General features: G+C 35.2%; 1 protein-coding gene across 1 annotated transcript; it reads left to right on the top strand.

Moving 5' to 3' along the window:
- Positions 1-11,323: 11,323 nt before the first annotated feature.
- LOC149416180 (uncharacterized) lies at positions 11,324-37,227 on the top strand. The gene is made up of 10 exons (XM_089641902.1): positions 11,324-11,485; positions 14,872-14,946; positions 21,154-21,252; positions 23,209-23,304; positions 25,665-25,895; positions 27,113-27,333; positions 29,744-29,869; positions 30,249-30,346; positions 36,030-36,183; positions 36,564-37,227. The coding sequence occupies exons 1-10, from the start codon at positions 11,324-11,326 to the stop codon at positions 37,225-37,227; spliced, it is 1,926 nt and encodes a 641-aa protein (XP_089498028.1).
- Positions 37,228-72,089: the final 34,862 nt, after the last annotated feature.

Raw genomic sequence — 72,089 nt, forward strand, 5'->3', positions numbered from 1 at the left:
TTTGAGGATGTTGTTTCGGCGCTCTTTATTGGCAGCAGACACATGTCAGCGCTATATTGGCGGCAGACGCATGCCTGAACGGATGACGAGCCTCGTGCTGGCACAGTTGGTGGACGGGGTAGTCTCTCTCCCTGCAGCAGCTGGTACAGTTCCTTCGCTACCTAGGACTCTTGCAGCAGAGTCTCCATCTTCTGTCTTTGTCGAGCGTCACAGCGGTGCTGCCAAGGTTTGTTGTCTATTTGAGGATGTTGTTTCGGCGCTCTTTATTGGCAGCAGACACATGTCAGCGCTATATTGGCGGCAGACGCATGCCTGAACGGATGACGAGCCTCGTGCTGGCACAGTTGGTGGACGGGGTAGTCTCTCTCCCTGCAGCAGCTGGTACAGTTCCTTCGCTACCTAGGACTCTTGCAGCAGAGTCTCCATCTTCTGTCTTTGTCGAGCGTCACAGCGGTGCTGCCAAGGTTTGTTGTCTATTTGAGGATGTTGTTTCGGCGCTCTTTATTGGCAGCAGACACATGTCAGCGCTATATTGGCGGCAGACGCATGCCTGAACGGATGACGAGCCTCGTGCTGGCACAGTTGGTGGACGGGGTAGTCTCTCTCCCTGCAGCAGCTGGTACAGTTCCTTCGCTACCTAGGACTCTTGCAGCAGAGTCTCCATCTTCTGTCTTTGTCGAGCGTCACAGCGGTGCTGCCAAGGTTTGTTGTCTATTTGAGGATGTTGTTTCGGCGCTCTTTATTGGCAGCAGACACATGTCAGCGCTATATTGGCGGCAGACGCATGCCTGAACGGATGACGAGCCTCGTGCTGGCACAGTTGGTGGACGGGGTAGTCTCTCTCCCTGCAGCAGCTGGTACAGTTCCTTCGCTACCTAGGACTCTTGCAGCAGAGTCTCCATCTTCTGTCTTTGTCGAGCGTCACAGCGGTGCTGCCAAGGTTTGTTGTCTATTTGAGGATGTTGTTTCGGCGCTCTTTATTGGCAGCAGACACATGTCAGCGCTATATTGGCGGCAGACGCATGCCTGAACGGATGACGAGCCTCGTGCTGGCACAGTTGGTGGACGGGGTAGTCTCTCTCCCTGCAGCAGCTGGTACAGTTCCTTCGCTACCTAGGACTCTTGCAGCAGAGTCTCCATCTTCTGTCTTTGTCGAGCGTCACAGCGGTGCTGCCAAGGTTTGTTGTCTATTTGAGGATGTTGTTTCGGCGCTCTTTATTGGCAGCAGACACATGTCAGCGCTATATTGGCGGCAGACGCATGCCTGAACGGATGACGAGCCTCGTGCTGGCACAGTTGGTGGACGGGGTAGTCTCTCTCCCTGCAGCAGCTGGTACAGTTCCTTCGCTATATACTATTTACCGTTGCCCTTATGTGGCACTTTTTGGATTGATTGTTTTTCATTTTTCCTCTTATTTTCTCTTCTTTTTACATGTATTTTTTCCGGTTCTCTTTTCTTTTTTTTTTAGTAACAGCAACGAGTTTACAGGCGAGAACTGAACTCCGTTGTCTGTTTTGTTTTGTTTATTTTCCCCATTAGGGGTTGGATAACGGGCCTCGTCCCCGCATGCACGACTGGAGCTTCTTATTATTCTTTCTTACCGGGGGACTCCGCCAATCACCTGCGCCACCCCTGATGAGCGTTGGTGGTCAGAGGGGTGACTGTGCGGGCTGGGGTAACCTCCACCCTGCCTCCGACCTCCTGACGCTTCTTTCCCCTAGGTTCTTTAGGGTTTTATCCCTCTTTTTCCAATACTTATCTTCAGGGCACCACCGGGTGGTCGGCTAAGGGGTGTGGAAGTCCTGACCTGCACCAGTCGCCCCAACCACCACCAATTTCTCAACAGGACTGCCAGTCGTGGTTCGGCGAAACTCCCCCTTCACTCTTCAGCAGAGTCTCCATCTTCTGTCTTTGTCGAGCGTCACAGCGGTGCTGCCAAGGTTTGTTGTCTATTTGAGGATGTTGTTTCGGCGCTCTTTATTGGCAGCAGACACATGTCAGCGCTATATTGGCGGCAGACGCATGCCTGAACGGATGACGAACCTCGTGCTGGCATAGTTGGTCTAAATAACAAATGTAGATCCTAGGAAATAAATTGTACAGCGCCCTTGAGGTGATTTTTCACAAAAACGTCGCTCTACAAATTATCCAATTATTATTATTATTATTATTATTATACATAAAAAATTTCATAAAAATCGGTCAAGCCGTTTCGGAGGAGTGTGACCACAAACACCGTGATACGAAATTTTTATATATATACGGATAATATATGACTATAACATCTGCTTATTACTGATTGCAAACGTATATTATTGTTCTGTATTGGGAATTCCGAGTTTATTATTATTTACTAGTTGTACTACATATTTATCTATGCAGATAGAGAAATGATTTGTTTGCGGCAACGACAGATGCAAACGATAAATCTTTACATAATGAAATATGGTTATGTTCAAGAATTTCCCATTTTTTTACAATTTAGTAATGTCACAAAATAGTATTTCTTCTTTACTAGCAAAGTTTTTTTTCATATGGGTTTTTCTAAAAGGATCGTATAAAACTCCCTTTGTATTCATTTTTAACGTGACTACGAAATTTTCTATCGAGGTCATCGTTGCTTGAAATGGCTTTAGCTATATACATAGAAACAGTTCAGATCTCATCTTTAAAAGTAGTTGAAACACATTTAAATTGCTGCTACACAATATTAGGAGGATCCTAAAAGCCAAAAAATGTGTATATTCTTGGTATACCTTATATCGTAGGTAATAGGTATTAAAATCGCTTGACAAACGGAGTCTAAAAACATTCGATTTCAAGCACAAAACTGGTTTCTATTTATTTTGTAAATAATTTTAGAAGAAAGTAAAAAAGTTAATCAAGTGAAACTGTCAGAGATAATCTTAGCTATAAAACTGTATTTTTAAAAAGTTGTTTCCTTTACGCGTTCATACATTTCTATTAAAAAAATGTTTTTTTTAGGAATGTATGTATATTTTATATTTTTTATTGAGTTATTTATATTTTTATTTGTATTCTACTCAAACGAAACGATAGGAAAACCTTCAATATATCTAAAGAATATTTTTTGGTATTCATAATGTACACCAATTCGTTGTAAAGATTAATCAAAATAGTGATTTGGCATTAAGCTTCGCCTTAAGTTTAGCCAATGGAGGAAATCTTGACAAATTAGAATTAAAAACAGGGCTGTGATATGTTTAATAAGGAAATTCAAATAAGCAAAAATTAATCGAGGTTAATTTGGATACCAGAGACATAGTATGTTAATTTTATAACCATATATTAAAATCGTTCAATAATTATATTGTTTTACATAATATAATGAAATCAGAAATATAAATAGAATTAGATTGTCGCATACATGAGAAAAACAGAATCACAGAACAACTTCTATAAATATCATAAGTTATCGCTATCCGCGACTCTCTGTTTGTGCGCTTAGTTCTTCTAAACTACGCAACGGATTCTAATAAGGTTTAGACTATCATTTAGAGAATTTCTTTCTAAAGGTTTATATATATAAGACATCTATATTTTATTTATAGAAAGTAGAGAAAAGTTGATGTTTTATAATACAGTCGAAAAATATATTTTCTGTCGCTACATTGCAAACGCTGGCTAAACCTTATTAGATACATCAAAATAATGTACTACGAAATTGTATATCTTAAAAAGGCCTACAAAAAAGTCTGTGATGCTAAATGTTTATCTCCTAAGGATCTAGTAACGCCAGGTACATTTCAGATAGTAGTTGATGAAAGAAAGTGGCTATCCGCGTCTGTCTTTTTGTGCGCTTAGTTCTTCTAAACTACGCAACGGATTTTGATAGGATTTTCATTATCATTAAGAGAATTTCTTCCGAAAGGCATATGTATACAGGGTGTCCGGAGGTAAAGTGCGCCAACTTAGGAAGTGATTTTTCGAAATTCCAATGTTTATTATCCCATACAAACAATTAATTAAATAAACAGGTTCCTATTTTTATAATTTTGTGATAACCTACTGTTACCAGCTCTGTACCGTTTATGTTAAGTATGTTATGTTATGTTTATGTTATGTTTGGTTTATTTATGTTATGTTTATGATGATATTGTTAATAAGAAAAATGTTAATTGTATATGGTCAAGATAATGGGTGAATGCAAAAATAAAGAATAATAAAAAAAGTTATTTGTCTTTTTTACTTCAGAAATCATGTGTATTCATTTACCGAAATTAGCACTAATTAACACCCTGTATAATTCATGCATATTACTTTTACAGAATGTAGAGAAAAGTCTCAAAAAAACTGTAGAAAAAAGATACTCAAACACTTGTTTTATTATTATTAAAATGTAAACAAATAAATATATCAAAAAAAAAATTGTCATTCAGAATAGCACAAGAGTCCCAACTGCTCCAAACGGTATGGAGACAGTGAGATAATGGCATCTCCGATTAGGGTATGTTGTGAGGGTGAAAGTAGTAGGACGGGAAGGAGATGAGAAAGAGGAAGATGGGAAAGTAACTGGTAACTGAAAAGTAATTCTGAATGGTGGTCTTACACCAGGGCGATACTGAGAGTACCTTCAACTCTGGAACGTGCCGCAAATATTTCGTTTCTTGTGTGGCACGTAGCGCCGTCTTGTTGAAAGTAAACGTTGTCCAGGTCAATATCATCCAATTCCGGCCATAAAAAAAGTATTAATCATCTCGATAGCGCAATCCATTCACCGTAACTGTTGCTCCAGCCTCATTTTCGAAAAAGTAAGGTCCAATGACTCCGCCGGACCATAAACCGCACCAAACAGTCACACGTTGAAGATAGAGAGGCTTTTCAACAATAACTCTTGGGTTTTCCGAGCCCCAGATGCGACAATTTTGCTTGTTGACGAAGCCACCGAGGTGGAAATGTGCCTCATCACTCAAGATGATTTGCATTTGATTCACTCAAGTGAATTTTAATAATTTCAATGCGTTGTTGAAGCGTGTATCGTTCAATTTTTATTAATAACGTAGTTTTAACTTGTCAAATGTTAAAAAATGACAGCTTCAAAAGTAACATCTACCGAAATAACAGGCTATTCAAAATAACACCTCTTATTGGAAAACCCTGGACATATTATTTTTGATAAATGAATTGGGGAATAACAAATGATATACATCAAATGGAAATAGTACATATTCATCAAATAAAATTAACTTGCGCACACCGGGATTTAAACCTGTAACCCGCGAGATTCTTACCCCTCGACCACGGAGGCTGTCAATTTTAGTGAAAATAGCAGCAAATTTACCGCACAGAGTAACTTTTCTCTACTTTCTAAAAATATAATATGCATGTTTTACATATACAAACGTTCCGGAAAAAAAATTCTAAATGATGGTGAAAATTTTATCAAAATCCGTTACGTAGTTTAGAAGAACTGAGCGCACAAACAAACAGACGCGGCAATACATGCCAAAAATCACTCGAGTGGATCTTCTATGTCTTTCATATCTTCTGTAAGGTCACGCCTCACTGTCACGCACCAGTGTTGTTACCACTACTCCATTGTGGACTGGTAGCTTTATTAATGACTCAACATCTAATAACACCTGAGGCCTGTTGACCCAGTTAAGACCTGATGACTTAACGGAGGCTGCAATACCACCTACGAGATAAAATCTCACTTTCACTGGTGACCCAGTTTTATCCGTCAGTATTGTGTAGTTGGCCTCATAGAGTTGACCTGCAGTAAGTCACAGTTTTACGCGTTCAAAACAAACAATTTTAAAGGTGTGTTTTAAATGCATTTTTAAAATTATTTTTGCATTACAAAAGAAAAGTCAGTGATGAAAAAAAAATACTAAATGTAATTTAATATACTAAACTAACCTAAAGAAATCTATATCGCAGTGTTGTGTGTGTTTTTTTAATGTGAATACGGTCAACCGTCTAGAACCCGTGAGACTATAACATCCTCAAATGGGGTACGTGATGAGGCTGATGATAGTAGGGAGGGGAAGGAGATTGGGATGAAGAGGAGGAAGGTGGGAAAAGTATCTGGCTAATCAGATCTGATCATCAAACACAGCTGAAGCAATTTCAAGTGAAATTTCAATTGATTTGTGGTCTTGCATCAGGGAACCGCAAATATGTTATTTTAAATACATAAATTATGAAATAACACAAATAAAATTTAGTTGCTCACGCCGGGATTTGAATCTGTGACCTCCGGATTGCTAGACGAAAGCCTTACCCCTCGTACACGAAAAGGGTATTTTTGAGGATAGGAATAAGTGAACAAGTGTTTTGAAGAGACCCGTGTTATAGGAGGCAGGAAACACAGAAGTCGACAGATCGCCGTATAACTTAATCTAACCTATTCCACAGTGTGACGTGTTAAAAATTAAATACGTCATAATCAAAAATAGATTTATTTTTTTTTGATTCTCAAATTTAAAAATGCTTCATTCCAAAAATGAATCCCAATACACTAACAACTATTGAAAGAACGTCGGAAAAAAATCAATTTAATATTAAAGGTACCTAGTGAAAATATAAAAATTTAGAGCTAAACTTAAACCTCACCTTTTCAGACAGTAATATCCATTCAATTCTTCGGGTTCTGTGAAGCTCCTATTCATGTTCTGTTATTATATATACGACAATAATAAGTGACACGTTCAATTTTGCGCTCAATACTAACAGTCTACAATTGTAAGGCGAAGCTTAATGCTAAATCACTATTTTGATTAATCTTTATAACGAATTGGTGTACATTATGAATACCAAAAATATGCTTTAGTTAAATTGAAGGTTTTCCTATCGTTTCGTTTGAGTAAAATCCAAGTAAAAAAATAAATGACTCAATAAAAAATATAAATGCAAACTACTATAAAAATATTATTTCAATAGAAATGTATAAACGCTTAAAGAAAACAACTTTTTTAAAATACAGTTTTATAGCTAAGATTATCTTTGACAGTTTCACTTGATTAAATTTTTGGCTTCCTTATAAAATTATTTACAAATTAAGTAAAAAACAGTTTTTTGCTTGCAATCGAACGTTTCTAGACTCCGTTTGTCAAGCGATTTGAATGCCTATTACCTACAATATAAGGTATACCAAGAATATACACATTTTTGGCTTGTTGCTTCCTCTTAAACAGTGTAACTAACTAATAACTAATATCAATATAGGCTAGTTGCTTGACAGAACTGGAATAATAATGTTAACAGAACTTGATAAAATCTTTCACAGAATTTGATAATTAACTTTGCTTTTTGAAGAATTGGTCAAATTCTTCGAAACACCTGTCATTTTTTTTAAGTGTAATAACAAAGAATTTGTAAACTTTTTAAGGTAATTTCATAAAAAATCCAGGATTTTAAAATAAATATTATCAAATCTACCTTTGCCACTAATCTTAATATGGAAGAATTCAGCCGACGTATACACAGTTCACAGTTTGTTCTTATTAGTGCAAGAAGTGTTTCGAGGGTCGTTTGAATGATGGAAAATGTCGGGGACGTCTGAGGAATACTTAACGCAATATCTTTGCACCGGAAAGAGATGTCCAATTAGGGCGATGCAATACGTAATAATGCAAAATCATGTGTTTTTGGTTTGAAAATTTGGTCGCATAGAAATGTTTCAGATGCTTTAATTAAATACTGCGAGTAGAATACATCTTGGCCTTTGAAATAATCCAGTATTTTTCATATAAGTCTTTTTATAAGCCCAAAAAAAAATTATGTAAAGGCCTATGAAAACTGCTTTAAAGTTCAAAATCTCCTACTTACGAACCTATTTTCAGTTATTTTTTTTTTGTATAATGTGGCAAATTAAGTTATTTATAAAATGATCGAAAAAAAATTAAATATTTATGCCTGAACATCCACAAAATAAAATAAAAGGCACTTTTTGGCCACGTTTTTTTCTTGCATAAATCAAAACAGGCGGATGGTGTTAAGCGGGAATTTAAACCTTATCGCCATCTATTCTACGTAAGGGTTGTTATTGATAGCGGCTCAATTTCAAATACTACACGACGTAGTGCATCGCTTTAAATTTTATAACTAAATAAAAAATACTTTAAAATTATATCTCCCCGGTACGGCCTGAGTCAATAACAGCCACGCCTGTTAAAAGCATCTATCGCAACAGTTATTTTGTAATAAAAACATAATTAATGGGTGTATTTATAAAAATAATTGTATTAAAGTTCTTGAACTAGATTCTATATAAAGATAATTCCATATAATTATATGAATAGGTGCGTTCGTTGTTCCTATTATATTGTCAATAATAATTTTTGAATTAAAATCAACTTGACTTGGCACAAATCCATGACAAAACAATGAATTTAGGTAGGAACTTTGTCCTTGTTCTACTGGTATTTCAATTCAAGATGATTTGAGGAACTAGCGTCACTGATTCTGGTGTCGAATCATGTCAAACGCGTGTCCAACATGTCACGTGAGAACGGTTCGTTCTCACAGTTCAAAAGCTCGGCTGCAGAATGATTTGCCGACTTCTGTGTTTCCTCCCTCGTACAACACATGGGTCTCTTCACTCTTTCCTCCAAAAAGACACTGCACACAGCATTCTGAAAGATTAACCCATTAAAAACAAAGTAAAAAATTGTTTTTACTATATGTTTCAAAATCTCTTTGAAGACATTTAAAAAAGTTTTAATTGTACCTTCCTTCAAAGGGACTGGACTCAATGGCGCTAACAACCTAGCCAAGTGCCGATCGGGTATTGCCAACATTTATTTCGTATATTATTACCTAAGTGCTGCAATATCTTCTTAAATGTCTGCGTATTGTGGTGATTGCTATCAAAATATAATGCATTTTCATCGACAACGAGTCTTTTTGCAGAATTTCAGCTCGATCAGATATCGGGAAGTGGGTTAATTTCCGCTTCCAAGATTTTTTTAACAAACCTTACCTAACTTAGGTAACCTAACTTAACTTAACCTATTCTTTTATAATTCTCTGGTGACATTCGAATAGTATTTAATTAACTTCATCGTGTCATGTTTTCCTCAGGCGTCCCTGACTTGAATCATTCTCTTTCGCGCATCGACCTACATTGCCTAAACCATTTAAGCATCCTTTTCTTAATCTTATCCATCACGCTTCCACATCGTTCTTTAGTCTACTTTCATCTTTCCTCTGCCAGTTCCATGCCTCACTTCCATACATCAGGATAGTTACCAGCACTCCATTGTGGACTGTTAACTTCGCTTCTTTGGACAATTTTTTGTTAGCGCCAACTGAGGTCAGTCCTCCATTAATGGAGTTATCTGCATTAATCTTTCTTTCAATATATCTATCAGCCTTCCCATCTCTCAAGAACATACTTCCTAAATACACAAACTCATCCACTTGCTCCAAGTATTCCTCATTCACAACTATATTGCACACTGTTTTCGTACTCTCTCTTTCAAACACCATTACTTTAGACTTACTTACATTCATCATTAACTAATTCTTCATACATACTTCGTTCATCCTAGACACGAGAGACTGTAGATCTTCCATACTGTTCGTCAATCTTCAAAAAAACCAAATCAAGGCAATAAACATTTTCTACAAAATTTTAGCGCGTGTACATAAAGTGCATTCTTGCAAATATTTTAGTAAACCTGTTTTTCAATCATTATTATTGATGATTTCTATAAAAAAATATTAATTTCGGTTCTACCTCCGTCTGTCTGCCGTTAACTTCGGTTCAATGAGCTCTAGAACTAGGATTTGCTTTAAGTGTGTCATTTCAAAATTGGAACTGATTAGAAATTTAAAAATCCGAGGTTTTACTCAGTTATTCCAATAATAAAATTAAAATATTTAATTTAAGGGCCAGTTGTTTCAAAGAATTTAATTCAATTCTTACTATATTTATTTGAATATTTTAATGTACTAACGGCAAAAGCTTTTTCATTGTTATAATGTTTATAATAATCATAATTTATTTAATAATATATACCCACACCATTGATGTATTACCTACATACATGAAAATGAACCCAATATGCGACTGAACTATTAATAATGTTAATATTTTGTTTATATTTTTACTGCGTTTAAAATTGTGGTAGAAAAATATTAAATTGAATTTAATATTAATTAAATAGCTTTGGTCAAAGGTTAATCTTCCAAGAGGTTCAGGTTAATCTGTAAATAATGTATCTGTTATTATACATGCTCTGTCATATGACATAATATACATATAAGAACTTTACGATCTCTAATATTTAGCGGGCTAGATACTTACAATGTTACATTTATGTATTTTTAGTAATACGATTATTATAATACCAAAAGCTGTGCAAATGTATACTTTTACAAAACAATTACCACTTTTTCTCACAAAATAAAATTCATTCAGCATTTGCCAACAAAAACTCTTTTCATACACGAAGAGGAATTGGCTTCATCGAGTAAGTATTTTGAATTTTTAGAGACCTGACTTTTCTTCAACGACTAAAATCATCAAACGTGGCCAGGACATTTGATCGTCCTTGTGACATAACTATATACAAGGATAAATTAAAACTGATATAAAATATTGCTAATTTGTGAAGAATCTCGTAATTATTCGTAATACGGTTAAAAACGGGATTGCAGGCATTTAAAGAATTAATTGATATATTTCCTCATAAAAATAAGTGAAATACGAATGTGATATCGCGATGTCGGACACGTGTTCATAAAAATCCAAATATTTTCGCATTTCTTCATTGTATATTATCAAAAGTTATAAAATGTAAGTTATAAAGTTAATTTTCTAGTTCTGCTATTATTTCAGATGTCAAACAACCAACCGACATAAAAACAGAACTTGAATTGAATCATTACAGAACTTGAAAATTGACTTTAAAATTGTATGAATTGTTCAAATCTTGTTGAATCAGTATTTTGAAATTTTTATTTCTTTTGTTTAAATCATAACTTGGTAAATGGTTTCTCCTATATTTTACCGCTTAACCTATATTTTTGTGATAACTAAAAAAAATTACTTAAAAATCGTAAATACGCGAATTCTGCTAGTCGAAATGGCATATTGTGGCGTGCGAATAATCATGTCGTTTTGCAAACTTGGCATAATTTGCCGAAAATCACTCGAGCGGTTAATAGCTATAAAGCATCAGTATTATTTATGGGTACAAAAGTTTCATTAATTACATTTTTTGTTTTCCAGGTAACGGTTACACTCTTGACTAATATCCCGCCATCCCAATACCATAATAAGCTTTTCCTATGTATGTGCTACATCCAGTGTTGCTAGAAAAAAGGCAATCTGTATTGAATTCGTTGACAATGGACAGTGACAATAGTGCCTCGGTGTTGCCAGAAAGTGGAAGAATAATAATTGACCCAGTGTTGCCAGTGTTTGAAGACGTGGTAGATGCAGTGTTGCCAGATGTGTTAATTAATGGGAAAGATTTTATCAACAAAGATGGCTGCATCAGGGAACTTGTGGTAATTTTTTTTCTTTTGTACACAAACTAACTAACCATCACGCCGTTTCCCCGCAGGGGTATGCAGAGAGTGAACGCGACAAAATTCTCTCTCGGCACACTTCTTGCTTCATTTACATTCATAAATCGTCTGACAAGCATACACTTTTGTTATTCTACACAAGACTCTAATAACGGACTCTAATATATTGCTCGAAGCTCACTTTTTTATTATTAATTATTACGAATTCGTGAACTTTAATCTATTTTTTTCAGACCAATATCTGAGTTTGCAAAGTTATTTATATTTAACATCAATAACAGCATCTTACACCAAAAATATTCTACGTAAAACGGGTTTCAAAAATTATTAAACGTTTTTTTAACTATTACAAGCGATAATCACCAGATTTTATTTTTTTATACGATGAATTAGTAATTTTCCGAGGAATCCCTCTAGAAACATTTGAGAATTTAGTAATACTATCATCAGAAATAATTAAAACAAACTCCGTGGAAATTTGACCGTAGGTCCCGTCCAATATGCCGGGCCGCGCGTCGCATAATTTTGTGGACGCCTTCATTACTTACGTCATATCATTATTTTAGAGTATTTGCCAGGGCAAAATCGACTGTAGGTCCGTTCAATACACCGCGGATAGGCGTTGAATATTTTTGTAGACGCCTTCTTCACTAACTTTGTTAAGATTCTATGGTATTGTGTCGCCTTAAATATTTTATTCACTACTTGTTTAAAAAAATAAGATGTCCCCGCCGTTGACCGGGCCTTACACAAATTTTAAACAGTTTTTTTTTCCTTTAATTTTGAACGTCAAGTGTGCAAAATTTCATCAAAAAGTATCAAAGTTTTGCGCTTAAGGGATGAAAAAACGGGGTGGGGATGTTGTTTTTAAATGAAGACAGTGACCTTTCTACTATTTTGAAGGTAAATTGTGGAAGTCCTTAAACTGACGTCAAAATTTGATATTTTTTACCTGGACTTGAATTGAATTGAATATTTTCAAAATTTTCCTTTTGCATTTGTAACAGACAATAACTTTTTAAAATAGTTTTCCATTTTGACATTAATTTTTTTATAATACAGGGTTTTCCAATAAGAGGTGTTATTTTGAATAGCCCGCTATTTCGGTAGATGTTACTTTTGAAGCTTGACAAGTAGAAACTACGCCATTGATAAACATGGAACGATACACGCTTCAACAACGCTTTAAAATTATTAAAATTCACTTGAGTGAATCAAATCCAAATCATCTTGAGTGATGAGGCCCATTTCCACCTCGGTGGCTTCGTTAACAAGCAAAATTGTCGCATCTGGGGCTCGGAAAACCCAAGAATTATTGTTGAAAAGCCTCTCTATCCTCAACGTGTGACTGTTTGGTGCGGTTTATGGTCCGGCGGAGTCATTGGACCTTACTTTTTTGAAAATGAGGCTGGAACAACAGTTACGGTGAATGGATTGCGCTATTGAGAGCTGATTAATGTTTTTTATGCTCGAAATTAGATGGTATTGATTTGGACAACGTTTACTTTCAACGAGACGGCGCTATGTGCCACACAAGCAACGAAACTATTGATCTTTTACGATTGTATATCAAAATAACACTTCTTATTGGAAAACCCGTATAATATTCACAAAATATTTCACACGTTTTTGAAAATATTTTTATCCTATTCAACCATTGATGAGTTATAATAAGTCAATGATTTCAAAATTTGAAATTGGTTATTATTGAAATTTCAAATTTTGACAGCAATCTTTTTCATGTCATAATAATTTAGCAATTGAAAATTCCATCAAAAGTGACGCATTTCGACTCCTAGGTCCTAGGCAGGAAAATTAAATTGTTTTTCTTCCCAATACAGCCTCCGTGGTCCAGTAAATTTTGATGAATTTATGATTATACACAATTTATTAATTTAAATTAATATATATACATAGTCCACAATGGAATGCTGGTACCTACCCTGTACGGAAGTGAAGCATGGAACAGGCAGAGAAAGGATGCAAGTAGACTGAATGCTCTAGAAATCAGATCCCTGAGACGTATGTGTACTAAAACCTTGTATCATCGTGTGAGAAATGTGGATGACCGAGAAAGAGACGCTTAGATGATTTGGACATGTAGAGCGAATGAGCGAAGAAAGGAGTGTAATGAGAATATATGATGCAAATGTGCATGGTGGCAGAAGTCGGGGACGCCCGAGGAAGACATGGCACGATCAAGTGAATCAGATACTCGAGTCAGGCCATGTCAAGAGTCAGAATAATAGAAGAGTATGTATGAGACGATATATGAATGTGAATGAGGCAAGGTGTGTGTGCCAAGACCGAGTTGTTTGGCGGTCCGTCCTCTCTGCCTACCACTGCGGGGAAACGGCGTGATGGTTAGTTAGTTAGTCTTATTATACAGGGTGTATCGGCACGTACACGACAAACTTTAACCAGCTTTTCCTTAGCACATTTGGAGTAAAAAATGTTATGAGCACTTTGCTGTCCGGTAACATTGTTTTTAATTTAAAAACAAAAAAATATAAAAAAATTCACACTCCGTCACCGTCATTGGCATTGTTTCTCGTGTTCAACAGCTGTTATTAGCAAGTGTGTCAAAAAACGTCTTCGTTTTTTCATACACACTAAATAATAATAGTTAAAAATGAGACGAATGGTGCCATGCCGTTTCGTTGTGATTGTAAAAGCGCGCCAATGTAGGTACGTACGTATATTATTCAACGAAACTCGAATAAAATATTGCCAGATGGGTTTTCAAACTGTGACAAAGGATAAACCAGTGGTGACATCTGGTGAAAATATGAATGGTAAATTTTTTATTAAAAAAAATGTTACCGGACAGCAAAGTGCCCATAAGATTTTTTACTCCAAATGTGCTAAGGAATAGCTGGTTAAAGTTTGTCGGGTACGTGCCGATACACTCTTTATATATAGAACCTATACTTTCGGCACGTTTCCGAGTGGAAAATAATTTCAGTATCGCCCTGTTGTAAGACCAACATTCAGAATGATAACTTTGCTTAAAATAGCTTTATCCGTGTTTGGTGACCAGATCTGAATATCCAGGTACTTCCCCACCTTCCTCCTCCCTATCTTCTTCTCCTCCTCATTATATGCCATAGTTTGTCTCACTGGCTTCAAACAGTTGGGAACAGTTAGAACTGTTGTGTGATTTTTGATAAAAAAAATCCTTAATCAGAAACTTGGTCTATCGATCTTTTTGTGTATATTTCAAAGCTCAATTATTCAAGAAAACTTTCGCCACTCTAACAACAGATTTTTTTTTTCGTTAACATTGATATTTCAAATAGAAAGTTCTGCGGTAATTTCACGACGCCAGAGCTCACAGGATGATAATGTTTCTTGATATGTTTCAGGTGGAGAAGACGAACGAGTCAGTTGAACACATCGGATTTAACCTGACGCGAAGCCAATGGGATCCATACCCGTGGGTAAGTCAAATCTTATAAACATAACAAATAAATAAATAAATAAATTTTTTCATGTATCACATTTAGCCATTCACATGTAATTTTGTAATTGTTAACATACCTACTAGTTTATTTCTCTTTTATTACAATGAATTAACTCTACCTTAACTTATCTATTCACCTACTTACCTTTCATATTATGTTTACTTTTATTTTTATTTTTACAGTCTATCTTTTTCCATTTAAAAATGTTTCTGTATGTTATGTTATGTAAAAGCTTGTTATGTAAAAAACTTGTTCTGTAAAAGCCCACCAGAGCGTTGAAATTAATTAATAATAAATAACGTTTTGGTCTGGTAAAAAATAAAAGGTACACAACATTTCCAAAACTTATTAATATCAATCAATCCAAACAAAACGCAATGCCATTTACATTGCATATATACCGTATATTAAGTGGGCCTCACCGTTAAATTTGGCGGCCACCTCTAGTCTGGAGCCCCAAAATATTTTTTAAAAACCTTTGACATTTGAATATTTTTTTTATAGTTTCTCGTAATCTTTAGAGCTCGCAGTCGGCAGGTGGGAATGCTAACCTTGTTCCACCGATATTTCGATGGAAGATGCTCTGAGGAACTAGCGTCATTGATTCCTTCGGCACCAGTTCATAGTTAGGAAACAACGGTTGTGAGAACGGGTCGTTTTTACGACACGTTTTTGAGTTCAGCAGCTCGGCTGTGGAACCTTTATCTTTTCAAAAGGACCCCTAATACAGCATCCTCAAAGATGATATAAGCCTTTAGGGAAATTATTTACCTCAGAGCTTCCTATAGAATAATTATAATTAAAAAAATCACGTGATATTATAATTGTAAGAATGATGATTGCTTGTTGGCTAAAAAGATTCCTGACAAGATTCACCAAAAAAAAATAAACAAAAGAAATAAATGACGCTTATTTAAAAGAAATTCGAGTTCATTGTATTAGAGTAACATACACAGAGAGACAGACTCACAACTAAAATAAGTAGTTATTTTTGATGATCATTAAATTGGTAATTTTGATGAAAAACTAATTTTACTGATGTGTAAAATTAGTTTTTTGATATTTATAAAAATTGATAACTTTTGAACTCTAAGATGGAACTTGGATAAAACGTTCGCTAATAATCCGTGACGTCACGAGATACGATATAGAACAATTATTATTGTCTAATTATTATGATTTTTTTAAATAAATTTCTTGAAATTTTGTTTATTAAGGCGATGCCATACTTAGTAATGCAAAATCATGTGTTTTTGGTTTGAAAATTTGGTCGCCTAGAAATGTTTCAGATTCTTTAATTAAATACTGCGAGTAGAATACATCTTGGCCTTTGAAATAATCCAGTATTTTTTATATAAGTCTTTTTATAAGCCCAGAAAAAAATAATGTATAGGCCCATGAAAACTGCTTTAAAGTTTAAAATCTCCTACTTACGAACCCATTATCGGTTATGATTTTATTGTATAATGTGGCAAATTAAGTTATTTATAAAATGAACGAAAAAAAATTAAATATAAATGCCTGAACATCCACAAAATAAAATAAAAGGCACTTTTTGGCCATGTTTTTTTCATGCATAAATCAACACAGGCGGATGGTGTTAAGCGGCAATTTCAACCTTATCGCCATCTACGTAAGGGTTGTTATTGATAGCGGCTCAATTTCAAATACTACACGACGTAGTGCATCGCCTTAATTGAGCGCAGTGAATCCCTGTGTAACTCAACAATTGGCATTTCATTTGGCCGTGAATTTGTTTGTTACGTTCCGGTACCGATTCCAATATGGTGGCCGTTTTAAATTGTAGTGCATCGCAGCAGCGGATAGGCACGATCAAAAAAAATTTCTCTAAACATATTTTCATAAAAATATAATTCAAACACATTGTACTGGACACTTACGCCAGTGACATCGACTGTAAATGCCGGTTTCCTCTCGGGGGTACCTTATGTAAGGATTTTCAAAGAAACACAACTTGCGAATGTCGTCGGACAACTGACTGATTGTGGCAGTTGTTTGCATATTTATTGAGTTCGAATTGAACACGTGTTAATGTACATCAAATATTCTTATCTCTAAACAGGATGCATGAGAGCATTAAGGAACCAAGAAAAATAACCAAATTTTAATTACTACGGTTAAATCCCATTTGAAACATGATACGTGTCCGGTGATAAGCTTCAAAAGGGATTCGGCATCGTTAATTGCATGATAACAGTAAATATTCATTTCCTTAATTATTTTAATAATTATGTCCATCCACCTGCTGTCCGGTACACCCCCAACGTGAAAAAGTATTTTTCACCAAATAGTTTCATCGGACAGCAAGGTATCTTCTTAAGGTGAGAAGAACTAAGGTTTTCATAGGTGTGTTGGTGTTTTCCAACTGTAGATATTCGTTGAAGTTTCTGTCGTTGAGAGGTACGTGTTGATGACGTATATGTTGTCTTCAGTGTCAATTAAAAATCCATATCTTTTCACAGCATAAAGCGATCGTTAAAGTAATCAGCTTTCATATTTCAGAAAAATGAATGAACGAATGTAACGGGCGGTCTTCAGGCCCTCTAACCCATTAACAAGTTATGTGACCCACATGTCAAGTGTTTACACGTGTGGTATTTGTTTATAATAAACAAATCTTTCGTTTGTAGTTCAAGTTCGTGAATCAGTGTTATTGTTTATCTGAACCTTATCTGGTACCTTATTATTTATTCCAATCTTTATTTCAATTACGCTCTGTGTAGTTTTATTCCTCGGCTCAGAGGATAAAGTTAGCAGCTTGTACAGCAACAACCTTTTTCTTAAACGATTTCCACTCTCGTGCCATTTGGGTTACTTCAGCGGTAGATTTGGAGTGGAAGTACAGGAAAACACAAGGACTATAAGTATTTTCAGTAGCGTCGGAAAATTCACTTTTTCCATCTGGCGTGCCAATGAACTTTGATTTCGTCATATTATATGTGCACGGTTCTTCCAGGTGATTCTCCCCCGGCAGAAATAACCTTTTCTGGTATTCTGTTTTCATTTCCACCTGGAGAAATATTTCTTTCATGTTTGCAGCAACGGCAATTCTTTGTCCCGTATCTAGGAACCGAGTTGATTCTCTCCATTGGAGCGCCGTGATGGGCGCAACATAAACATTATCTTCATTGTTTTCTCGTGTAACAAAGCTGTCACCATTATCTCGTTCGATTAATATTTTTAGTGGATACACTTCTTGTGCCGCTAGTGTTTCGATTTCACATGGATTAATTTGCTGATAAGTATCATTCGGCAGATTTATTAATTTCACAATTTTCAAAGATGTCACAATTTTCACAGATTTCACTATTTTTACAAATCTTGAATCGTCCTCGTAAATGGTGTTTCCGGGGCACCATACGCTTCCAGATGATAGTGCAGCATAATTAATTTCACTTTCCATCAGCGCCATATTATGTGCCTGGTTGTCGACCCCTTTCCTTGCGAGTCGTTTCTTTTCGCTAACATTATTTAGCGACAATGTTTCATAATATTCTTCATTTTTATGAAGCTGCCGCACAGGGTTTAACGGTAGCTGTGGCCTTTCTATCACAGCCGTGGAATCTTCTGGCGGATCCTGAGGCGGGAACGGTGTCTCCGGTATATCCTCAGGCAGTAGTGTGAGGGTGGACTTCCAGCCACCCTGACGAGTTGCACCGTGTGCATTTTCATTTTCTTCATTTTTATGAAGTAGCCGCACAGGGGTTAACGGTAGCTGTGGCTTTTCTATCACAGCCGTGGAATCCTCTGGCGGATCCTGAGGCGAGAACGGTGTCTCCGGTATATCCTCAGGCAGCAGTGTGAGGGAGGACTTCCATCCACCCTGACGAGTTGCACCGTGTGCATTTTCATTTTCTTCATTTTTATGAAGCATCTGCTCAGAAGATGACGGTAACTGTGGAATGTCCATCACAGCCGTGGATCCATCTGGCGTAATCTGCTGAGGTGAGAACAAAGTCTGCAGGTTATCCTCAGCCAATATTGTGAGGATGGACTTCCAGCCACCCTGGAAATCTGCAAACAGTGCATCCAAATACCGTGCAGTCTCCTCTTCTTGTAGACGCTGTGGGCGCCCATCTTCTTCAAGTTGACGTTGTAAACGCCAACCCTCTTCTATTTGGCGTTGTAAGCGCCAATTCTCCTCCTGTAGTACTCTAACTGTTTCCCAAGAAGAGCGTGAGTTGCCGCTGTCTTCGGGTGCCGGCACTAATCCTCTCCTGGAAGCAGATGCTTCTGCGCCTTTCCAGGAGCGCAGTGACGGTGTCATGTTTCTTAATTTCTGAGGAATATCCGGCTCGAAGGACCATAAATGTACTGGACACTTACGCCAGTGACATCGACTGTAAACGCCGGTTTTCCTCTGGGGGGTACCTTAGGTAAGGATTTTCAAAGAAACACAACTTGCGAATGTCGTCGGACAACTGACTGATTGTGGCAGTTGTTTGCATATTTATTGAGTTCGAATTGAACACGTGTTAATGTACATCAAATATTCTTATCTCTAAACAGGATGCATGAGAGCATTAAGGAACCAAGAAAAATAACCAAATTTTAATTACTACGGTTAAATCCCATTTGAAACATGATACGTGTCCGGTGATAAGCTTCAAAAGGGATTCGGCATCGTTAATTGCATGATTCCAATATGGTGGCCGTTTTAAATTGTAGTGCATCGCAGCAGCGGATAGGCACGATCAAAAAAAATTTCTCTAAACATATTTTCATAAAAATATAATTCAAACACATTGTACTGGACACTTACGCCAGTGACATCGACTGTAAATGCCGGTTTCCTCTCGGGGGTACCTTATGTAAGGATTTTCAAAGAAACACAACTTGCGAATGTCGTCGGACAACTGACTGATTGTGGCAGTTGTTTGCATATTTATTGAGTTCGAATTGAACACGTGTTAATGTACATCAAATATTCTTATCTCTAAACAGGATGCATGAGAGCATTAAGGAACCAAGAAAAATAACCAAATTTTAATTACTACGGTTAAATCCCATTTGAAACATGATACGTGTCCGGTGATAAGCTTCAAAAGGGATTCGGCATCGTTAATTGCATGATAATAGTAAATATTCATTTCCTTAATTATTTTAATAATTATGTCCATCCACCTGCTGTCCGGTACACACATTATCAATTTACAAAAACACAACAAGTTAGTGGTTTTTTTTAACATTAATTCCACATAGGCCTGTATCATCTTTGAGGATACTCTATAGAGGGTGTGTTTAGAGAAATGGAGGAGAGGAATAATAGGAATCCAAAGATCACTGTATCCAGGAGTGATGGACGAATTATCTTTGGCGCAAGGTGATGGGTCAAGGAAGACGAGCTGTAAAGCTCAAAGGGTCTCCCCAGAACCAATCTCTCCCGATCTGGCATACCACGCATCTGGTAGGCAGGTCTATCCTTAACACACCTCACCCGATGATCCCCGGCACCCCTGATAATTCACCAAACGGTGACCTATGGCAGGGGTTTTGAACATTTATTTCATTTATCCACTAAATAGTTTCCGGGGCGGCGGTTTACAAACCCAAATGTGAAATGATTTAATAAATAATAGGAAGGTATTTATGTACCTACTTATAAATCTTACGATTTCATAGGAAATGTTGGTTTTGATTTAAAACTAGCTATTCCCCCCATGCGTTGCTCTGGATCAGTCTGTTTGTGCATATAGAGAAACATTAGAGCGTGTTGCTTTTAAGTCCAACAGATATACAAAAATGTCACAGGTGACTTTTATAAAATATAGGTATATAAAAACACACGCGTATTCGAATGCAACGTTTTGTCAATATAATATAGGTATATAAAAACACACGCGTATTTGAATGCAACGTTATGTCAAAATTTGAAAGCAATTGGTGAAGAACTTTTGGAGATTTAAGATTTTGAACAAACGAACATTTACATTTTTATTTATATAGGTAGATAAGAATAAAATCATTAAAATGTATCAGAGAAAACGAAAGCACACAATTCATGCCGCTAGGAGGCGCTAGTGTAGCATGTTGCCATCAGAATGAATACAAAATGTCATAAGTTGTAGGTGTTATTAATATTGTAGGGTATTTGCTACTAGAAACAGTTCAGTTAGGTTAAGTTGTACAATATTTAGCGTGTGTTGATTGTTTGTGTTGCAGGTACGCAGCGTGGACGGAGATTCTCCTTCGGGCAAGGCTGGACTACTAGAGGGAGACTGTCTTCTGCGAGTTGGCACTCAAGATCTACTTGGCCTAAAGGTTGGTATTTAAAAAATATAGTGGTGAATACCTCTCACAAGGTGCATTATAAATGTCCCACACTAAAACTGTTGACATTTTTATGAGTTTCAAAAGCAAAAAATTTCAATACTATTTCTAATAAGTACCTTTTAATTTTACTGGTTTGTACCACTCAAAAATAATGGCTGCAACTAGTTTATAAGCCGCGTTTACACCAAAGTTGACAAAACATTTCAACTAAAAGTTGCTCTTCTCAAATGTAGAACAACAAATGGAAAACTTGTTGCCAAAGAATTGGCGTGAAATGCAGTAGTGTCAAGAATTAGGCTTTATCTCCGAGATGATGACTTCGATCCGTTGAGTGGTGAGCTGAGGTGCAACGGGAGTGTCAAAAACTTTCTGAGAATGACCAGAAGTGACTTTCAATGATCGGACATAAAATCAAGAAACGTTACACAAACTACAGGAAAGCAGTTCCTGTCCAAGAAAAGCTAGCAGTTACATCAAGTTTTTTGGCTACTGGTGATTCGTACACAAGTCTCAGTTATTTGTTTAAAATCTCAAAATCAACCATTTCACTGTTTGTTATTGAAGTTTGTAAGTTTGCGAGTAGGGGAAACAGTTCTCCACTAGTTTTCTACAAGTTGCTAACGCAAAGCGCGCAGCAACAAATCTTCCACTTTTAGTTGTCAACTTTCTTTGATCTTTGCCGACACTCGCAGGAAACCAAAATTTAGTGTAAGATTTGTTTCTCCACAAGTGGAAGACAGAAAAAGTTTTTGTATTTTGTTGAAAAAGCAATAAATTGCCTCAACTTGTGGAAAACTTAGTGGAAGACTTTGGTGTAAACGCAACTTTATGCATCAGTGGCGGTCGGTGAGTTTTTATAAAAGGGATGCTGGACATCAAATGTTTATACTCGTACTTACTACGCACTTGATATCAAATATGCACATCTAGACGCTAGCCCACGAACAAGATACAATTAGGTACCGTCTAAAATTATCTCCATAAATCCATTAAGCTCCATAACTCAATATATCCAGTATGCAGAATAAGTTTTTTTTTGCAAATGGCCGCGACGCAAAACTTTGTCGCATTAATGATTCAATTATACAACAACACTGGAGAAGCAGTAGACTTAAAATTAGTTTGAAATTAAATTTTAAAATTAAAAATAGTGGACAGAATAGATGACAAAATTTGTCGAATGATGGTTGAGGAAGAGCAGTTCATTATTTCTGAGTCTTTCCGAGGGGATATTGAAGGGAATGAGTTGCAGTAGAGTAGGTGAATCAAAAATACCATTTATAATTTTGAGGAAGCAAATGAGGTCATTTCTTTCCCGACGGACTTCGAAAGGAGAGAGGTTTAGAGTTAGTTCAATTTAATCATATGAGTATTTGCCTTTTTCTAATCCTAGCCTCCTAGCAATCCCTCTTAAGAACTGATGTTGAACAGATTCAATGCGTCGAATGTGGACAGCATAAAAAGGAGACCAAATAACACAAGCATATTCAAGATGGGGGCGAACCAAGGAGCAGTAAAGAGTTCTAAGGGTATTTACGTTTTTGAAGTCCGAAGTGATTCTAGTGATGAAACCAAGTAGTTTGAGGGATTTATTAACGATTGCAGTGATCCCGAAAAGAAAGCTTGCTATCAAGAGAGACACCAAGGTCTTTAATAGATGTAACAGTTGCTAAGGAATTATTGTTAAGTTTGTATTCGAAGACAATCGGTTTTTTTGATCTATAGAAGGACATAATTTTTCATTTATCGACATTTAGTTTTAAACAATTAATTTTACACCAATCATAGAAAGAGTCGATATCCGATTGGAAAAGAAGGCAGTCATCGTGATTTTTTATTATTTTTAGAAACTTATAGTCGTCGATATGCAATATTGACGCCGAAATAGGTGTGTAATTGTGTAATTGTGAAATGTTGACTCTGAACGAGGTATTAACTGTTTAGGTGAGCGAGGTGGCGCAGTTGGTACGAACATCAGGACGACTGGTGACACTGGCTGTATGGAGCTGTGAACTACTAGGCAAGGACTGGGACCCTGAGGTAAGTTTGAACTGAAAACATCAGATAAATATAAAATTTTAAACTGTATAATTTATTCAAAAAGACACACGTTTGCACAGATGACTGACCGGATCAGTTTGATATAGAGATCCGGTTCACTGAGCCGAGTCATTCACAAACGACTCAATTCTAATTTCCACATCAGCTATTGCAGACATGTATGTTATTTTTCATTATGTGAGAAATCACGGGATATTATAATTGCAATTTTAAAAACGCCTCATTAAAATAATGAAACTATACAAGTATAATGAACTCAGATTTGAGTTGAATTTAAGAGGAAGCTACAAGCTTAAAATGTTTATATTCTTCGTGTACCTTATATTATAGATAATAGGCATTAAAATCGCTTGACAAATGGAGTCAAGAAACGTTCGATTTCAAGCACAAAACTGGTTATTATTTATTTCGTAAATAATTTTATAAGAAAGCAAAAAAGTAAATCAAATGGAACTGTCACAGATAATCTTAGCTATAATACTGTATTTTTTTTAAGTTGTTTCCTTTATGCGTTCATACATGTCTATTGAAAAAAAAATTATTAGTTCACATTTTTATTTTTCATTGAGTAATTTATTTTGTTATTTGTATAAATAAGCGAAACGAAACGATAGGAAAACCTTAATTTATCTAAAGCATATTTTTGGTGTTCATATTGTACACCAATTTGATAGATTAATCAAAATAGTGATTTGGAATTAAGCTTGGCCTTAAGTGTCATTTTCAAAATTGGAATCTGTTGTATAAATAAAAATTATTCAGACAAGAAAGAAAGTACTTTATACTATCTATAACCTAAAATTTTGACTGATTTGTCAAACGTACTATTTTTTGTTGTTGGTTAGCCCTGCTTGAAATCTATTTTAGTGAATACAAATTAGCTTTGAATTTAAGTGTAAAATCAGAAATAGAACTGATATTTTTTTAAATTTAATTATTGAAGACAATATTAGCGATTTCTAAACGAAAATCTGAAACAGAAAAATCAGAAAAGGATACGGTCACATCTAGGTCCTAGATGTGACCTTTTCTGATTTTTCTGTTTCAGATTTTTGTTTCGAAATCGCTAATATTGTGTTCAATAATTAAATATTACAATTTGAGGTTTTACTCAATAAAGTTATTCCGAAAAATAAATACTTTGTTTATTTATAATACAGGGTTTTCCAATAAGAGTTGTTATTTTGATATTCAATCGTAAAAGATCAATGGTTTCGTTGCTTGTGTGGCACGTAGCGCCGTCTTGTTGAAAGTAAACGTTGTCCAGATCAATACCATCCAATTCCGGCCATAAAAAATCATTAATCATCTCTCAATAGCGCAATCCATTCACCGTAACTGTTGCTCCAGCATCATTTTCGAAAAAGTAAGGTCCAATGACTCCGCCGGACCATAAACCGCACCAAACAGTCACACGTTGGGGATAGAAAGGCTTTTTAACAATAACTCTTGGGTTTTCCGAGCCCCAGATGCGACAATTTTGCTTGTTGACGAAGCCACCGAGGTGGAAATGGGCCTCATCACTCAAGATGATTTGCATTTGATTCACTCAAGTGTATTTTAATCATTTCAATGGGTTGTTGAAGCGTGTATCGTTCCATTTTCATTAATGACGTAGTTTTTACTTGTCAAATGTCAAAAATTGACAGCTTCAAAAGTAACATCTACCGAAATAGCGGACTATTCAAAATAACACCTTTTATTGGAAAACCCTATATTTCGAAGAGAAAATTATTTTAATCGCCATTTTTAAAGTGCAACTGATTTGTCGAGATTTAAGGATATTCCGTGATTTTTTTCATAATAATTTGTCGAAAAATGTTTAAAAGGACCTCTGTCTTGCCGGGGCTTTGCTTTGATCACTGAGCTAATTCAACAATATCAATTTTTCATTTTTAACTGTGTCATACTTCAATATTTTCCGATTTTATGTCCGGGTAAAATCTTCCCCATAGGAAAAACTAAACCCTTCCACACACTTTTCCACAAATGATCATCTAGTCAATCAACATTATGCAAGTTTATATAAGCAAAATAAATACAAAACAATACAAGAACAACACGTCAACTCACCAGAGATCAAATGGGAAAATAATTCACCGACTCCAGATATTTTCATATCAGAGGGTTCGGCTCGGTAGAACTTCTAACAGGGCCTATAAATCCTACTGATCCCTCAACATAAATATTTACAAAATCTTTCGTAATCCTACATGTATTTAAAATGACTTGTTTTTACATTTTTATACATAAATGTTATTGTTATTATTATTAATAAAGTTTTGGCAGCAATCATGTATGATTGCAACAATAATTAATTAATATATTTTTAATTTTAGTCGCTGTTTTGTGGCCCGCTTCCGGGCGCGCTGCATCGTGTCGGCGCGTGCCTGGCGGCCATCTTGCGCGCGGCCGAGTGCCCGGTGTGCGGGGGCAGCGTGCGCCCGCCCGCTCTGCAGTGCCCGCGCGGGCACCTGATCTGCGCGCGCTGCCGGCCGCGCCTGCCCGCGTGCCCGCTGTGTCGCGCGCCGCTCGTGCCCAACGCGACGCGCAACCTGCTAGCCGACGAGGTGAATAAATAATAAAGCACTGACGATATTCAGAAATACGGACCAGGAATGGACTGCCCAATTGATACAAAATGAGATGTGCTGCTACCAACTGGCAGAGAAAGAATGAAAATAGACTGGATTATGTTTAAATGAGATCTCTGAGGTGTACATGTGGCAAAGTCACATATGACCATGTTAAAACTGTTAATATCTGTTTTTTTAAGTGGATGTAACCGTTCCCTCAGTACCTGTCATCCTTAGGGATGCTGTGTGGATGGTTTTTTTTGGAGAGGAAGAAGTGAACATGTGTCTTAAAATAGACCCATGTTGTAGGAGGGAGGAAACACAGAGACCGATAGAACTAGTTAGTAATGGTCGTTTTTGACCCTGACAAAAAGTGAATAACATTTGACCCATTACATTTATCAAATATGCTGTCAGAAAGTCGAAGAGTTTGTGTGTATTTCTGCTTCTTTCAAAACTAGATGCTTTCTTTTGAAAAGCGATAAAATACACCTTCATTTTATTATTAGAAATAAACATATAATTTTTGAAATACTAAAATACGTTTTAAACAGTGAAATACAATGTCTGGAAACAAAAAAAGACATATTTTATTAGAAAAATGTATGATAAACATTACTGCACCCTCACTTTTTTGTAATTTAATATTAAAATAATTAATTAAAAATTTGCAAAGTTTCATAATATTTTCTCAAATTACTTTCGAAACTTTAGTTTCATCAAGGTGTTCATTTTAATTATTTTGTTGTTAATTTCCACATTTCATTGTAAAGCTTGGTTAATTTTTTTCTTTCTAACTAATATATTAATTTATTTATTTATTTTTTCATGTTCTCCATAAAACGGTTATACACCAATATATCATGCAGAAGATTACAAATTAAAAAGTTTACAGAGGCAGTTTTACTATTTTGTGACATGTGTTAAAAGATAGTTACTGAATTGTCTGTAGGTGACATTGAAAATGTCGATGGCTAATGCAGAATCGTTAAGCAGTTGAGTTGCTCTGTTTATTGGCGCGTTCTGACAGGCAGAAGTCCTCGCTTTCGGAGCATATAAGAGTGCATGGGATCTCCCTCGAGTTAATATCAACATAACATAAACATGAAACAATTAACATTTAGCATCAATTCATGGTGGTCAGTGAACGACAGCCAGGACGAGAGTGATCTGGGAATAATAATGACGGCAATATTATAAATTTGATGCAGATCTACAACTGCGTGGTGGAATCGTTCGAACTGAAGGGTGGGGCTGAAGGGACTCACCTGACCAGAGCATTACTGGGAGACAAGGCCAAGTTCACCAGGCTGCAGGGCGCGGAGGGGCTGCACGGGACAAGCAGTCTGCAAGGGACCAGCACATCAGATGGATTTCCTGAACATGACGGACCGAAGGGTATCCGTTGGGGTACTCAAAGGCTGCTAGATCGGTAAGTTTACACCATAGAAGAATTTACATTAGGTCCACAGGATTGTCATCTCTGGGGAGGCATTGCGGGGGTTGTTTTAAGGTAATTGTGGGACTATAACGTCAGGTTATTATTTTTTTGGTAAACTAATGTTTTTAAGACAAGATTTTTTAGTGAGAAGTGAGAGAGTTAGCACTTACAATGCCTGTCTCATATAAAATAAATCGATTTTTTTTTAGATAAGTCTTTTAATAAGCCCAGAAAAAAATAATGTATAAGGCCTATGAAAACTGCTTTAAAGTTCAAAATCTCTTACTTATGAACCCATTTTCGGTTATGATTTTATTGTATAATGTGGCAAATTAAATTATTTATAAAATTATCGGAAAAAAAAATACGTAAAGCACCACATTTCTACGACCAATCACAAAAAAAAGGTTCGCTGTTGTATCTACATCAAGGCCTATATCCAGATTTATGATTAAAAAAGATACTCAAGAAGAATTGCTTATTGCGGAGGCGGAACTAACGACAGCTTATAAAGTTGTCAAACATCATCAATCTTTCAATTCACTTGACTGTAACGTAAAACTGAATGCTACAATGTATACCGACTCTAAAATTGCAGCAAAACAGTCCACAGCAAGAACCAAGGCTACAGCAATTATATTAATATTCTTGCTCCACATTCTGTGTCACAAATAAAAGAAAAATTGCAAGAAGTTTCGTATTATGGAATCGGCACCGACGCGTCCAATCACAAAGCAGAAAAGATGTTTCCTTTACTTGTTCAATATTTCACTGAAAACGATGTTATTCAACAAAAGCTATTGAAGTTTGATTCTTTAAAAGATCAAACATCGGACACTATTTCCAAATATTGTCTCGACACTTTAAGACAATTGCTGATTCCACTAGATAAGCTGATTGCTTTTTGTGGTGACTATACTAATACCAACTTCGGAGGGCTTGAAGACGCGGTTGGTGCAATGTTTTTCATAAAATAAAAGAAGATTTGGAAAAACCTATAGAAGGAATTGGATGTTCAGCCCATATTCTGCACAATACTGTATCAACCGCTGCTGGAATCTTGTCTGTGGATGTCGAAGTTATCGTCCTCAAAATATTTAATTATTTTTCAATATACACTGTTAGAAAGGAGAAGCTGAAAGAGTTCTGTTCGTATGTTAATATTAATCATCAGACTATTTTGTCACACTCAAGAACAAGATGGTTATCATTAAAGCCCGCGGTTGAAAGAATTCTGAAACTATGGACACCACCTAAAATTATTTCAGATTTCTTTAAAAGTCCGATCAGTGAAATTTATTTCCTCTTTCTGCATTCCAACTTGAGTTTGTTTCAAAAAAATATAAAAAGCGTTGAAAAGAACAAGGTGTCTATAGTTGAAATCAGAAAAATATTAAACGAAACGTGTAACACCCTGATTGAAAGGAAATCTGCCAAATTTATTGGCATGCAAACCAAAATCCAAATGAATAAACTTAAAAATGAGAATCCAACTCCTGAAACAACAGTTTTGATTTCAAGATTTGAAGAGGAAGCTGTAGCATTTTATAATACAGCTTCCGAGTATCTGAAAAAGTGGTCTGTTTCGTTTGATAAATATGAAGTGTTCGATTGGATAACACTATCTGAAATTCCAGAATGCGGAAAAATCGAAAACAATATTTTATACCTGAATAGTAATGGTGTGAAGACTTTCAGCGATAATCTCTTTGAGCAACATAATTATCTTAAGAGCTTTCTAGAGGCTAAGCTTGGTTCGGAAGAATGGAATTCGATCAATTCGGTTGCAGAGAAGTGGCTTTACTTTTTTAAAGAAACTGAAAATCCTGAAAGAAAATGCCTTCTTTTGAAATTATGCGAGTATTTATTTTCTATTCCTGCTCACAACGCCCCAGTAGAAAGAGTTTTTTCATTAATGTCGGCCCACTGGACTCATGAACGAAATCGCCTGCTCCCAGAGACTGTGGAGTCGATTTTACAGTGTCAAGTCAATTATAACATGACTTGTACAGAGTTCTACAATTATGTTAAAAGGTACCCAGAATTGTTGAGAAAAGCGAAATCTTCTGAAAAGTATGACCAGCCAAGTACTTCCGCTAGTACCAATTAAAGTAACCTATAAAACAAAACATATTTACTTACTTATTATAAAATGAAGAAATTGTTTAAGTATTACAAAAATTTTATTTGCTCCATCCTGAAACGTCCCGACGAGACCCTGGCCAAATATGGCAACCCTAGGTAAGGCACACTGTAGGAATAATTTTAAGAAGATAACCACTAATACTGAATTACCGTTTTTAAGTTTGTTATAGTTAAGCGCACTTGAAGTGAAATGACACTCAAATGCGCTATATAAATGCCATGTTATTATTATTAAATCAAATGAACGATTTTATAGGCTTCTGCCTGGCCGGGCTCGCTCCACCGGCAACATCTCAAGGACAAGATCACCGACTGGTTCCACAGCGCTGCTGGCAGAGGATAGAGACCTCTCTAGGTCCTTGTCCACCCTGGACATTCAGAGGTACGATTCAGCATTATAAAACACAAATAAGAACATTTTGTAATAATATGGCCATTTCTGCTAATCAGACAATATAGTGGCGATGGTTCATAACTCATTTTATTAAGAGTGTAAGTCACGGTATCAGCTCAATATTATCGTACGAATCAATTGAATTACGGCTCAATTCGATGGGAGCCGTAAGCTCAGAGCTTATGAGCATACTGTGCTTGCCTGATACGGTTCCAATCTTACCGACATAAGTGATGAATGATCATACGACCCTTAGTACCGGTACACCGCCTCGTACCACGAGAAAAATAAGAGCAATATGGAGTTATATACGCAGAACAAACGCTTTGAACTTTTAGCGTAATTTTTCACCTCCTTTATGTTCTAGGAGCCGAGTACCACCCTCCCGCCCTAGCTCTCTGGACAGCCTGGCTTGCTCTTGTAGCAGCCTGCCTACACCAACCAGCGCCTTTCACGGGAACACAGGTAACAGCAGACTCTAAATGCTTAATACACGTGGTGTCTGGAAACTAGTGGCACAAGCGGGAAATTGGGGAAAATCTACATCATACAGAATACAGAAACAAAAAAAATGTTTTGATTTATTCTTGAGTGCGCTTGGGCCCAGCGCTCACTCAGGAGTGGCGCTTGGTGCTGGTAGGCTGCAGTCACCAACGTGTTGGCGGAGGCCATTAGCCGCATCCTGGCTCCAGTGACCCGGTGTCTCATCAGGCCGGCAAATCCATTCAGTCCTAGTTCCGTGAACATTGTCGAAGCGCTGCTGTATCTTCGGTATTCAAATATTATTCTACAGGCGTCATTATATTGAATTCGGAGTCGTTCCATCGAGCAAGTTCGGTAGTGGCACCATGTCTCACACGTATACAGGCCAGTACCTACATAATGCGTTGAACAGTATTTTTTTAACGGTATTGCTGTATTTGAAAAATCTGCGGGCAATCATGTTAGACACTATGCTTAGGCTTCTCCTTTGTCGTTCGATATCACCATCGTCCGATAGGTCTTCATTAATAATGTGCCCCAAGTATTTCACGTTCGAACATGTATTTATTTTTGCCTCGTTAAGGTATGCGGGGAGCATCTTACTTGTATCTTGACTTTTTCCGTGGTGGAACGCAATCAATTCCGTCTTCTTCGGGTTGTACATCATATTATGCTGTTTTCCATATTCTTCACAAGTGTTTAGGAGTAATCTTAGTCCCTTAATCGACGGAGATAGGGGGATCATGTCGTCCGCGTAGCTTAAATGATTCATACATGTACTGTTAACACGACAGCCCGCTCTGATGTCCAGGAGACTTGATAAATCGTCCATGTATACATTAAATAGAATGGGGGACATACACATGGTTATATTTTGCCTTTATTAGAAGTTAACTTGGGTGCAAATTCTCCCGTCTGGAAGCCACATCACAATAGTCATATACAAGATATTTGAGTTTTAAAATGGGTATTCCAGCAATGACTCAGTATTTCTGTATAAACTTCTAAATTATGCATTTGATAGTCCAAAATTGCTTGCGATAAGCTTTCGGATTCCAATACGTAATATTATAGGTCGGGATATATGTCATTGCGGAAATTCTGGGACTAACTACCATATATATTCCTCTTGCCCAGAATACTTATGGATGAAAGATATGGTATGGAAGAAGTGCCATTACTTTTTGTGTGACTGTAACGTGTTCTATTACACGTAAATGAACTGTAAATCAAATCCACAATAAAACGAGAATGTAAAGCTCATTCAATTGGTTTTGAAAAATCACGGGAAAAGTGGAATGAAGGAACAGCCTACCTTGAATCACTTGAAACTTGCACTGTTGACGGGGTTGAATTTCCTCCGAAACGAGATAATCTTTAATATGATTTTGATATTTGCAAACAGAGCACAAAACATGTGAATAATACGACGAGAACACTACGATTATACCTTCTTGCTACACGACGCGAATTCGAATGCTGTACTTGCGACAATTTACAATGCAACAAATCATCTTTTTCTTTTCAAGTTTAGGTAAGGCTGTTTTAAAGGAAAAAAATGGATAGTAGGTCTGATAGTAAGTATATGATGGGAAAAATGGTAGATATTATCCAAAACTGTTTCAATACTAAACAGTGACACTGGGCATAATTTATGTTTTTCTGCTCAGTTTAATTTTTTTATCACCTCAAGATCAACATGACGACGCACGAATAACTCACCTAATCCTTTCCGTTTTTTGGACGCACAGAGTGAATTTCGAGACTTTTATCTGACCCCTCCCCGTTCGATGACGTAAGCGCCACAAGCATTGAGCCACGAGATATATTTAAATATTTGGCGGAAACAAAAGCGTTTTATCGCTTTCTCTGGTGGAACCTTAGTATTGGAGCCTTTTTAAAGATATTTTTGTTTTCTTGTTACAGAAGCAGCTGCCATGAGCTTCCACTGTCCCATCAATGCTGACTGCGCTGAACTAATTAAAGGTTGGAATTTTACTTTGTTGCACTTATTCTTGTTGTATTACACGTAATAATGATAATAAGAGTTTATTCCAGAATGTATGCAGGGGTAGTACAATGCAATACATTCCATATTTTAAAATAAAAAGAATACACAGATAGGCAATGCAGAATAGAAGTGAAAAATATCTGCAAGCAGCCGTTTATGGAAGATATTTGAACATCTCCTGTCAACAGGGGACCATCAGGGGGGACTCCATCTAGGCAACCATGGCAGTATGGCAGTAATGATTGTGTTATTTGATTGGCGTAGTCTGCTCCGTAAGCTTACCATGTGGTGGCGGAGAAGCGCTCTGAAAGAGTGCACTAGTCCCTCTAGGAACATTTCCGTGGCGCTGCAGTATCTCGGTAAGCGGAATAGTTGGCGATAAGCATTATTGTAAGCGACTTTAAGCTTAATATACCATTGGGATGCAGTGTAATCTATCCACAGTTCTGACGTATATAGTGATGTGCAGAATGCATTGAATAGTATCATTTTGACGTTTGTTCTGCAAAAGTAAAAACGCATTGAGAGCATTTCATCCATTTTCCTGACAGTCTTGACATACTGAAGGTGTTTTTGCATGATTGTAAGCGACTTTTAGCTTATGCCATTGGGATGCAGTGTAATCTACTCACAGTTCTGACGTGTACAGTGATGTGCAGAATGCGTTGAATAGTATCATTTCAAACGCCTTGACAGCATGCCTTCTCTAACGGATATCGCTCTTCTTTGTCTTTTCAATTCAATTAAAATACGACGTTTCGGTTTTAACTTTTCATTGTATAAAAACAAGCGTTTTCGAATGCAAAGTTGTGTCAAAATTTCAAAGCAATCGATGAAGAACTTTAGGAGATTTAAGATTTTTAACAAACGAACATTTATATTTTTTTATTTATATGGATTGGCGTATATCTGGTACGTCAAACATGATAAATATTTGGTCTGTGTCACTCGCTCCAGTATTTTAAGTACTTTGTATGAAAGTTTTCCGTGAGATTTCCATCTGACCGATAACTGAGTCTGTTACTCCTCCCCATAACAGTGATTTAATCATATTTTTTAATGATTAACTAATGTTTATTTTATTTTTTTTTTTTTATTTAAAAAGAAAGACAAACATTCCCGGGCTACGAATAACCCAACAATGTTTGATAATAATAATATTAAAAAAATAATAATAATACAATTAAAAAAATTGCAAAAAAATATCATTTCTTGGTAGAATCAGAAACAAAGTAAATAAAGAAACATGCCAGATAATATACAATACAATTATATCACCACACTTTAATTACTGTTCAAGTATTCTTTTTCTCTGCAATAAGAGAAAATAAAAATAAAAATGCAAATACTGCAAAATAAAGCAATGCGAATAATACTTAAGCGCAACATATACACACGGATAAGAGACATGTTAAAGGAGCTGAATATTTTGACGGTGAAGCAAACTGTGTATTTGAATGTACTTAATTTTATACATAAAATTAACATAGGGATGATGTCTAAGGAACTGAAAAGAAAAATAAATTACAATAACGAGATACACGGACACGGGACGAGAAATTCTAAGCAAATTAGATTGCCAACAAGAAAAAAAACAAGCACCCAAAAATCTCTGATGTACCAGGCCGTTCAACTCTATAACAAAATCCCAAAGGAAATTGCTGTGATAGAAAATATTAATAAGTTCAAAAATGAATTAAGAAAATATGTCTATCTCAATTATTAATGTTTCTTTTTTTGTGACTTTATTGAAATATTTAAAGAAAGATTATGTTTGCCAAACAATGTACATGTTTATATGTTTATAAAACTATTAGCACACACGAAGATGTGAGCTAACTTAAGATTAATAAATAAATAAAATAAATAAATAAATCTCCTACTACCACCACAGAAAGCCGAAAATGTTGCTTGTGTTGTGATGGAGGACTTAGCCAGCCGAGGAATCGAACACGCGACGCTCGGGTGAGACCCAAGCGCTATGCCCACTCAACCACTGACCGGTCAATAGGACAAGGTTTTTTTTTTGTTTCAAAGGATAACAAATTATTATAAGCAATAATTAGTCGCCTGAAATATCCATACAAATTGAAAATATCTCCCGAGTAAAAATGCGCACCTTTTGATGTCCGGTCAGGTGCTCTGAACCACAGAACTACGTCGGCTTATTTAAAATATTTAATTATAAATTTTTCCAATTTCCGTCGGCGGTATTTATTTTTACTCGGGAGATATTTTCAATTTGTATGTATATTTCAGGCGACTTATTATTGCTTATAATAATTAGTGATTTCATATTCTATAATAGAGTTGCTAAACAAGATTCCATTCAATGTACCTGCGCGTTCAATACGCTTTAGTGTCATGTTCAGGGTTGATCAAATCACAACGAACTCAAAGCAGAATTCTCGCCTGAACAGACTATGCAATAATTACAATAGCGTATTATCCAAGGTTGATATTTTCAGTTGCGAACTTACCAAATACAAGAGGTCCATAAAAGAATATTTATCTGATGTTTTTTGAATAATATTTTTGTCTCTATTATGATTTGATTTATATCTACAACCTCTCTCCATGGCTATAAATTTATTGTTTTGTAAATTTTTGTTTTATGTAATTAGTTTTATTTTACTATATAATACTTATGTACAAACTGATTAAATTTAAACTGTCGATTTCCCAAAAATGATTTTTTTATTTTTATTTTATTTATTAATTAAATTTAATATACCTAATTACATTTAATACAATATAAGATATGGGTAGTCCCACAAAGCTGTGACAATCAGCTTGTCTGTAGGTTCTACCATTTAATGTTATAACATAGTTTAAATATTAATACCAAATATAATGTTTAGGATAGATAAACGTTTTGTTCATTTATTAACCACTTTTTTGTCAGTTTAGGGCAGGGTTCCTCATTATTTTTCAAGTTAAAGTTTTCGTTAAATTTGTTATAAATCACAGGTATCAAATAGTCAAGTGTTCTGCTACCATACTTATTTGATATTAGTGGAATTTTTAGGCCTTTTTTTACAGTAAATCTTGTTTTGTGACTATGCACCAATGGCTTTTTGTACGCATTTTCTCCCGCATTATCCATAATTATAATAAACCAGAGAAGCCCTTTAATTGGGAGTAGGCCCTCAGAGCCATACAGTAATTTTAAGTTGTTTCTTTGTTTGTAAATGCTAGGTTTAACAATTTTTTTAATTATAGCAGTTTGTAGACTAAATAAATAAATAATGGATTGACGAAGTGCAGAGTATATTGCTTTAGTTTTTATATGTTTCTTAGGTTTAGGAAAATGTATATTAATTTAGGGAGTTTATTTGTGATTTGTTTGATATTATGTGTTCATCTGAGATTGAGATGGTTTATATTTTATTTGGTCTGTTTTTTACTAGAAAATATAAGAAAATAGTTATTTCTACAAATATATACCTATGTACATACCTAAAATGTAATATAGACTTAGCCTATATCAGCACATTGTTCGAACACAGGATTCAAACAGGAATCCTTGTCAAAAAATGACTTACTTTTAATAAGATATTTGTTGTGGTTTTGTCACAGAATCTTGTGTCAATCAACTCTGACTGCTTTGCCTATAATAAGCGTATCTTTGTAATGTTTTTTTTTTATTTTCAGGTACGCTGCACGAGCACGCCATTTCCAAGCACGCGTGCCCGGTTTTGCTGGTGCCCGGTACGAGCTTGACTCTCTCTCCTGCATCTTCGAGCACGCAGCCCGCACTGTTTGCTCACAGCAGATGGTTCTACCCAAAGTGTGAAAGGAACGAAAGGTTAGTCTATTTACAAAATAAGTCAAAAGTTTGTGCCGATACCATTGTAAGAAATAATTTTGGAGTATGCAAGTGGTGTATAGTTTCCGCATCAAACAACATGGAACTTATCCAAGGTTCACACACCATATGGACTTACTTGAGGAAGCGAATAGATTTAACAAAGAAACCACTTCAAAAACCTTTTAAGTGGACTGAATGCTAAGAAACGAGATCCCCAAGGCGTATGTGTATTAAAACCGTGTATTAAAACCACGTGTTAAAAATATTGAGATTTGCAAAGAATGTTATTCTTTCTCTAAAAAAAAATAAACTTAACCTTCATGCCGATATTTTGCACTTAATAAAATTGTACGAAATAATATATTTTCTAATTCTAGAAATAACGGAGTCAGGGTATGGTGCTGGATAGCAGCTCCCAGAGATGTGGCGTCACAGTACCAGATCACTGTGGAAGTAATGCCCAAACCTGGAAAAGATAAAGGAAATCTTAAAGCCAAAGATAATGTGGAAACATCATACGAAGAAAACGAACATCGTAGTAGAGGTTTTGAAGAGAAAAGACGCACATTTAAGGACAAGGGTTCAAATAATTGCATCAATGCAGATGAACACAAAAGTGCAGAAGCTAAAAAACATATTGGAAGAAATATGGAAGCTTTGGAAACTTCCAAAGATGAGAAAGAGAATAGACGCACATTCAAAGACAAAGATGGAAAGATTGGAAGTGATAGAGGGTGCCATGATTCGTTAGCATATGCAGCAGATATAGATGAAAATGGATCAGATCTTGAAAGTTGGGCTGATATACCTATTGGAGACGATAGTTCCTCTCGAGAAGATTTGGCCAGTTTGGAAGAGGCAATTAAAGAGGATGATGAACCATTTTTGACTCTTGCAGGGGAGGTGTTGAGCCTTATTCAAGACCCTTGGAGCCAAGTGGTCTCATCAGGAAGAAACATGTTCCTCAGCGACAGGTTGCTCCAACAAGATGTACAAATCAGTTTGTCAATTGGTCTACGCTATGCAGAACCAACAAATTGAAGTCTCCACCAGAATATTATTTTGTTCGACATATTTACAGCGATCGAGTATGTTTAAAATGATATTTCCTTTTAGGATATCATAACTTTCATCAATATATCTTTTAAATACTAATTTTTCACGGTATTTGTAAGCCGTTTTGATTTATTGCGTTAGGTTGTGTTCTACATGTATTCATAAAACGCCATACTATTATCCAATTTTGTGGACATAGAACAAACCGACATTATAATTTTGTTGAGATAAAAACTGAGTATCGCTTCGTTGTTTGTCCACAATGTTCCAAGCGAACGACTCAATGCCATTTTGGCGTTTGGCTTAGCTTGAGTAGACTTGCAAGCGCTTGCCGCCGAGGGGCCAGTATCGGTATTTTGTGCACAAGTCAAAGGATGCTTGCGGCAAACGCTTGCAATGCATCCACACATTCGTTTGACTTGCCGATGCTTGCTAAGTATTTGGACAAGTGACTTTTCACAAGCGTGTGCAAGGGTGAAGCATCACTATCACCCGAATATGAAACAAACCAACACAAAATGTTGTTCTGTTTTTTGTGGATTTGAAATGAAAAAATTGTTAAAACTATTTAAAATCTTACATTAATTTTTTTTACTGCATTATAATAAATTAATACCAAACAATGGTTTTGGTCTAAACAAATCATTATTCGGCAAGCAAAGTGCTGATTTTTTAAATGTATATATACTATAGGTAGTCAAGATAAGGTATTTGGAAGGACTGTTGTGTGGAGTGTTGAAGATCTTTTTGTGTTTGAGATATCGACCAATTGTGACACTGTTTCTTACTTCAGAGCAGCTCATTATAATACCGGAGGAAAAAGTGCCGGATTATAAACCCTATTGAGCCCTTTTGCCAGCCAAAAAATTGGTAACCTCTCTTGTAAATTATTACTTAATATTTATCTAATTTTATAAACTAACTATTATTATTTAAATAAATCGATTTTAATCATTGACGATGGTTAAGTTATCAACAAAATTTGAATCAGACAAATGAAAAGGCTTTTTTTGAATATCGGCATACAGAGCTCCGAGCCAAAAAGGCCCCTTTCTCTTTCATCATGATTTTAAATATTGGTTGAAGAATAGTTAAAAAGACAATGGGACTGGTACCAATTGAGCTATTGCCACCTCATTCCATCGACATTACCCCTCGACTAGCAATTCAAATGTCGCAAGTAAATTTTATTTGATAATTTCATATTTTAAAAAAATTTATTAATTAAAAATAATGTACTATAGGGTAAATTATATTGAGTTTACATCTCCCGAAAATAATGACAACATTACTTTTACCCACATTCTTGTAAGGCTGGTATCATTGTAAACCTGCGCGCGATACCTCGCGCGGCAAATAATTCATTGATTCATTCTGTCTCCAGCGGTCTAGCCGACGGTTTATCCTTAAAATCTCCTCTAGCATACGCGATCTGTTTGTGTTAAAATAAAAACTAAATTCGAAATATCCGAATTCTCATTATTACACACCGAGAATAATCACGCAACCTTGGATTCTGCGGATTGGACAACCATAGAATCATTCAGTCAACAACCCATTTAAATTGGCGATAATCACAATCCTCCAAAGTACAATGTAGTATACTTGCGGAATATTTCATGATAGAAGATATTCTCAGTGTCGCCTTGGTGTAAGACCACCATTTAGAATTGAAACGTTGCTTGAAATAGCTTTAGCTGTGTTTGGTGACAAGATCTGAACAGCCAGGTACGTCTCCACCTTCCTCTTCCCTCTCCACTACCTTCAGCCTCACAACATACAACAATTGGGGATGTTATAGTCTCACTGGCTCCAGACCGTTGGGAGCACTTGTTACTCTTGTACGGTATTCACATAAAAAAATCCTTAAAGTTTTATCAATCATCATCCATTTTTGAGTCACCAACACTATCAAATTATTTTAGGTCTGTAGATACTGTCATCTTTTTGCAGGATTGCAAAGTTCCATCCGATATAGTTAGCTTCTCAGGTGTAAATACCCATCTATTTATATGCGACATCTATTGACTTTTTCATAAGTCTAGAATGAAATGAATGAATTTCATTCTCGGTAAGACTAGAATATTTTGGTTTGTTTCCGAGATGCGTGACTAATCTAAATAGTTTGCAACAAACTCGCTATCCGCGTCTGTCTGTTTGTGCGCTTAGTTCTTCTAAACTACGCAACCGATTGTGATAGGGTTATCATTATCATTTAGAAAATTTTTTTCGGAAGGTTTACATATATAATACATACATTTTATATGTATAGAAAGTAGAGAAAAGCCGATGTTTTGTAACCAAATTGTAAAAATATGTTTTCGGACACTACATTGCTAACACTGACTAAACCTTAAGAGATACATCAAAATAATGTACTACGGAATTGTACATCTTAAAAAAGCCTACAGGAAAGTCTAAGGTGGTATTCGTCTATCTCCTAAGGATAACCCCCAGCAACGCCAGGAGACGTCAGTGGGTCTTTAAATAGTAAAAAATAAAGTTGAGTTCTTCTAAACTACGCAACGGTTTTTTATAGGGTTTTCAATATCATTTAGAGCACAGGTTCCCAAAGTGGTCTATATGGACCCCCAGGGGTTGATATCGGCATGCTGGGGGTCTATGTAAGCGAGAAGAAAATTCGGGGGTCCACAAGATTCAAATGAGGGTACATACGAGCGGACCCCCATTTACCTCAAGTCAACATTTAGGAGTTCCGTAAATGACACAATACACCTAACACAAATATAATAGACTGAGAAATTACTTATACTGCATTTTTATATTTCGTAAATTTGTTAATTTAGGTATATAAATAGAGTCTACGTTCCTGTTCTCGTCAGAATTAATATATTCAAGCAAAACATTGCACATTTGAAGCCGCGAATTTTCCTAGTTCCCCAACTTGTTTTTGAAAAACGTCCAGGGTAATAATGACGTTCAACATTTAACTGCAATTCACACAGACTTAAAAACTAAGTTTGAGGACATTTTGACTGTGGAAATGCAACGTTGAAGAATCGGATATCATGTGACAAGAAGAACTGACCGGAATAAGCACTGAAAAAGAACTTAAGGGGCAGTTCTGTAGGGCCAGCTACAGAAAGAAATTCCCGTTGCTTATCTTGCTTCATTTTCATTTGGTGTAATACCTTTTCCCTGGACAGGCAAGGGAAGGGAATATTTTTACAAAAAAAAATTAATGATTATCACATGGGACCTTAATAGTTTTAGGAAAATTCAATATTCAGCAGTCAGGGAACCTCTGATTTAGAGAATGTCCTCCGGAAGATTGATATATACAATACGTGCTATAGAAAGATATTTTAGAGAATGTCCTCCGGAAGATTGATATATACAATACGTGCTATAGAAAGATATTTTAGAGAATGTCCTCCGGAAGATTGATATATACAATACGTGCTATAGAAAGATATTTTAGAGAATGTCCTCCGGAAGATTGATATATACAATACGTGCTATAGAAAGATATTTATAGAAAGTAGAGAAAAGTCTAGAAACGCCGGGTATAGGTCAGATAGTCTTTAATATTTTCATTGAGAATTGTTGATATTATGTTAGTCAATAATTAAAATGCGGTTTATAAGCTTCTATAAGTTACCTCTAACAGAATTGCAATCGATTTAAATTTGTACAAAAACTAATCAATTACAATAAAAAATATTTAAATCAAAAAACGCATTCTACTTATTCATTTTCCTCGAAAATATTTTTCTGAATATTTTTTATATAATGTACATCACTTTATTTTGTGGAACTAAATCCCATTGCAAATCGAATTGCCAAGGCGCTGATGATACCAGTCCTAAGGCATACATCATGATAGCTTTTTGTTTGACAAGCCCCCAAAGGGCACACAAACTCCAACGGCTCGGAGGGCTTTGAAGCAGAGAATGGACGGTTATCTCGAGAGTATTTCCTCCTGGGGTAAAAATAATCTCGTCGAATTTAATGTTTCAAAGATCCAATCCTGTCTGATTACGTCTAAAAGGGATCCAAATGATAATCTAGTCTCCTTCAACGGAGGCAATCTTCCGAACAGGCCTTCCATTGATATGCTTGGTGTAACTATAAGTGACCAGCTCAGGTACGGGGGCTCCATTGAAGCCAGAGTAAAGTTGGCCTCTCAGAAGCTGGGCGTACTGTACAGGGCCCGCAGATACTTTAATAGTACACAACTGCTGACCCTGTACAAATCGCAAGTGCGCCCTACTGTCGAATTTGGCAGCCATCTCTGGTCCGGAGCCACTAAATACCTGAAAAAAACCCTTGACTCATTCCTTGACTGTGCAAAAACGGGCGATCCGTTTGATAGATTCCCCAATCTTAACAGGAAGATGCTCTGAGGAACTAGCGTCATTGATCCCTTCGGCACCGGTGCGTAGTCAGGATACACGACAAACGCGCGCCCAAAATTTGTACACGGTTGACATTTGTCACATGAGAACGGGTCGCTTCTACGATTCGTTCTTAAGTTCAACAGCTCGGCTGTGGAACGAACTGCCGGCCTCTGTGTTTCCTCCCTCCTACAACATGGGACTCTTCAAGACCCATGTTCACTCCTTCCTCTGCACAAAAAGACCCTCCACACAGCATCCCCAAAGATGACATAGGCCCTGAGGGAAATTATTTTCTTCAGGGCCTCCTGTGTGGAGTTAATATATAAAAAAAAAATACCCATTGTAAAAATACAAATCATTAGAAAATCTATAAATCTCCGTCCAGGACTTTTTAAGTCCATGGTGCGTTAGGTATTCTAATGCCGCGTTCACACGAGGACAATACTGTCCAACCAGTCAGTGGCTGAGTTGGCATCGCGTTTGGGTCAAACCTGCGCTTCGTCCGTTCAATTCCTTGGCTAGCTATATACTCCATCACGACAAAAGCAACATTTTCCGCCGCTGTGGGTGGTAGTAGGAGATTTTCAAATATTTTCAGGTTATTCGTAACTCGGGAATGTTTGTCTTTCTTTTAAAAAAAACATTTATAAATACATAGTCTTGAAAAAAAAATTTCAAGTCACCTTTCAATGGGCTAGACTTGCTTATCTCTTAAACCCTACCACTCTGGGAATGTAATTATTCCTACCACGGGGTACTGAAGTACCCCGGGCAGAAAAAAATTAATAAAATAAAAGTATTTGATATTTTTTTTAAATATTATTTGTATTATGGCAAAGTAATAAGAAAAGACAATAAAATTTATTAATAAAAACTAATAGACATTTTTGTCGTCACATGAAGGACAGATTTTGTATTGATGGTCAACACAAATATGGCGGCGACAAGTGTTACAGACAGATCGAGATTTTCTGTCCTTTGTGCGCGGACAAAAACAGCAGCGACCAGGTTTGAGATTATAAAGGACCGGCCTATGATCTTCACTATGAATATTCAAGACTGCACGTATAGTTTCTCTGATATCCCGGGGTAAACTTGGCCATTGAAATTTTGCTCTCATATGAGAATGTATGAGTGCCATTGACAAACTCTTAAGAAATTCACGCCGTTTGGTTATTTTCTCTTTATCAATGTTAGTTGACAGTTTGAATAAGACCCAAGAGTTGACAACAACGGCATTTAGCAACCTGTAGAAGAGACACATGGGCCACCTTTTGGTCTTCCTGGACGTTGAGTACTTCTTACAAAGTTGGTCGAACACATCCACCCCGCATTTTATTTTATTACAGAAATGTATTATTTCTGGAAGGTACATTTCATTATCCTTGTCAGGGCTGTCATGCATGGTGGACAGCATGATTTCAGTTTTTTTCTTAGCTGACTTCAGAGGACAATACGACAAAAGTGTGAGAGGTCCGTCGTAGGCAAACATTGAGGTGCATCTTTCTCAATTTTTAGTGTTCAAGTATACACGAGGAATTTCTCTTTTATTCTTCTTTGCAGTTCCAACTAATGTTATCCCTTTTTCCAGTAACTTCTTGGCCGTGGGTATAGACGTGAACCAATTGTTACATATCAGGTTTCTGTTAAGACCTTGTACGGGAGCAGTCAGTTCCATAACATTATTATATTTTCTGTACAGAACTAATGGAGAATCTAGCACACGAACCAAGCGCCTATCTTCTTCATTTATACCAGCCCCATCATTGCCAGGCACTAAATACTCTTCATCTCCTTCCACTTGATCATCGTCTTCATGAGATGGGACTTCAGAATGGTCCCAGAAATCCTCGATAACACCGTCGGGCTCATCTTCTGAATCTTCTCCTAGGTTTAGCTCTTCGTCGTCAGAAACCAACAAAGCAGCTGCAATTTTACCCCCCCCCCCAAGACTTCGAGTCTGGGATTCCATATCTGAAAACAATACAACACCTCATTACACTGCATACACTGTCATTACATTCATAACACATTATTAGTCCATGAATGTCTCGTTACTGGGCGCAGGCCCTCTCTATCAACACTGTACTGTAGCCATTATCACAAAGTAAAGTAAATCATAAATAATGTGTAAACTTACCAGAGAGGTGTCGAAAAACAACTTCAGTAATTCAAGTATAACTGGAAGGAAGAACTAACACTATTCCTACCACGGGGTACTGGGGTACCCCGGAACACCTGTGGACGCGACTGCACTTGCCGGGAGGTCACGGCTTACCAACGTACTTACGCGCCATTTATCGAGAGTAGATTAGCCAGAGCGATTTTTGCAACAGTGCAATATTGTCAAAATTGTTGATATTTTAAACACCAGGGGGGTACTCCAGTACCCCAGGTAGGGTTTAAGAGTTATTCATTATGATACTTGTATGTCAGGACGTTTATTTAGTGATCTCGTCCTCATTACAGCCAATTAAACACATTCCAAGTATATACTTGATAAATACTCTCGGTGTATAATAAAGATTCACCATTAACTTTCCTCATCTGTGGTGTGTATTTACTACACAATGCTTCGAATAACTTTAATAAAATATAATAAATTCTGGTTTCAGATTTTAGGTATTCCTCAGTTATACATTTATGCACTGAATTAAAAAATAATATTTACACAGTTTTCAAATTCAATTAATAATCAGATAATTTTGTTAAGAATGGGGAAAAATACACTAATACGTGTGACACTGCTACGCGAAGAGTGTGCGAGGAAATGACACGCTATTGATGTCCCGCTTTAGTTCTCTATGCGGGAACATGAGAAATCCACACGTCCGCAGTTGTATTTAGACCATCGATACCTACGACCGCATAGCTGTGTGTGTGCGTCCAGCGACCATGGCCTATCCATCCAGCACCTGCGGCCAGTCGTTAGATAAGGACTTCTCGCACGTTTTTTTAGCATCTGCCGATGGTTTTTTCATGTTTTCAGCAATTAAATTACAATTATTATCACTTTTGATATAAAATATAATAAACATAAGCGATTAAGATTAACTATGAATATTCATATTTTAACAATATTAAATTGCTTATTTTGAGATGTGTGTTGACTACACAGCACCGGAACGCGTGGATTTTTTAGCACAGTAAGGGAAAGGTTGGCAGAAATAATACGAGAAGAGTACGGAGGTGGAATACCCTATGAAGAAATAGATTTTGATCTCCTGGATGTTAAAAAAGAATTTTTGGAGCATAATGGAAAAATTCAGCTAACGGAGGCTAAACACAAATTTCCTCGAATTGCGTTATTTTTAAATCACGACTTCAAATAATCCGATTTCATCGAATAATTTAATTTTAGTTGTAAAAAGGAAGCATAGTTTGTATTTATAGTCACGATATGCATTTATCATACTGTTATATCTGCCTTACTTTGCAGATTTAAGTGTTGGGAACTCTTTGTAAAAAGTAAAAGGTTCTACTTATAATTGTGTTTATTTACGTAACATATAATAGGTCTGGATTTAGCTACACTGTTCATTACCCGATGGTTGGTAATTCTCTGGTTCGAGAAGCTTGTTCCCTGTTAATCTTATCTCACAAGTATTTTTTACACTCTAGTGACATCTGTCGGACTCTGGAGTAAGCTTTATGACTAGCGCCATCTATCGCTTAGTAATAATAATAATAATAATTAAAATAATCTTAAAATTCTTAAAAATTCTTAAATTCTTCCAGGATGTGGGGAGATTAGTGAGATCCCACACATCCCATAGAGGATATAAGTACAGATAGTATTTACATATAGTAAAATAAATAAAAAGAGATTAAAGAATTAAAAATTAAATTGAAAATGAAATTAAATTAAAGCAGAGAAGCACCTGAATCCATCGGATCTAAGATTGTGGGAGGAAGTATCTTTCTAAAATGGTCTTCAATGCTCGATCCTGAAGTCAGACGGGATTCTATGATAAGAATGTTTCTGGAATGGTTTATCCTTTCCCTCAGTCCTACAATCCTGGTTCTAAACAGAGCTGTAAATTCTGGAACTCGCCCTTCTGTAAACATTGAGGAGGCACTGCAGTGCCTGGGGAGTCCGAACATCAATCGGTAAGCGTTGTTATATTGCACCCGGAGCCTTTCCATTGTTCTTTTCTTGAAATTAGCCCCCTTAAATACTCAACTTTATTACCATACATCACACATACTATTGTGATGCACTTTTTATCATTCATTACTTCCATTACAATTACTGTTGTAATACATACATTGTTAAACATATTCGCTTCTGATAATAAGTTATTGCCGTATTTTATAGGGATCAAATTCACGTCGGGTATAATTAAAACTGTACACAGTTTTAAAAAGAAATCTCTTCTAGGTGCAGCCTTCGAAATTAATCACACTAATTCAGTTCAATAAAAAAGCAACGGAAAAAGATGGAAAAATTCAATATTTTTCTCATGCACTGAGTGTGACCGAAAACTTACTTTCAAGACAAGATTAATGTTACACTTTCGCACTCATACTAAGGAAAAATCATTCTCGTGTTCTTACTGTGATTATACATCTTCACAGAAGTATAATTTACTGATACACATTCGCACACGAAGGAAAAATTGTTCTTATGTTCTTACTGTAATTTTTCATGTTCACACAAGTCAGACTTAACGACACACATTCTTACCAATCCAGAGGAAAAACACTTCTCATGTACTAACTGTGATTAAACATCTTCACAGAAGTCTAACTTAATGACATACATTCTTACCTATCCAGAGGAAAACACTTCTCATGTACTAACTGTGATTATACATCTTCACAGAAGTCTAACTTAATGACACACATTCTTACCTATCCAGAGGAAAAACACTGCTCATGTACTAACTGTGATTATACATCTTCACAGAAGTCTAACCATACATTCTTACCTATCCAGAGGAAAAACACTTCTCATGTACTAACTGTGACTATACATCATCACAGAAGTCTAACTTAATGACACACATTCTTACCTATCCAGACGAAAAACACTTCTCATGTACTAACTGTGATTATACATCTTCACAGAAGTCTAACTTAATGGCACACATTCTTACCTATCCAGAGGAAAACACTTCTCATGTACTAACTGTGATTATACATCTTCACAGAAGTCTAACTTAATGACAAACATTCTTACCTATCCAGAGGAAAAACACTTCTCATGTACTAACTGTGATTATATATCTTCACAGAAGTCTAACTTAATGACACACATTCTTACCTATCCAGAGGAAAAACACTTCTCATGTACTAACTGTGATTATACATCTTTACAGAAGTCTAACTTAATGACCCACATTCGCACTCATATTAAGGGAAAACCATTATCATGTTCTTACTATACTTATAAATCTTCACTGAAGGCACACTTAGTATCACACATTCGTACTCATACTAAGGAAAAACCATTCTCATATTCTTACTTTGATTATACATCTTCAAAGAAGTCACACTGAATGACACACATTCGCACTCACACGAAGGAATAATCCGTTCTTATGTTCTCACTGTAATTTTTCATGTTCACTCAAGTGAGGCTTATTAACACTAGAAAGACCGAAGCGGTCATTTTGACCGTTTCTTGATGTAATATGACGATATTTTGCTTAAAATTTATGGTAATGATCTGATTTTTTTTTACTTTTCATGATTCATGTTTTAACGACCATTGTGAAAAAAACAGGTAAGTACCTTATTTATTTATCGAAATATAATGATTTATACCTACAAAGACCGCCGCGGTCAATGTGACCGTTAGGGCCATTTTAAGCTGGGTTTGTTTAGGATCTTCTTTATCCAAGTTACGCTCGCGGGGTTTATAATGCTAGCCACCTGTATATTGACTTATTATGGTTGACATTATGGGGACCCCTCATATTCAAAGAAACTATGAGTAAGAACAGGTTCAAAGAAATTGTGAAATATTTGCGTTTTGATTTGCGAACTACGAGATCTTCACGACTGGCAACTGATAAATTTGCACTAGCATCGGCAATTTGGAACAAGTTCTTAGAAAACTGTAATCTGTGTTACGTTCCTGGTGAAAATTTGATGGTCGATGAACAGCTTTTTCCTAGCAAAACTCGTTTTCCGTTTACTCAGTATATAGCAAATAAGCCTGACAAATTTGGAATAAAGTATTGGCTTCTAGTGGACTTAGATACTAAATACCTATGTAATAGATTTCCATATTTAGGTAAAACTGTGGAACGTTCAAATGAGTCATTACCAGAATATGTAATAATGAAACAACCGTTTCTCAAAAAGGGACGAAATATCACAACTGACAATTTTTTTACTTCGATGAAGCTGGCAGAGAAATTATGAACTGAACAAACAAGTATTGTCGGACGATGAGAAGGGCCTGGAGAGAAATACCAGCAGTTTGCAAAACCGTTTGTACTCCACGTTATGAATAATTTATTTTGAAGGATAAAAATGGTACTACACTAAGGACGGGTTGTTTCGGAGAAGTTGAACAATTCATCGAATTTCAACGTTCATTTTCAAGTTCTGTGAAAGATTTTTTAAAGTTCTGTTTTAATTTCAGTTTTGTCAAGCACCTAGCCTATGATGATATAATAACAGAACTTGAATAGGACTTTCACAGAACCCGGAAATGAACGTTGAAATTCGATGAATTGTTCAAATTCTCCGAAACAACCCGTCCTAACTGTTTATCTAGGAAAACCGAAGAAAAATGTAATGATATTGAGTACAGTACATCCAAACTTTCAATTTGGCGACAGAACAAAGAAAATTCCCGAAACGATTGAATTTTACAATTATACAAAATATTGTGTCAATATAAATATTACGTAAGAGCTGGAAGTAGAAGGTGGCCTGTGCACGTTTTCTACAACATACTTGATCTAACCGCTATAAATGCATGGATAATTTATAAAAAAATATATCTTGTCACAATTTTATTCTATAGTTTGTTGGAGAACTAAGGACAGCATATACAAATAGCAGAGCTGGTGCAGTTGTGTTTGCTTCTGAAAAATTGACAGAAAGGGAACCGGAAAATAAAACTTCTAAAAGACAACAGTGCCAAATTTATAAAAAATGTAAGCAAAATAAAACAACCGACACATATGATAATTGTAAGAAATCTGTTTTCGGAAAGTGCCTCGGATATTATAAAAAAAAACAGTTTGTACTAAATGTGCACCTAATTAATTAAAGTTTATCATTTTTATATATAATTATTGTTTAATTTATTTAATATTATGCCAAATATTACAAATATTACACAACTACAATAATAATAAACTCGCATGTTATCAGCGGTCAAAATGACCGCTGTGGTCTTTATAGGTATGGAGCAGTACCCGGTCTTTCTAGTGTTAAGGTACAAACGTTCTGTAAGAAGTACCGGATTCCAAGAACAGTTAAATTTAGCCCCGTCGTACATCTGCCCTGATGATGGAAACTGTTACGCGAGCATTGTCCGAAACGTTGTCTAAAGAACAAGCAAGCGCTAAATACCCAAAAATGGAGTATGTTTTTTTATTTATGTTTTCTATTCAAGGGTTATAACGGTGTTGGTAGATTTTTGGTCCCGTTGCATACAATAATTTTCTTGGCGCGCCTTCCAGAAAAAACAAGCGTGAACAAAGAACAACCCGGGACATTAATCACGAATCATGACATATATTTGGTTGATTTGAATTTCATTATTGGTGACACAGAACAAGGTGCCTCACAAAATCAAGAGTACGCCATTGTCATTACTTTCAGTACCACAATGGCAAAGAAAACACGATTTTTTTTCGCTCTAAATATTATTATTTTTTTATTATTTAATATACATTTTTTTGTGAAACCGCGCAAGAGTCCCAACCTTTTGAAACCAGTAGGACTATTGAATCCTCACTCGGCGTATGTTGTGAGGCTGAAGGTAGTAGGCAGGGGAAGGAGATGGGTTAGAGGAAGGTGGGGAAGTACCTGGCTATTCAAATATGGTTACACAAACACTGCTAAAACCATTTCAAGCAACGTTTGAATGGTGTTCTTACACCGGGACGGTACTGCGAGTATCTTCCACCTGGAACGTACCGTATTTTCAATTAGTTTTTTGTGATAAACACAAATTAATCAAATAAAATTTACTTGCGCACGCCAGGTTTGTAACTCACGACCTCCAGCCTACTATTCAAGAGCCTTATCCCTCCACCATGGAAGCCGTCAAATTTCATAAAATATTTAAAAAAAAAATTGTCATTGCGATAGTTACGTTTCTTTGGACAAATTGTATAATTCCTTCTTTGAAATATTTGCACTACACAGAAATACGTGCATTGAAGAAAACAGAAAAAGATTCGAACTCGAATTTTCCTAGATTTTTTTTTTGAGATAAATTTCGGAAGGCTTTTTGTGGTAAAAATTTTAAAATTTCAATCAATTCTTTATGAGGTCAAAACACATTTATGTTCTTTTTATTATGAAGTTAGTCAGGCGTTGGTCACGATATTTTAAATAGGCCAAATAACACCTGAGAGAAATTGGGCTGTTTGCTCAAGCAATAATAATTGAATATTGCAAAATGTGGGACATCCATTTATAGACTCATCTCGAATTTTCGGTAAGATCATTTGATTTTTAATTCCTTTGTTTGTGGTGTAATGTTCTTTGTTTGTGGTGTAATGTTTCGCAAGCAAAGATAATTTTAAAAAAGCATATGTTATATTTTTTGATTTGTTCTTTGATTGTAGGTAATGATCGATACTTCATCGTTTAGAAGTCCAATTATATTATTAACAATACCTCGCATCCAATTTCTATTGATTTATAACAAGTTTCTCGTTAAACTGTTTAAATTTTAAAGTTCTAAATAAAATATATGTAGTTTTTAAAGATAATTTCTAATCATTTATTATGCCGAAACGTCAATTTAATGAAATCCCCTCGATAGAAAAAAATAGCAAAGTAAGCTATGAAAATTATTAAAAACACGTTTTTTCTGTTATTTAATATGTTATAGACATGAAAATATTCACAGTGTATCTTTAAATGCAACTAAAGTATATAAAATTTTAGCTCTATTTCAAACGATTGGTGTATTAAATATTTTCACAATTTTTGCTAAATAATTATCGTTTTTTTTAAGACTAGCGCTCTACTTCTATCATTCGTATTTACATTTCTCCTTTTCAAATCATTTTTGAACTATTACTACGGAGCCTTAGGGTAAAAAATACTCTCAAAAATCAAATTACAGCATGGCTGGCATTGATTCTAAATTCATATTTGATTTACACATTAATGACATTAAGTCCAGATCACTTAAAATGATAAAATCCACATTATTGCAAATATGAAAACATTATGGAATCGGTTAAAAAAATGCTTAGACTATTATCTTTAAAATGTGGACTGCATGACCATCTTAGATCATACGACGCACGTCGTGAATACTTTAAGATTAATACACTTAAAATAAGAAGGCAATTGACTGACTAATATGTTTGCATAAAATTATCCACGGCCATCTTGATACCTCATTATGTCTTAGCAATATTGAAATAAATGTCCCCAATTCCCATTGTTTAAGACACCATAGCATTTTTCACCTGAATATTTTCAAAAATAATATCACCTATTTTAGCCCTCTGACCCAAATGTGTCGACTGTGTAATAAAATTGAGTGTGCTGAAGTAGATATTTTCCTCGATAATCTATACCAGTGCTCCGCAACCGGTGTGCCGTGGCACACTGGTGTGCCGTGAGCCGGACACAGGTGTGCCGCGGTCAAATTCAATGTATTTGAAATTTTACAATATTTCATTATGTATTTCATACACAATGACAAAATATTTTTCATTGTCTGCAGATGCTGTTAAAAGACGTATTCACAATATATTAGAAACACTGATTAGAAAACTGTTATTGGCTGAAAAAATTGCGCTTCAGATCAACGAAACAACCGATATTAAAAATAAAGCACAGTTGATAGCTATTGTACTTTTCGTTGACGAGGACTTTATTAAAGAACTTTTTTTTTTATTTTGTAAGGAGGTTCCAGGGCGAACTATCGGTGAAGATTTTTTTCAAGTAACCGATGATTTCTTCAAAATATATAATATTAAATGGAGCAATGCGGCAATGACGGGTAGTAAAAAGGGTTTTGTCTCTTGTGTAAAACAAAAAAATCCAACGTTACAATTTACACACTGTTGCATACATCGCGAAGCATTAATGGTCAAAAATTTACCAGAGGAACTTTTGAACACGATGAATGAATGCATTAAAATCGTAAACATAATTAAATCAAGAGCCCTAAACTCGCGAATCTTTGGAATACTCTGCGCAGAAATGGGAGCCGAATATGAATCCTTATTGTTTTATACTGAAATTCGTTGGCTATCCCGAGGCAAAGTTTTTTTTTTTTTTTTATTTTTTTTTTTTTTTATTAATATCAATAGCAAAATTTGTACATTATGTAGGTTTAAAGTATAATATAAGTATATTTTTTGTATTTTTTTCACAGTCCTCCTCACTAGGGTTTCCTGTTCTGAGGCGGCCTGTAGTTTTTCTTAAATTTTTGTATTTAGTTTTGAATTGTCTTTACATTGTCTTCATAATGTTTGTAAGTTGATTGTTACTTTGATCTCTAAGCCATGTTTTGACTTTTGTTTTAAATATACTCATTTCGTTTATTTTTTTGGTTTCATTTGGTAGAGCATTGAACAATTTTATAGCATGGAATTTATTATTTCTCTGTCCAAAGGATTGGCTAGATTGTTTGAGCTTCGTCACGAGGTGTGTCAGTTTCTCAATCAAAATATGCCTAAACTGTATCAGCACCTCAGAAATCAGAAATTTGGTCAATATTTTTATTCCATTAATACGGAACAATACGATTGGATTCGAAATCCTTTTGCAACCAATGCAATAAATTCTACGGAAACACTGCCTTTGCAAATTCGAGTGGAATTTACAGATTGAAATAATGACATGACATTAAAACTTGACTTCTCCGAAGATCAATTAAATGTTTTCTGGATTTACGTTAAAAAGAATATCCTTTCATTTCCGTCAAAGCATTCTGAACACTACTTCCATTTTCAACGACATATTTATGTGAGCAAAGTTTTTCAACGGTTTTATTAAAATGATAAGCGGTCATGCTTAAAAGGTCTTGACCAAGAACTTCGGGTTACGCTGTCAAAAATCGAGCCGAATATAAAACTTTTGTGTTCATTGAAACAAGCGCAGGTTAATTTAACAATGAATAGCTCATTAATTTATTATTATTTTATAATAATTATTAAGATTGCGTAAAAATAAATATCTTATAATAGTATGTATGTATGTATACTTTTCAAATAAAAAAACAAAAATTATTGTAAATTTTGTGTATCAATTTAATATCGATATATTTTAGCTTTTGGTGTGCCGCGGAATTCTAGGAAGAAATTTGGTGTGTCGTAGGTGAGAAAAGGTTGCGGAGCACTGATCTATACAGTATAAAAATAAAATGTTCTGCTGCTGCTAAATAATATAATAATAATATTGGACAATTTTTATAGCGCCGCTTTTAATAATAATAATAATAATTCCTCGGATGACTTGTATAGCGCCGTTTTTGTGCAAAAACACCTCAAGGGCGCTGTACAAACTGATAATACATTTGTACAGTGGTCTATGTTATTACTTAACTATTTATGGAGAAAATATACAGTTCAATACTTACCTGATAGGTCACTTGAGATTAACACTTAATTAACATTATCTAATTGTTTATTGGCGAAATTTAGATACAGGATTTAGGACTTAATTGAAAAATTGAATATAACTGGACTTTCTCTTAGGATTGGTATATTTAATTTAAGGATACGACAGCTTAAAAAGGTAAGTTTTTAATTTAGACCTGAATTCTGTTGGACTTGTTATGGATCTTAGTTCCGGAGGGAGTTTATTCCAAGCCTTCGGCCCAGATACTCCGAAAGCGCGATCACCAAACTTAGTATTTGGCTTGCGCATAGGTTCTATCAGTCTGCCTACAGCTGCTGATGTTGCTGATCTAAGCGTTGACTGCCTCAGACCAGTGTTTTCCGGGAAGCATAGTTCAGAGATGTAGGGTGGGGCCATTTCATTGATGGATTTAAACACCATCCAGCACAGTTTGTACTGGATTCTTTCAGGGCACTTGAGCCAGTGAAGGTTACGAAGGTGTTCTGAAATGTGCGAATATTTTGAAACCCCGGTTATGAGCCGTGCTGCTGCATTAAACACTGATTGAAGTTTGTCAATTTGATATTTTGGAAGGCTGGCATAAATGCCGTTGCAGTAATCGCTTTTGTAGTATTCAGTATGCAGTATTTGCTTTTGTGAGTTATCACCTCAGGGGCGCTTTACAGTTGATGCAGGTGTTACAAAAAATATCAATATTACCAAAATAAAGTGAAGTAAAGTAAAATGAAGAACAGGAACAGTTGACATGAAGATAGAAGATGGAGACACTGCAGCAAGAATCCTAGGTGGTGAAGAAACTGGACCAGCTGCTGCAGCGAAAGAGTTCACCAACAGTGCCAACACGAGGTTCGTCATCCATCCAGGTATGTGTCTGCTGCTAATAAAGCGCTGACACAATATCCTCACATAGATAACAGACCTTGGCAGCACCGCTGTGACGTTCGACTAAGATAGAAGATGGAGACTTTGCAGCAAGAATCCTAGAATATGTTTGAATAATTATATTATGTATCACTGTAACTCTCGTTTCTCTTGTCTCTTCTAGTATTTTTTTTCATTTTACTGAGCTTATGTATAATTTTATTTTACTATTTGTTTGGTTTTTAAATTGTACGCAACCTGTATTTAATTGCATTTTTACCTGTATGTATGTAATTCCTAGATTTTTGCCTGTAACTTGTGAATTTTTGTAACTGGATAGTTCTCACGTAAGTGAGAACATCTGTAAAAACCCAGTATAAATAAATAAAGAAATGGCTGAAAGTGGCAGGACATAATCTTAATGCTTCCTGTATAAAACAATTTCCTGTTTGGACTGATGACTGATTTCCTCTTCCGTGTTCAAAAGGAGAATCACGCACGGGTTTGTTAAGCTTTTTATACTCTAGTACCTATTGCCTCCTATTGAACATGGAAAGGAAAATACGCGGACTGGACAGGACTGGGCTTGATGACTGGAGAAGCAGATAATAGAGTCTGTTGTTTTCCAAAATGACATCTCCAGATTTGCCTACCAACATCGAAGTACCCAAATCCTTTATTTTTGTTTTTTAATAATTTATTATTAGTTTTATTACATTTATATATATCATTATTTTTACGTGTAGTAATGTGTTCTTATTTGTGTAATGTTACCAATATGATGCGGACATTTGCCTATTTTGGTTATTTAAATAATAATGCATTAACGAAGTTAACATCTTTCTGATTAAAGTTAAAATAGGAACTCAACATTGTAGCAATACATTTATTTAGATAATTATGCACTTTGTGGATTTTCAGAAGGATCCCAATTATTAAGAAAATAGCGGAGAACTGTAGGCTTTGGAAACAATTGTGCAGAAGACGATTTGGAAAAATACAGACACACAAAAGACAAAACAGACAAATAAACAAATCAAAAAATAGACAAGCAAAAATAAATACAAACAAACAAAAACGTTAAAAAACAATCTGATATAAATAACGATAAAACTGAAACAAACTGTGACTCTTGACGAAGGCAAAGATTGGATTCCTGTCCTCGTTCCACCGGTATTTAAATAAAATATTCTCTGAACATCTAGCGTCATTAATCCATTGGCACCCGTGCATGGTCGATAAAACGCAAAACACGTTTGACACTGAATTGTCACATATAAACGTGTAATTACTAACATTCATTATTGAATTATTGAAGACAATATTATAGCTTCTTAAGGCGAAGTTTAGTGCCAAATCACTATTTTGATTAATATTTATAACGAATTGGTGTACATTATGAATACCAAAAATAAGCTTTAGATAAATTTAAGGTTTTCCTATCGCTTTGCTTGAGTAGAATACAAATAAAAAAATAAGTTACTCAATAAAAATATAAATTCAAACTATTAAAAAAAAACATTTTTTCAATAGAAATGTATGAACGCATAAAGGAAACAAATTTAAAAAAATACAGTATTATAGCTAAAATTATCTGTGATAGTTTCACTTGATTAAATTTTTTGCTTTCTTATAAAATTATTTACAAAATAAATAAAAACCACTTTTTTGCTTGAAATCGAAGGTTTCTAGGCTCCGTTTGTCAAGCGATTTTAATGCCTATTACCTACAATATAAGATATACCAGGAATATACACATTTTCGGCTTGTAGCTTCATCTTAAACGAAAATTAAGAATCAAAAAAATTAGTTCCATTAGCTCAGTTGGAAGAGCGTCGTTCCGGCAAGACGAGGGTCCTGGGTTCGAGTCTTAGATGTGACCGCATCTTTTCTGATTTTTCTGTTTCAAATTTTCGTTTAAGAATCGCTAATATTGTCTTCAATAATTAAAAATTACAAATTGAAATTTCTCATTATTGAGTTCAACAGCTCGGCTGTGGAACGACTTTTCACCCTCTGTGTTTCCTCCCTCGTACAATATGAGTCTTCTCAAGATCCAAGTGCACTCCTTCCTCTCCTAAAAAGACCGTCCACACAGTATCCCCAAATAAGATAATAATCCCGAGGAAAATTATTTTCATCACAGGAGCTAACGTAAAAAAAAAATTAAGAATAAAAACTATTATTTTTTAAAACAGTTCCCACAGCTTCAGTAAATTTTGTTTGTAATTTGGATTCCTAGTAATATAATTAAATATCTCTGATTCTCACAAACGAGATGGAAATTTTCGCTAAATAATCGTTTATTTAATTAAAAATACATGCGTTACATAATAATTTAAACTCGTGGATCAAATCATATAAAATATTTGTCAGCGAATGGGTTTTCTATTAAGATACAATTATTAAAATAATCCTTACACTTTCTTTACATTAAATCCACATTTTTAATTTTTTTTTATTTAAAAAATCCCTAAGGCTGATGTCATCTTTGTGGATGCTGTGTGGAGGGTCGTTTTAGGGAAAGGAAGGAGACGAAGTTCTGAGATTCAATGTGTCTTGATGGGTCAAGAGGGTCTACCAGTCTCTCTCGGTTCACGCCATGAACCCGGGAACCCCTGCTAAGTCACCACCCGTAGCAAAACACTTGTTGTGACTTATGGCAAGGGTGTTGATTAGCCAATAAATGGTTCCCGGGGTTCCTGTCCTACAGCATTATTAGATGCAATTGATTCATCAAACTGACATAATTAATGTATTCAATTGGAATTCTTAAGATTTACGTAGGTACCTAAGATATTTGTGCTGAACTCTTTCTATATTTTTAAAGTGAACTTTATACAAAGGGGACCAAATAGGTGAATTATATTCCACATGACTTCTGACTAATGAAATATAAAGATATTGAAATATACAGGTTTTACAATAAGAGGTGTTATGTTGATATTCAATCGTAAAAGATCAACGGTTTCGTTGTTTTTGTGGCACGTAGCGCCGTCTTGTTAAAATTAAACGTTGTCCAGATCAATACCATCTAATTCCGGTCATAAAAAATCATTAATCATCTCTCGATAGCGCAATCCATTCACCGTAACTGTTGCTCAAGCCTCATTTTCAAAAAAGTAAGGTCCAATGACTCCGCCGGACCATAAACCGCACTAAACAGTCACACGTTGAGGATAGAGAGGCTTTTCAATAATAACTCTTGGGTTTTCCGAGCCCCAGATGCGACAATTTTGCTTGTTGACGAAGCCACCGAGGTGGAAATGGGCCTCATCACTGAAGATGATTTGCATTTGATTCACTCAAGCGAATTTTAAAATTTTTAATGCGTTGTTGAAGCGTCTTCCGTTCCATTTGTATTAATGGCGTAGTTTCTACTTGTCAAATGTTAAAAAATGACAGCTTCAAAATTAACATCTACCGAAATAGCGGACTATTCAAAATAACACCTCTTATTGGAAAACCTTTTATACTCGAAGACATTGAAATATATATTCGCAGGCAAAGTTGAGAGAAGCAAGTCCCATAAGCTGTGCAAGAAGATGTTCTGCCTGCTATGGACTGAACTAGCGCAGGACAAGGACGCCAGGAGGTCCTTGTAGAACCTTAAAGCAATAACGTGCATACGTAAGAACTCATCTCGAATTATTTCGATCGAATATATTATTTTATATACAACATTTAAAATCAAGCCCTAAAATCTACTCGGACGTATCTGCAAAACTTACAACACCTATCTCTTAGATATTAATATTTTCATCTCTACCCAAAAACTTATAAACAAATTAATCTTTCAATGAACCTTAATCGCTACTATTATTTTTTATTGTTCGTCTATTATTTTTATTCATTTTTTACCTTAAGTCTTTAAATATCTACTTTCTTCCTAACCTGTAACCATTAAAAGATTGTAAATGGAACTTAGCTGGATTATTTTATAAAAATAATAATAAGCAACAATTATAATCCTGAAATATCAATACAAATTGAAAATATCTCCCGAGTAAAAATAAATTACGCCAGCGGGAATTGAACCCAACTGATTCAATATGTACTAGTAACTCAATCAACAATTACTGCTTATTATATTTTTTCCACTTGTAAACAACCAACTTTATTTTGGTAGGAAAAGCTTTGTTAGTGCTAAATTTCTCACTAGATGGCGTCGAGACATATTATATCTTCATTTATTGGTGAAATATTTTTGACTTGTCAAATATTATTATTTTTTCATGATGATCCGGTCAGGTGCTCTGGGTTTCAGAGCATCTGACCGGACATCAGAAGGCACGGGTTCAATTCCCGTTGGTGGCATTTATTTTTACTCGGGAGATATTTTCAATTTATATTGATATTTTCGTTGTTGCTTGTAATTATTTTTTATGCTTTATGCTACGCATGAAACCTTGTCTTATAAACATTAGTTCATCATTAAAAAATAAGGATTATTTTATATTCAATTTAAATGTAAAATTAATAAACATGTACAACTGTCTGTTTCCTAAATAAACAAAAATAAAAGTGTTCTCATAAAATCTAAGGACTTAAATCAGTTAAGTGCTGAAAAATTATTTATTTAAATTCTTTGCAAACCTTCGTGTTTCATTTTTCACTACAGTATAATAATCATCACTTCAAAATTTAATATGATTCGAATGATTGGCGTTTGAGTTATAAATTTCTCTCATTTATTGAAGAATATCATACCTATGAATGAATTCACATAAAATGATTATATGTATCTATTTATCCAATAAATCCACCTATATTGTACCGTTTTCCTATATTTTTAGAATTTATAAAAAAAATCGAGTCAAAAATGGCATATTGTGGTGTGCGATCACTCAAGACGTTTTGCAAACTCGGCATACTATGCCGAAAATCACTCCAGTGGTTAATAAGTTTATTTATTTTCTTATTTAAATACAATTTTTTTTATATTACCCACGCACAGGTAGTGTCTTCTTGAGTTCAATAATTTTTTTTTTTTTTTTAATTTTATACGTATGTAATAATAATAATTGGATGACTTGTATAGCGCCGTTTGTGTGCAAAATCACCTCAAGGGCGCTGTACAAATTTATAATACATTTCTACAGTGATCTTTGTTATTACCAGAGATGTGCAAAATGGGTACCCAAAACCATTTGAAATGCAAAATGGAAATGGGTCAAAAATTTTCCATTTGAAAATGCAAAATGCAAAATGGGTTTTAGAAAAGCATTTCAAATGCAAAATGCACAATACCTATTTTCAAAATGCATTGAAAATGCAAAATGGTTTCTCAGGTCAAACAATTAAAATATTTTTTAAAAAGAAGCAAACACATTGTGACTTGACATTTTAAATAATAAAAAAGAAAACACTTTGTTTAAAGTTTCTTTATTGATATTTTAAAGTCAACCGGTTTCGGTACTTAATAATTTGGAAGCATTGGAAATAAAAAAAAATCGGTTAATTCAAAGGCTGAAATCATCAATAAATCAATTAAATTTAATATTCAGCCCTATAATAAGTATGTTTCCAGTTATCCCAAAATCCCCACCCCCACTTCCCTCCCGGAACTGACACTGTCTCTCTCTGTTTTTCTATCTCTTTCTCTCTCTTAACTATTGGTTTATATATATATGTGTTTTATTCTGTATTTGTTAGTATTTTTATAACAGTCCTGATGATGGTAAGGAGGTACCGAAACCAGTAGACTTTAAAATATCGATAAAGTGACTACAAAGTGTTTTCTTTTTTATTAATTAAAATAATTATAGAATTTTTAAACAATTTTGTCATTTAATAATGGACATCAATGTAGAACAAACATATTACATGATGGTAAATCCAAAAACACCACGACTACAGATTATGAAACCACAAAAAATTTGCGCGGGACTAATGTTGCCAACGTAAAAACATAGAAACTGCTATCTAACATTTAATATTACAGCGTCATGCCCCCATGTTCAGTACCTATTTGAATCAGTATTTTTTGTAATGGTATCACTCAATTGCCAGGGCTTCTACCAGGGAGCAACTTGACAAATGTAAATTATCTCTCATAGTGAGATTGAGGACCGACTGATATTTGGGGCTTATGAAAAGAAGATGAGTGTAGATAGTAGGAAGAATGTTGCAAAAAAGCATTTAAAATGGAAAATGCATTGAGAAAAGCATTTAAAATGCAAAATGGTTTTTAGAAAAGCATTTAAAATGCAAAATGGTAAATACCCATTTTGCATTTTGCATTTCCATTTGAAATGGATTTATTTGAAATAAAGCACATCTCTGGTTATTACTAACTATTTATGGAGATAATATACAGTACAATACTTACCTGGTAGGTCACTTGAGATTAACACTTAATTAACATGAATTAATTGTTTATTAGTGAAATTTAGATACAGGATTTAGGACATGATTGGAAAATTGAACAAAACTGGACTTTCTCTCAGTAATTATATATTTAATTTAAGGGTATGATTGCTTAAAAAGGTAAGTATTTAGTTTGGACCTGAATTCTGTTGGACTTGTTATGGATGTTTGTTCCAGAGGGAGTTTATTCCAAGCCTTCGGCCCAGATGCTCCGAAAGCGCGATTACCAAACTAATAGCCCAGATACACTACTCGCGAAGTTGATCGAAGTTGACCGAATACGATAGTGTGGGCACGAACTTCGCTTCGCTTCGCCCGACTTCCGATTGTTGTCGGTAAATGCGCCCGAGTCAAAGGACTCGATGCGTCACGGCATAAATAAACCAATCACTGACTGGTTGGACTGAGTTACTCGCGAAGTTGCACGAGTGTGTGGGCACGCACTTCGAACTTCGGCTAACTTCGTCGAGGACTTCGTCGAAGCGTCGAAGCGAGTAGTGTAGCGGCCGCTTTAGGTTCTATCAGTCTGCCCACAGCTGATAATGTTGCTGATCTAAAGTGTCGAGTAACGCTTCGAGTCCTTTGACTCGGGCGCATTTACCGACAACAATCGGAAGTCGGGCGAAGTGAAGCGAAGTTGCCCGAAGCGAAGTGAAGTTCGTGCCCACACTATCGTATTCGGTCAACTTCGATCAACTTCGCGAGTAGTGTAGCTGGGCTTTAAGAGTTGACTGCCTCAGACCAGTGTTTTCCGGGACGCATAGTTCAGAGATGTAGGGTGGGGCCATTTCATTGATGGATTTAAACACCATCGAGCACAATTTGTACTGGATTCTTTCAGGGCACTTGTGCCAGTGTAATGTTTTACATGTGTATACCAGATAAATAAAAATCAGATATATTTATCCAAGACACTATACAGGTTACAAACCATTTCTTTAAAACAATTCAAAAAGATAAGAGCGAAAAATATGTGAAAAATTAGTAGAAAATAATATGGTTTATTCTGAATTAAAAATAATAAGGTCCGAAAGACTGAGTGATTAAAGACGTTGTCCCGGTAAGACAGAATCCTGGGTTCGATTTATTTCTTTCTATGTTTCGACAAGATTTATAAGCAACAAAGAAAAACAATGTTTTTTCAACAAGTTGTATTTTTTAACTAGTGGTCATTGACTTGTGTGGAACAAACCGACTTGTTTTTCTGACCTGGATTATTTTGACTAATTATTTTTTTATATTGTCAACAAAAAACACGTTGATAATTGAGTATGCACTCTTTTCTTGGAAAAAAAGTTTCCAGGAACAATGAGCCACTAACATGGTGATTCTCGATTTAGAAAAAATCTATCCAGCTTTAAAACTGTTGACCTGAAAACTTTTTTATAAAAGCTCTGTTTTATTAAGAATAATTTTCGGGTTCTGTGGAATTACTATTCAAGTTCTGTTATTACATAATTATAGGCCAGTTACTTTATAGAACTGAAATAATAACAGAACTTAAAAATAACTTTCATAGACCTTGAAAATTAGGTTTGAAATTCGAAGAATTGTTCAACCCGTCCTAATTATTACCCAATAGAGTTGGCCATTAAACACTTCGTATGGCCAAATATTTATAAATATGTGTCGTGGCCCAAGGGTTGTGGCGACAAGTGGCGTTTACAGGTGTCCGGGGGTAAAGTCGTTGATTCTAGACGGTTTTTTTTTAAATTCTAATATTTTAATGCAGTTTTTAGGTAAAAAGGTGATTTGTTTGTATGGGCAAATAAATATTTTTCTATTATTCTTATCAACACCCGAAGTTAGCGCACTTTACCCCCTGTCACCCAGTTTAAAAAAGTGTATTCTGGCTCTCTTATACTAAGTTTTCGCCATAGTTAGCGATGAAACGCTTTTTTTGTCGCCAAATATTAATAAAATATGTCTCGTGGCCCAAGGGTTGTGGCGCCAAGTGGCTTATATAAACAAGTATATTCTGGCTCACTTATACTAAGGTCTCGCCATAGTTTGCGATGAAACGATTTTTTTGTTGCCAAATATTTATAAAATATGTCTCTTGGCCCAAGGGTTGTGGCGCCAAGTGGCTTATATAAGAAAGTGTACACCCCACTACATTCATTGTATTACTGACTCCATACTGATGGGAACAGTTGATACTCTCGTATAAAAAAATATTCACATGCATTTTTTGAAGAAAATTTAAAATGCATGCAAGTTTATGCGACCTATTTTCTTTTCGTAAAATTTTGTTGACGTCATCATTTGAGTTTATTGATTCTAGAAGTGTTTTTGGAATTACATAAAGTAGACAAGACGAAGTTGTTGCAATTATAGACCGAACACAGTTGGTGCATACAAAATTAATGTTCAAATAAACGAAGCTAGCAGTCTACGAAGGAGTGCTGACGGTAGATTTGAACCCGCTACCTCCGGATTGCTAGTCGGAGAGCCTTACCACTCCGCCACGGAGGCCGTCGGAAGCAATGTCTCTAAATACGAGTAGGATTAAATAAAGTCGCTCTCCTTGTCTGTCCGTTTGTACGCTTAGTTCTTCTAAACTATGCAATGGATTTTGATAGGGTTTTTATATAGATAGTTACATAATTTATTTTGGAAGATTTTTATATGGGTTTTCCAATAAGAGGTGCTATTTTGAATAGCTCGCTATTTCGGTAGATGATACTTTTGAAGCTGTCATTTTTTGACATTTGACAAGTAGAAACTACGCCATTAATAAAAATGAAACGATACACGCATCAACAACGCATTGAAATTATTAAAATTCACTTGAGTGAATCAAATGTAAATCATCTTGAGTGATGAGGCCCATTTCCACCTCGGTGGCTTCGTCGATAAGCGAAATTGTCGCATCTGGGGCTCGGAAAACCCAAGAATTATTGTCGAAAAGCCTCTCTATCCTCAACGTGTGTCTGTTTAGTGCGGTTTATGGTCCGGCGGACTCATTGGACCTTACTTTTTCAAAAATGAGGCTGGAGCAACAGTTACGGTGAATGGATTGCGCTATCGAGAGATGATTAATGATTTTTTATGGCCGGAATTGAATGGTATTGATCTGGACAACACACAAGCAACGAAACCATTGATCTTTTACGATTGAATATCAAAATAACACCTCTTATTGGACAACCCTGTATAATACAAGCATATTATTGTATTTATAGAAACTAGCGAAAAGATAATGTTTTGTAATCAAGTCGAAAAAATTTTTTTCAGGCGCTTACATAGCTAACGCTGGCTAAATCTTATGAGATACATCGAAATAATGTACTACGGAATTGTGTATCTCAAAAATTCCTACAGAAAAGTCTGCGATGGTATATGTCTATCTCCTAGGGATAACCCCTATCAACGCCGGGTACACGTAAGCTAGTAATATATAATAAAAAATCAGCGTACTGATGTTTGTGTTCGCAAAACTCGATATCGCTAGTATTTTTAATATAAACATTGTGTTATACATTAGTGCATGATAGAAAGTCATTAATTTTAAAACAAATTTAGTTTCCAATATCGAAATATTTTGTTAAATCAATTACAGTTTGACCATTGGTCAATGAGAAATGCCACCGTCACCAACATAACGGAAAACAAGGGTTCAATAACATTAAAAGTTCAACTACACGTAATGTTATGTTATCGATTACTTAATGGTTACTTCAGGTAAACAAAACAACCGGTCATAATATTTATTAGGAACAATGAACACGTTTACCCAATGTCCCTAAAAAACAATGAACCTATGACGTCAATTGCTGACAAATAACTTTAAATTTGAGGTAAGAGACCTTAAACTAATGGTAATATTTTTTTGTATAAGTAGGGCGTTCATTACACTGAGAAAACAGATACAAAATAATTATATATTATTAAAAACTAGCTTACGTGTACCCGGCGTTACTCGACTTTTCTCTACATTCTATCAATATAATATCAATGTATAATATATATAAACTTTTCAAAATAAATTCTCTAAATTATAGTGAAAACTCTATCAAAATCCGTTCTGTAGTTTAGAAGAACTGAGCATACAAACAGACGCGTAGAGTGACTTTATTTTATACTACAGGATTTTCCAATAAGAGGTGTTGTTTTGATATTCAATCGTAAAAGATTAATGGTTTTGTTGCTTGTGTGACACGTAGCGCCATTTTGTTGAAAATAAACGTTGTCCAGATCAATATCACCCAATTCCGGCCATAAAAAAACAGTAATCATCTGTCGATAGAGCAATCCATTCACCGTAACTGTTGCTCCAGCCTCATTTTCAAAAAAGTAAGGTCCAATGACTCCGCCGGACCATAAACCGCACCAAACAGTCAATCGTTGAAAATAGAGAGGCTTTTTAATAATAATTCTTGGGTTTTCCGAGCCCCATATGCGACAATTTTGCTTGTTGACGAAGCCACCGAGGTGGAAATGGGCCTCATCACTCAAGATGATTTGCATTTGATTCACTCAAGTGAATTTTAATAATTTTAATGCGTTGTTGAAGCGTGTAGCGTTACATTTTTTTTAATTACGTAGTTTCTACTTGTCAAATGACAAAAAATGACAGCTTCAAAAGTAACATCTACTGAAATAGCGGGCTATTCAAAATAACACCTCTTATTGGAAAACCCTGTATTTAAAGATTAGTTGGAGAAGCACATACCAAATTCTTGAAAACTCCGATTAAAATGATTTCCTATTTTTTTTCCATTATTTCTGGCTTTCACCCTTCAAGGGTGTTCTTGGCCATTATTTAAAATTATGGAGAAATGAAAAGTGAATTTAAACATTAATTTTATTTAAATGGGCAAATTTCAAAATTATAATGAAAATTGGAGTCGAGTTCAGACTTAGAAGAGATGAGATGTTGAATGGAGGGGAGGCAATTTTAGATAAGGTTTGATAGAAGAGAGGATATTTGTTTAGAGAGGGACAACCAAAAATATGTGATCTAAAGTTCCCACTTCTAGACCACAGAATCTGGGGAGTCAAGGACGTGCATTTTAAAAAGGTGGGAAGGAACGGAACAATGTCCGATCCTCATTCGAATAAGTGAAGGAATTTATTTTTTGGAAAAATGGGGGATTTTTTTAAATCACGGTTTTGATGGAATAGTCCTTTGTATTGAGGCATAGCAAGCTCCCTTGGATTGACTAGCAATGTGCCAATACTCTGCCCACACATTTTGGGATCTATCTTTGATGATTGAAAAAATGTCAGATAGGGCAATGTGGTTTACGTGATTTCCTATTAAAATATTAAATTATATTTAGTTAATTTTTTTATTGTTTTTGTGTTTAATTCGTAGGACTCCATTTAATTTTTATAAATTTAATTTAGATTAAATTTGATAATATTAAGCAGTATAATGCACCCAAATAATTCATAGCAATAAAGTCATTAGTAAATAATTAAGAACTCATTACCATTTACTGAGGGGAAAACATAGATTGGTTTAACCAACAATAGATCATGTCATCGGTTTAACCAGTAATAAATCAATGTATGCACCTTCAAAATTTACATTTGAAATAGTATAAATACGTCGTCTCAATGTGGACTAACCACAGTTTGAAAATGGCCTTGTAAGCCGAAACAGCTGTCACAATAATAAAAAACTAAAACACTTGCAGAACTTAATAATAATATTATCAAATTTAATCTAGATTAAATTTATAAAAAAAAATAAAAATAAATAAAAAAAATACATATATTTAGTTACTTTATCGCTTTTCTGAATTCGTCAAATAATCGATTCTAAATTTACTTACAGGACACACGTTCCGCTGAAATTTGTATTTTTGATGACGTGAGTATTTTTTGCAAGAACGTGCCAAAGTTTTTGTTGACATTGCTTGAATTTTATAAAATTATTAAAAATTAAATCATCGATAATTATTTCTTGTCAAAGTGTTTAAAAAAAACTTGCACGGATGCATTTTTGTAGATTTTATTTTTAGTTATCTTATTTCTAATTGATTTAATTTCAGATTGTATAATAAATACACTTTGGCGATACAGAACGACGCTTAGGTGGATTGTAAAACGAATGATTGAAGTTAATGACGGTAGAAGTCGGGGATGACCTAAGAAGAGATGATACAATCGTGTGAATTGAATAGTCGGATCGACGGCCATAATTTTTTTAAATACATCAATTTAAGGCGATGCACTACGTCGTGTAATATTTTGAATCGAGCCGCTATCAATAACACTTCTTAAGTAGATGGCGATAAGGCTTACATTCCCGCTTAACACCATCCAGCTGTTTTGATTTGGACAAGAAAAAAACATGGCCAAAAAGTGCCTTTTATTTTATTTTGTCGATGTTCAGGCACAAATATTTAAATGTTTTCCGATCATTTTATAAATAATTTAATTTGCCACTTTATACAATAAAACCATAACTGAAAATGGGTTCCAAAGGTGGAAATTTTGAACTTTAAAGCAGTTTTTATAGGCCTTATAAATTATTTTTTTCTGGGCTTATAAAAGAACTTATGTAAAAAATACTCAATTATTTCAAAGACCAAGATGTATTCTACTCGCGGTATTTATTTAAAGCATCTGAAACATTTCTAGGCGACCAAATTTTCAAACCAAAAACACATGATTTTGCATTACTAAGTAGTGCATCGCCTTAATTTTCATTTTGAATGACTGCAAATCTTGGGTGTTGAATTTAACCAACTTTATAACATCCGATCGAGCTGAAACTCGGCGGAAAGACTTGTTGTTGAGTCCAGTACATTATGTCAAAATTTGATGGCAATCACGCACAGACACGTGGAAATATTGTACTCTTATTATTATATATTATTTATTGAACAACTATGACTTAAATAAAGAACAATTTTCAACAATAACTTATATTGTACCTGCTTATATTGTCTGTACTCTGTCTATTATATTTTGTAATATACACACGTTATTGTACTCCTGATCAACTTACCTTAAACATCCTCTGAAATTGGATGCCATTACAGCAGTTAATATATTAAATAAATGTCGGTCCTATCCGATCCGCATTTCCGAAGTTGTTAGCGCGGAAGGTGTTGTCCAAGTATGGAGTGAATACGAATCTGAGGCAATTGCGTCTCTGTATGAGGGAAGCGTTGCATGTGTTAGGGTAAACAGTGGTTTTACGGGGTGGTTTGATATCACAAAAGGTGTTAAACAAGGCTGCGTAATGTCACCATGGTTATTCAATCTATACATGGATAATTGTATGCAAGAATTGAAAGAGGTGGGATTGGGCGCGAATTTGAATAATTTGAAAGTATGTTGCCTGTTGTATGCTGATGATGCGGTGCTGATTGCTAATAGTATAGATGAACTACAGTCTCTCGTGTCTAGGATGAACGAAGTATGCATGAAGAATGAGTTAATGATGAATGTAAGTAAGTCCAAAGTAATGGTGTTTGAAAGAGAGAGTACGAAAACAGTGTGCAATATAGCTGTGAATGAGGAATACTTGGAGCAGGTGGATGAGTTTGTGTATTTAGGAAGTATGTTCTAGAGAGATGGGAAGGCTGACAGAGATATTGAAACAAGGGGAAATGCAGGTAATTCCGTTAATGGAGGACTGAACGCAGTTGGCGATAGCAAAAAATTGTCCAAAGAAGCGAAGTTAGCAGTCCACAACGGAGTGCTGGTACCTACCCTGATGTATGGAAGTGAGGCATGGAATTGGCAAAGAAAGGATGAAAGTAGATTAAATGCTGTTGAAATGAGATCCCTGAGGCGTATTTGTGGTAAAACCATGTTTGATCGTGTGAGGAATGTGGAGATCCGCAAAGAGTGCAAGGCTGATGTAAGCGTAATGAGTAAGATTAAGAAAGGGACGCTTAGATGGTTTGGGCATGTAGAGCGAATGAGCGAAGATAGGAGTGTAAGGAGGATATATGATACAAATGCGAATGGTAGCAGAAGTCGGGGACGCCCGAGGAAGACATGGCACGACCAAGTGAATCAGATACTTGAGTCGGGCCATGTCAAGAGTCAGAACAATAGAAGAGTATGTATGAGACGATGTATGAATGTGAATGAGGCAAAAAGTGTGTGGTGTGACCGAGTTGTTTGGTCAGACCGTCATCTCTGCCTACCCCTGCGGGGAAACGGCGTAATGGTTAGTTAGTTAGCGTGGTTGACTCCGCGAAGAAGATGACAATCCTTATTAAAACTGACTATGTTTTTAAAATTGTAAGTTACATTTTAAACTAGATGTAGGCCATGATATAAATAATTGTTTGAAAATAAAAGATTTCAACTCAGGGGATGCTCTGAGGAGGGTTTTGTTCTGGGGTGGAAAAATTCATGGGTCAGTGTGTCCGGGAGTGACAAACATATGAATCCATTTCTGTCTTCAATTGGTCGAAAGAGTCCGGCTGTAGGGGTCGAGAGGCCGTAGCTTGCAACTTGGGGTATGGCAGAGATGTTGGTTATCAATAAACGGGGTGGCGGTATTCCAAGTTGGAAAATACCACAATTACCCATATAAAAATGAATGTTTCTTTGTTTGTTCTATATAGACTCCAAAACTACTGGACCGATATTGCAGAAAATTGCAATGATTGTTCTTATTAGTGCCATAAATGTTCAGAGAGTAGTTTTGAATGCAGAAAAAATCAGGGACGCTCGAGAAAATGAAGTTTTTTAACATTAACATAATAATAATAATAATGACATGGCATTTATATAGCGCAGTTTAGTGTCATTTCACTTCAAGTGCGCTTTACTACTCGTATAACAAACATAAAAAAATGGTAATTCAGCATTAGTGGTTCTTAAAATTATTCCTACAGTGTGCCTTACCCAAATACAGATCTAATATTATAACATTAAATACACTGTTTATACAAAGTGATGACAAAACCTAGAATAACAATAACAACAGGATAGGACAAAACACGAATATTAAAACTAAAACATAATATAAAACAGGAGGCAGTTTGTGCTCAGAAATGAGAATCTTCTTAGCAGACATTTTAAAAAGGTACAATAAGGAGGCAACCGAAACCAAACAATTACCGGAAGTTTTAGAAAATGGCTTATTATAAAATATTGAAAAGAAGTTAAAATTAATGAATGGTAAGATCTTTTAAATAATTTTGTTTTTAAAGCCCGTTTAAATTCAGCCATTCTGGAGATTAGTAAGAGCTGAGGGAAGTCTATTCAACATGAAGTGCATGATAGAAAAAGTTGGGGGTTGCCGTGAAAGACATGAATCAAATATATGTGGTAAAATGATGGGTACGCGATGAACGAAGAGGTGTAAGGACATATGACTTGAAAGTGAATGTTTGAAGAAGTTGAGAACGTCCGAGGAAGACAAGACAAGTCAAACAATACTTATTTTAACTCAATAATAGTATTTTAATATGCTCCAAGTTGACAAATACACAAGAAATCATAACCTCAAAACGGTACGTACTATAGTGTACTATAGTAGTGTACTATACATGGCATCAACCCATATTCAGGTAATAAGTTGAGTGAACGTTCTTTCTTGGAAACTAACCAAATAGAATATTTAAATATATTTAGGTAAACGTTTGCCTTAAAGCTTCTCAGAAACATGGACCAAACCCGAATTTGTTTGTATTTTTACGTTATGCAAGAAGAAACTTGCGTTAGTTTTTAAATTGTCTGAAAATAACATGGGACGACTTCCGTGACAGAGTGCTAAACTCATTGACTATGGACCAAGATTTTGCAGGTTTTATTACACAATATAAGCGACATACTTGCAAAAACGTTAATGAACTTTTTTTTTCAGAACCCCACAAAAAATAATCTTTGTTCGTATGGTTATTATTTACATACATTTGTTAACCTGTAATTGTTGGGTTACGTAATATAATTTGTATTTGTTGGGTTAGCTGAAAGAAATAGGATGTAACCTATAAGCTATACCCTTTGTACTCTGTATTTTTGTGCAATAAATATTTTTTTGAATTTGAATTTGATGATACAAAAACTAGGTTATAGGTTACATATGTAACGATAAAACAAGAACTAGGTTGAATAGGTTACATATGTAACGATGAAACAAAAACTAGGTTGAATAGGTTACGTATGTAACGATGAAACGAAAACTAGGTTATATATGTAATGATGAAACAAAAAACTAGGTTATATATGTAATAATGAAGCAAAAACTAGGTTAAATAGGTTACGTATGTAACGATGAAACGAAAACTAGGTTAAATAGGTTACGTATGTAACGATGAAACGAAAACTAGGTTAAACAGGTTACGTATGTAACGATGAAACAAAAACTAGGTTACATATGTAATGATAAAACAAAAACTGGGTTAAATGGGTTACATATATTATGTAATAATGACTAAAAAACTAGGTTATATATGTAATAATGACTAAAAAACTAGGTAAAACTAAATTTGTTATATATGTAACGATAAAACGAAAACTAGGTAAAATATGTAACTATGAAACAAAAACTAGGTTAAATAGGTTACATATGTAATGATGAAACATAAACTGGGTTAAATGGGTTACAAATGTAATGATGACTTTATTTTACCTTTTAAAGATGTAACAATCATTTTACCTTGTGTTTTTCGTGTAATTTTACCACATTCTAAATTAATTTTCTTAGAATGTAAGTTCCCCGTGAAGGACTTTACCAAGAAATTGAGGAATTTATTCCTTTATGATAAATAATTTATTTATAGGTTAGGAGTTACAAAGAATTCTGCAAAGAGTGCAATGTTCTTTGTTGTTTTTTGTATTCCACGCAAGAATTATACAGGTCAGTGCCCGGCTTTTATGGCATCACGTACGCGAGAAACTATTGCCAGCTCAGATTCGTTGATTTTATACAAGTACTAGCCCTCAACCGTGAAAAATCACGGGATATTGTAATTATAAAATTTTCACCTCAGAATTTTTTGTAATATATGTATTATAATGTCTGGTAGTTCTGTAAACAGTGAGCCTTGCGTCCAAAAACGTATGTTTCTTTGTGTATTAAATTAAGCAAAAATTTTCATTGAAATCATTTGTAAAATTTGTAATATAATATATATTACATGAGTAAATGTGAGAAATAAAACAAATTAATTAAATAAAATTTACTAGCGCACTCCGGGATTTGAACCCGCTTGCTATTTTCGATTAGTTTTCTAGAAATTTCATTTTCACCGGAATTGTGTTTTCTGAAAATAAAAAATAAATAAATAAAAAATGCTGTATGCCAGAAATGCATCTCTGTAGGTACTTTATTTTATTTTAAAACTGGTTTCGATAACTATAAACTCTACATTAGTGCATTCGCAGTGCAATATAAATTATGTGTTGCATTTTATCAAAGGATTTTTAAAAATGCTATAAAATCTAATATTTTGAATTTATTTGTCGGTTGTTACAAATAAACGATTACATAAAATTCTTTCGTCAAATTAATTTTTATATTGTTATTTTTTATGTGAATACCGCACAAGAGTACCAACTGCTCCCAACCGTCTAGGGCCAGTG

The sequence above is a fragment of the Hesperophylax consimilis genome, chromosome 17, assembly GCF_061612785.1.
Source record: "Hesperophylax consimilis isolate HC1 chromosome 17, BYU_Hcon_1.0, whole genome shotgun sequence".
In the NCBI taxonomy this organism is placed as follows: Eukaryota; Metazoa; Arthropoda; class Insecta; order Trichoptera; family Limnephilidae; genus Hesperophylax; species Hesperophylax consimilis.

What these genes read in the sequence shown, in the direction of transcription:
- LOC149416180 (XM_089641902.1), top strand. Translation starts at nt 11,324, where the DNA reads ATGGACAGTGACAATAGTGCCTCGGTGTTGCCAGAAAGTGGAAGAATA. An exon ending in AAGATCTACTTGGCCTAAAG is followed by an intron (nt 21,253 to 23,208) that starts GTTGGTATTTAA and finishes TTAACTGTTTAG; the next exon opens with GTGAGCGAGGTGGCGCAGTT. An exon ending in ACTCAAAGGCTGCTAGATCG is followed by an intron (nt 27,334 to 29,743) that starts GTAAGTTTACAC and finishes ACGATTTTATAG; the next exon opens with GCTTCTGCCTGGCCGGGCTC.